Source organism: Brassica napus, chromosome A7 (assembly GCF_020379485.1).
Source record: "Brassica napus cultivar Da-Ae chromosome A7, Da-Ae, whole genome shotgun sequence".
In the NCBI taxonomy this organism is placed as follows: Eukaryota; Viridiplantae; Streptophyta; class Magnoliopsida; order Brassicales; family Brassicaceae; genus Brassica; species Brassica napus.
Genome location: NC_063440.1, coordinates 5,070,871 through 5,142,959, shown reverse-complemented (window position 1 = coordinate 5,142,959; position 72,089 = coordinate 5,070,871). Strand labels below are relative to the sequence as shown.

The following is a 72,089-nucleotide window of genomic DNA, read 5'->3' as shown; positions in this document are numbered from 1 at the left end:
GCTTTAAGGATGCTCAAAAATTCGTGGGTGATTTTCGCGAGTGCCGTGGCTCGGTTGCTACCCTCTACGAGTCGCAGAACGAGGACTTCTCATTTCCTGCCGAGGTCGTCGAGATGTCGGGTCTTATGAACGGGTGTGTCCATGCCGAATCCTTGGTTCCTCCGATCGAAGGAAAGGTCCGACAGCTTTGGGACTCCATCGAGGTCTCGGAGGATACGGCGGAAGCGGGAACCGGTTTCGGTGATGAAGGTGCCGGAGTCGCGGACGGAGAGGTGGATCAGCCCGTGAGCTTGTTCGGGATCTCCATGTTCGGGTTCTTCGACTTCGAGCTTTGAGGATTGTTGGGATTATTTCCCTTAGTTTTATTTCGAGGTTTGATGTATCTAGGCCGAGTGTGGCCGTATTTGATTTATGTGTGTTATGGCGTTGCGAGGCTATGTGAACTATGTGTTTGAGACCGGCCGTTTGGTGGCTTTGGGTCCTAGCCGTTTTTTGCGGCTTCTATATATATGATGAATGACTGACATTCTGTGCGTTTTAGTTTATACTTCTGCCAAGTGTGAGGGAAAGATACGAGTAGTCACTTCGTATCTTAACTCTTAATTTATCGTCTTGTTCGTTTGCTCTTACTGAACGAGGGCGTTCGGAAACGTTTAGGAGTTTCGCGAAGTTTCATGAGCGTATTAGATATAGACGATGGGACATGTTTTTAAGATCTCGTATCATGTCTCGAGATGTTAGTGGACCAGTAGGACTGGGTTTAGGGCAAGATCTAGGTTTACTTTTGGCTCTAAGGTTGTGCGACGAGTGATCGGCTCTCGTTTTGCCTGTGGGCGATTTCCACCTGGTTCTTTCCGATTTTAAGTCCGCGACTTGGTGCCGGCTTATATGACTTGTATGGAACGACCCTAGCACTCTCCAGAGACCGTCTAGAGTGCTGACCAAAATTTTGGATTTCCTGTATAGCGCGTTATGGTATCCTCGTCGGATGTAAGAGAACCTTTACTTTTACGAAAGGTTAGACTACGAGTTCTTTTTTGAGAACATTTTGGGTTTGTCCGTCGCGGCCAATCGACGGGCAATTTTTAGAGTCGTGGATGGACCGTGTGTTTGGATAATATCTTTCGAAAATATTTACGACGTCTCGCTTTTTCCGAAAGGTATATCCTTTGTAGTGAGAAAGTTACGATCTTCGTTTTTAGAGAAGATGTATTTGGTCTTGCTTGACCATTGATACGCAGTGATTGTTGTTTAAGTTAGTTCTCATCCAAGGACTGCTTGAAAGGTATGCGTGTTTGGAGACCCTTGTCTTGGGTGTTTCCCAAGTTAATATCCGATTGTTGTGGCTTATTGCAAGTGAATCGGGAGACCGTAATAAAATGAGTTTTATTGGAAAAGTTTTGAAAATATAGAGTACATGTGTGGATATTCCGAACTTTGTGGGAGTATACGAGTATACATACCCACTCCCCCCCCCTTTTTCTGGAGAGGGGGATAGCTGAACTTGTCAATAGGACAAGCTGCCTACGTACCTCTTTCGAGGATCAAGCCATCTCGTAGTTCTGCTTTGTTGTTACGGGCGTTCCTACTCGTTGGATAGGGCCGTTTCTGTTACTTTGGCCGTTGAGGCTTTAGTTAAATCGGCGGCCATTTCGTGAGTTGGGTTTTCCGCTGGTAGGGCGATGGACTCCGGGATCGCGTCGCTGTCCGGAGCTGTTGCCTGGGCGACTGATTCCGAATCGCTCTTTGTGGAACCTTTGGGAGTACTCTGAGTTTTCTTGACTTGCTTCGGGCTAACCGCAGGGGTGTTCCGAGTTTATCGCAGCTTATGCTAGGCCAAAAAGCAGAGCCTAGATTGTTTCTGGCATCCCCAAATTACTGCTGTTCCGTTTGGTGTTGGGAACTTGATGCTAAGGTGGTAAGTCGACGGTACCGCCTTCATTGCGTTGATCCATGGGGTTCCCATGATAACATTATAGATGGTCGGGTTATCGACTACGGCAAAGTCAACGATTTTCGTGACTTCCCTTGCCATGACCGGAAGTTTGATCGATCTGAGGGTCATTGATGTTGTGCCCGAAAAACCGGTCAGTGGTTTTGGTTCCGGGATGATTTCCCCGAGTTCGATGTTCATTGTCCAGAGAGTGTCGCGGAAAATGACGTTGACCGTGCTGCCAGTGTCGATGAGGATTCTTCCCACTTCGAGGTCTCGAATCACCAAGTCGATGACCAGCGGGTCGCAGTGAGGTTTATCGAGTCCGACGGTTTCCTCCTCCTCGAAAACAATCGTATCGTTTGGAGCGTTGTCGGTCAGGGACCGAGTCGTCCAGTTAGAACTTGTTTCCGCCTTTCTTCCGTAGGCTTTGATGGATGAAACAGAGTCGCGGTAGAATTGCGATTCTCCAATGATCATGTTTATCCTCCGGCGGGTACTATTGTCTCCAAGGTCATCCTGCCTTCTTCCGCGTTTTTCGCCAGACTGATTTGCGCGTGCGTCCCTCTCGGGAGACTCTTTATCAGTCCCGGGAGGGCTGTCGGAATCCAGGATGAGGTATTTTATGCTAGTGACCTTCGAGAGGTCGCCAGCGAGGAGTTTTGCGGCTCGCTTTGCGCCGAGAACTTTGCAGTTCGTAGTGGAATGACCTTTGGTCTGGTGGGGTATTTATAGGAGACACCAGCCAATCAATTTTATTATATCTTAATTTATATTACTTAAAACTGTTTATAATTACATGATTTTAATTTTTCATTTGTCAAAATATTTTTTTTTAAATTTTATAAATTATTTTTAAGATCAACTACACCTGACGACTTACTTGTAGGTCGTCTAGACGACTTCCGGCATCTCAGACGACTTACTAGGACTATATTCGTAAAAATTGCTTATGTTTTGTTGTTTGGTCACAAGGGGCTGGCTGTAATTTTACAAGGCTTTTAAGTTAGTTTTGGTCACAGGGGGCTGGCTGTAATTTCACCCGTTAAAAAAAAAAAAGAATGGTCGAGTGTCTTTGTGGTGGTCGAGTCGCGGGCAATAAGGATCAATCGAGAAGTTTTAAAGTCCGAGGTGGGCGAAGAAGTGATCGTGAGTAAACTATGAGTCGAATAAGTTGCTCGACCATAGTTAGAAGATGTCCTAGATTGATGAGACGGACGTTATGGAAACAAAACATTTTTGGAAGCACGACGGTTTAGAAGCTCGACGTTTGGGAAGAATGACGTTTCTTCAGCACGAAGTTTTCCGCGAAACTTCGTTTCAGCGGAATATTATTTCGAAGACATTGGAAGCAGGACGGGAATTATGCAGGATGGGAATTAAGCACGATGGGAAGCAAGCACGATGGGAAGCAAGCACGACAGGATCAAAGCACAACATGAAAACCCGAAATTGGGCAAAAACCTAATTTCGGTATTATGAAATTTTTCGAGGAAGCCGGAGGCTCGGGAAATATTTTTCATCAAGGTCAGAAATATTTTGGAGTTTATGAAATTTATTCAGACCATCAGAACGGGAGCGGAAAAATATTTGGGGTTAATCACGGATCAGAAATTTACCGGAAGGACCGAAATGAGGCGAATGGACCGAAAAGCTCGAGGTGGCTCGTTGCATGGGTTCAGAACGTGGTGTCAACCATCTAACTAGCTGAGTGTCTCCAGAAGCTCGAGGTGTCGCCGTGCATGGAAGCTGTACATGCAGCCTGACATGTAGAAGCACGAGGTGGATCGACCAAGCACGAGGTGTCTCCGCGCATGCAACCGAAGCATGCTGATCGACATGTGTGTACTGGTGTGGCTTCTTGCATGCACTCCAGGCATGCATCCTGACATGTGGGAGGAGTGGTGGCGTCCTGCATGTGTCCTGGACATGCAGCCTGACAATGTGGAGCACGAAGTGCCGCCGCACATGCGTCCGGAGCCATGCGAAGCGACACACAGGCTGCCACCAACCTGAAGCTGATTGGCTGGTGTCTCCTATAAATACCCCACGACCCCAGCTCATTTCTTCACATCCAGACCTGTCCAAACCAAGTTAAAAACGTGAGAGAGAAGTAGAAAAAGAAAGCAAGTGATTCCAAGCTATTTCGAGAGTTTTAGAGAGTTTTCGAGGTCAGTTCTCTACTGATTTCGAGTCAGCGCCTAGGGACGGTTCTGTCCAACTGAATTCATCCAGGCCACTCAGTTCCTTTGAAGGTCAACTAGAGGTACTGTCCAGAGTTAGTTCAGTTCCACGGGTTAAGATCAGTCGAAGTTCTGCTCGATACTCCACCGGGAAGTCCGAAGAACTGTCCAGAAGCTAAAGGAGGTTCTATCCGAGTCCAGATCAGTTTGTCGAGGCCTGTCAGTTTCTTCATGGTGAAGCCGAGGTTGTGTCCAAGACAAGATCAGTCCTGTCCACTCCATTCAAGTCGTCCCTTGGGTTTTGGCCAAGTCCTCTCCGATTAACCAGCTGCTGCTCGCCTAGAACACTGTGAGTTGGTTTTGTGTGAATTCCATTTGGAATTTAGGGTAGATCGAGTAGCATATAGATTGGAATGATCACTCTATTGAATGGTAGAGTCCTTAGGGTTATTTTATTTATGGAAACGAACTCAGTTTAGCAAGGGCTAAGCTGAGATGAATGGAATTAAGACTGAGTTGATAACCTGACTAGGACTAGGGCTAGGATGCATCATGTTTTCTATTCTTGCGTGTTGATATGGTTGAGTGCAGGTTCCCGTTATCTTTACAGATAGTGTCGTAGCAGGAGGCCGAACTATCTGGGTAACGGTTTGATTGAGTTGATTGATTGAGTAGATTTAATTAAATGCTTGCTAGTTTAATTAATCTTGTTGATTGAGGTTAGTCATCTCTTGGTAAGGGAGTGACTAACTGGTTGAGTTGTTTAGTGATAATGTTGTTGTTTAGGTGATATTTGGCCATATAGGCCGATCTCCTGGTTGTGATGTTGATACTACGGGTCCTATGCCATATAGGCTAGACTACGAGTATTGGTTGATATTGTCGTAGACTCCTATATATTGTTTAGTTTTTGGTTGGAGTCTTGTCCCTTAGGTCTTTCCTAGGGATAATTGTGTCGAGTGTGTGTTATGCCGACAGCAGGTGCGAAACCCGCCCATGCTAGGCATGTTTTGGGGTGGACTAGTGTTTCCTCGCCCTCGTACCCAGCGGGTTCAAGGAAACCTTATTCGCTGGATCGGGAAGACTCAGACGAACGGGGTCATGTCCTATGGCTGAGTATTACACGACGGTGTAATGTGGTAGTGACCCGAAGAACTGTGGGCTGTCGCACGGTGACCCGAAGGACTGTGGGCCGCGGTCGGTTGAAAGTTCCTTCTTCTGGCCTCTGTGGTAGGAAGATAGGATATTACCGATAGAGAGGATGAACACGAAGTCACCAGGGCCCAGGTTAGAGTGTTGTGTTAGTGTGTCGTGCAGGGTTATGGAACCCTCGAGTTAGTGTAGCATCGATATACGGTGTTACGAGTAAGATCGAGTCATTGGTAGTTACTATCTTATTATTGTTGTGGTTGTGGTTGTTGATTGATTTGTTTGCAGGTTCTGATATTAAGTCTTAAGTCTGGTTTAGGTACCGGATTAGGCTTGTGTGTATTTGGTTAGTGTAGGCCTGACGTTGGCCTGTATGTGTTTGAAGGATTGCTTGTGAAGGGTGGTGGATATTAAAGCTATGCTGTATCATTGGTTGGCCGATCATGTTCTTGTTTGATTGTTGGTCGACCGGCTAATGATACTTGTATAGTCTAAGTATCTAACACTACATGAGTACTGAACTCAGGCGTATATATGGTTAACTAGGGATTGGTTGTTGACTTGTTTGCAGGTTCCCGTTACTTGAAGCTAGATGATGGCAGGAGGCCAAGTCTAACTTAGTAACGGTTTGCTTAGCCTTAGCTTATATTGCATGCTAGGACTAGATAGATTGTTATTTTGGGTTGTCTGGGTTAGAGTCTAGATTGCGGGTAGAGGCCGCCAGCTCACTGAGTAATACTAGATTACTCATCCAACTCCATTGTCCTTTTTGCAGGTCGCTTTAGGTAAGGATGATCGGATAGCTTGGTGCTGGACGTTAGGACCGCCGGTGTAGATTTTCATGCCTTTTGTAAACGGTATTGTGAATTGTGTTATGTTGACTCGATTTGGCATTAGGCCGGGCCCAGTCTTGAATTATTCAATGTATGAATATTTCTTGAATAAATAAAGAAATTGTTTTTATATGCGCTTCATGAGTACTCTGATATTTGACTAGTCCGGTCTAACATAACGTTAGGTCGTAGTACGGGTTGAAAAGCCTTAGGCCTCGATCTAACGGAAACGCTAACTCTAGGTACAGGTTGCAAAGCCTTGTTCCTTGACACAGCGGGACGAGTTAGTGGATGAACTCGTCTAGGTCGTGGAGTAAATTTTGTGACTCTGGCTGGATCGTCCCTAGCCCGTCACGTAGCGCTTCCGGACCATGGTTTGAATTGGACGATCAGTCATGTTCTTGTTTGATTGTTGGCTGGCTGGTTGGCTCATTCATCTCCAACCCTGGGTGTTGGACAGTCGATCGGTCATGTTCTTGTTTGATTGTTGGCCGGTTGATCGACCATATCTCTAGGACGGTTCGGGGGTGTTACATTCGCCGTTAAGGTTTCCACCTGTTTTGCGAAAGAGGCCACGAGTTTTCCTTGTTCGTCCGTCTTTTTCTGAGCGGAGGCGTACATTTCCTTCATCTGGTCTAGTACGCGGTGTCGGCAGTGACCGTTGATACGTTTCAAGCTGGAGTTTTATCAGCGTTGGCATCGACGGGAGTCCCGTCGTGCGTTTGCGGGTCTTTGTCAGCGTTGGTCGTCATATCGGACTAAGCGTGTGTGGCTGCGAGAGAGATAGATCCGTACCCCCCCCCTCCTTCTAGCGCCAAACTATGGGAACCGAAATCCACACCGTCGAGTTTTGTTAATCGGAGGAAAGCCAAGTTAACCTAGCCTTCCCTGAAGGTCTTAAAAGAGCGAAAAGAAAACAAAGAGATCTTATTTCCGAATTCGCGTTTGAGCGTGAACAACAGGTAAGATCCTAGGCCACGAGAGCTGTCGGTATGTTCGCTAGTCTAGGCACCTAAGTTCTAACCTAGTCGAGTCGCAGCTCGATAGTAAGAACGGAAAAATGCCTAAATTGCTCTAAGTATTAAGTTTGCTCTTAGAATGCTCTCCTCTTCTCTTCGTCCTAGGTCCTCCTTATATACTCCTCCTTAGGTCGGTTTACCTCTTCTCGGGCCGGATTTGTCGCGAAGCGGGCTTTTCCATATTTCCTTCTTCTTTGTGATTATCTTCGGAAATTTGACATTTATCTCTTCCCGCGGATGCGATAAACCGTCATACCAGTTTTTGGGTTCAAGTTTTTTGGGACCAAAGATGGGCCGTTGTAAGCAATACGGACCCTCTTTGGCCGTATCAAGACTTAAGTGTTTTTACGATTTTACTCGCGAAGTAGCCGTTGGTATAGGCATGGGTATTCCAACGGAACCCTGTTTCTTTGCATAGCCGAGGCAGTTGGTGTTAAGTTAACCGTAACCTGTTCTACTACTAAGAATAGGAAACTGTTCGAGAGACATAACCTTCCCAACTTCCCGAATACTTTCGACGATGTTTTTTAGACGGAACATTGGTGTCGTATCCACGGACCCGAAGACTGAGTTACGGAAATTTCGGACGAAGATGCATGGTTATGGGATGGGACCGGGTTCGGAATGGTCCATGGAGAATTGGTCGCGCTCGCCGGGCGAGCCGATCCGTGGCACGATCGAGCTCACAGGCGAGCCGACCGGCAGCACAGTCGTGCTTGCCGGGCGAGCTGGCCCGTGTCACGGCCGAGCTCGCCGGCGAGTCAACCGGCAACACAGACGTTGTGATAACCCGCCCTTCGGGATAAAATGGTCGAGCAAGGGAAAGTCAGAATCTGGAGCCAAGCTTTTGGGAGATTACATATTTGGAGTAATGTTGAGTTTTGATCACACAAAACTTAACATGGTTCGGATAAGACAGAAGATTGGTCGAGCATCAACTTGATGATCGAACCGCGGGCGGTACGGGCCAACCGAGAATTTCGAAGTAGGATGTGGTCGAAGAATGGATCGTGAGTGAACCATGAGACATATTAAGCTGCTCTACCTTTCTTAGAAGAGTCTTAGATTGATCAGACGAATATTTTGGAAGAATCACATTTTTGGAAGCACGACGGTTTAGAAGCTCGACGTTTTTGAAGATTGACGTTTCTTCATCGCGAAGTTTTCTCGGAATATCTTCGTATCAGTAAAATATTATTCTGAAGACATTATAAGTCGGAAGCAGGACGGGAATTAAGCAGGACGGGAAGCAAGCACGACGGGATTGAAGCACGACGGGAAAACCCGAAGTTGGGCGAAAACCCTAATTTCGGTATTACGAAATTCTTTGAGGAAGCCGGAGGCTCGGGAAATATTTTTAAAGGATATCAGACATCATCTGTAGTTTATTAAAAATATTCAGAGAATCAGAATGGGAGCGGAAAAATATTCGGGATTGATCGCGGGTCAGAAATTCACAAGAAGGGTCAAAATCGCGCAAAGGAACCGAGAAGCTCGAGGTGGCTTGATCTAAGGGATAAGAACGTGGTGGCAACTGTCTAACCAGCTTAGTGTCAAGAAAAGCTCGAGGTGTCGCCGTGCATGGAAGCTGCACATGCAGCTTGACATGTAGAAGCACGAGGTGGATCGGCCAAGCACGAGATGTCGCAACGCATGCAACCGAAGCATGCTGATCGACATGTGTGAGGATGTGTGGCGCCTTGCATGAGCTCCAGTCATGAAGCCTGACATCTGGGAGGAGTGGTGGCGTCCTGCATGTGTCCTGGACATGCAGCCAGCCATGTGGAGCACGAGGTGCCGCCACGCATGCGTCCGGAGCCATGCGAAGCGACACACGGGCTGCCACACGGCTTGTTTTTGATTGGTTGCTGCATCCTATATAAACCCCACGACCCCAGCTCATTTCAAACCATCCAGCACACCTGAAACTCAGAGAAAAACGTGAGAGAGAAAGCTAGAGAAAGAAAGTTCAAGTTTCGATCGTTTCGAGTCTTTTCGGCAGTTTTCGAGAACAGTTATTCTACTGATTTCGAGTCATCGCCTTGAGAAGGTTCTGTCCAACTGAAGGTCAATCAAGTGAAGATCAGATCAGATGGGAGTCAAGTCAACGTGTCTATAGAGAGAGAGAGAGAGAGAAAGGAAGTGATCGATTCTAGAGTATGGTCAATTCTGAAGACCGATACTCCACCGAGAAGGCCAGTTCCGTCCAATCGGCGATTCTCTACGATTGTGACGCGGAAGCTCTGTCCAATTCAATCCGTCCAAGCCAGTCATATTCTCCTACAATCAAGTGGAGGTGCTGTCCAAGATTAGTTCAGTTCCATGGGTTCAGATCAGTCGAAGTTCTCCTCGATACTCCGCCGAAATGTCCGAAGAACTGTCCAGCAGCTAAAGGAGATTCTGTCCAGATCAGTTTGTCCAGACGTGTCAGTTTCTTCATGATGAAGCCGAGGTTATGTCCAAGTCAAGATCAGTCCAGTTCAGTCCAGTCAAGGCGTCCATTGGGTTTTGGCCAAGTCTTCTCCGATCAACCAGCTGCTTCTCGCCTAGAACACTGTGAGTTGGTTTGTTTGAATTCCACTTGGAATTTAGGGTAGATCGAGTCGCATATAGAGTAGAATGATCACGTTATGAATGTAGAGTCCTAGGGTATTTTATTTATGGACCGGACTCAGTTTAGCAAGGGCTAAGCTGAGATGAATGGAGATTAACAGGACTGAGATTAATAACCTAACTAGGACTAGGGGCTAGGATGCATGCATGTTTTCATTTTATTATTGAACCGGACTCAGTTTTGATATGGTGAATGGAGTAAGCAGGTAGGGCTAGGATGCATCATGTTTTCAATTCTTGCGTATCTTATAAGGATAGTTATCTATATAGTTTCATAGCAGAGGCTGGACTATCTGGATAACGGTTTGATTTATTGTTTAGTATTGATATTATTGTTTAGTTATTAGTACTAAGGGTCTTAGGCCATATATGCCGGACTACCGGTACTATGGTTAGTCTGTGGATCGAGTGTCTAGTTAGGATCTGAACTTTATCTTTAGGTTAGGTTCTAGATAGAGTTTGTGTTGTGTGAGTGTGCCGACAGTATGTGCGTAACCCGCCCATACTAGGCTTGTGTAGGGGTGATTAGTGTTTCCTCGGCCTCGTACCCATCGGGTTCAAGGAAACCCTTATTCGCTGGATCGGGAAGACTCAGAGAGACGGGATCATGGCCTAGGGCTGAGTTATTACAGGACGGGTGTAATGTGGCAGTGACCCGAAGGACTGTGGGCTGTCGCGCGGTGACCCGAAGGACTGTGGGCCGCGGTCGGTTGAAAGTTCCTTCTTCTGGCCTTTGTGGTAGGGAGATAGGATATTGCCGATAGAGAGGAGGAACACGAAGTCACCAGGGCCCAGGTTAGAGTGTTGTGTTAGTGTGTCGTAGAGGGTTATGGAACCCTCGAGTCAGTGTAGCACCGATATACGGTGTTACGAGTTAGATCGAGTCGTAGATTCTCATAGTCTTATTATTGTGATTGTGTTTGTGGTTGATTGATTTGCTTGCAGGTTCTGACATTAAGTCCTAAGTCTGGCTTAGGTACCGGATTAGGCTTGGTGTGTATTTGGTTATTGTAGGCCTGACGTTGGCCTGTATGTGTTTGAGTGATTGCTTGTGAAGGGTGGTGGATATTAAAGCTATGCGGTATCATTGGTTGGCCGATCATGTTCTTGTTTGATTGTTGGTCGATCGATTAATGATACTTGTATAGTCTAAGTGTCTAACACTACATGAATATTGAACTCAGGCGTATATATGGTTAACTAGGGATTGCTTGTTGACTAGTTTTAATGCAGGTTCCCGTTACTTGAAGCTAGATCATGGCAGGAGGCCAAGTCTAACTTAGTAACGGTTTGCTTAGCCTTAGCTTTTATTGCATGCTAGGGCTAGATTGATTGTTATTTGGGTTGTCTGGGTAGAGTCTAGGTTGCGGGTAGAGGCCGCCAGCTCACTGAGTAATACTAGATTACTCATCCAACTCTGTTGTCCTTTTTGCAGGTCGCTTTAGGTAAGGATGATCGGATAGCTTAGGACCGCCGGTGTAGATTTTCATGCCTTTTGTAAACGGTATTGTGGATTTATGTTTAGTTGACTCGATTTGGCATTAGGCCGGGACCGGTCTCGAATTATATCAATGTATGGATATTTCTCGAATCAATAAAGTAATTGTTTTATATGCGCTTCATGAGTACTCTTATATTTGACTAGTCCGGTCTAACACAACGTTAGGTCGTAGTACGGGTTGAAAAGCCTTAGGCCTCGATCTAACGGAAAACGCTAACTCTAGGTACGGGTTGCAAAGCCTTGTGCCTTGATGCAGCGGGACGAGTTATTGGATGAACTGGTCTAGGTCGTGGAGTAAATCTTGTGACTCTGACCGGATCGTCCCTAACCCATCACGTAGCGCTTCCGGACCATGGTGTTGGGTTGGACGGTCAGTCATGTTCTTGTTTGATTGTTGGATGGCCGGTTGGCTCATTCATCTCCAACCCTTGGTGTGGGTCGTCCGTCGGTCATGTTCTTGTTTGATTGTTGGCCGGTGGGTCGACCTATGCTTAGGACGGTTCGGGGGTGTTACAGAGGTGGTATCAGAGCATGGTTTCGTCCATGCTTCCGGAACTCATGATTTAATCGGTTTTAAATATTTATCTAGTCAAAAAGAGTCACAAAAGGCATTAGGGAAACCGGTCACGTCCAGCGATAGGATTTGTGGTTTAAGGAATTAGGATTGAGATAGTGGAATCTAGAATTGCTAGGTTGCTTGGGTAGCACTGTTAGGTTGCTGGTTAGAATTGCGGTTAGGTTGCATTGTTAGTATTTGCTGGGTTAGTAGATTATGTGATTAATTGTCTACTAACTTGCATGTGAAGTGTTCTTTTGAGTTGCAGCTTGTGTGTTCATTGATCGGAACTTTAAGGAATGGAAACCTTAAAGTGAAAAGAGTTCAAGGCTAAAAACCCAAAGTGAAGAGAGAGAGATTCAGAAGGACTGGACAGTGGTATGGACTGGACAAGTATGAGCAAGACTTCGTTGAGAAAGGACTTCATCAGTTTTGGGAAAAGAAAGGTTTCAGTGATCAGAAGCAAAGATGGTGCGCGTTATGGCAGAGTAAATGCAAGAAGACGATTCAGTATTCATCAAGTGAAGAGTTTTGTGGCAACTTTGAGAAGGAGACTCATGGGAGAGCAGTAGATACGGTGAAGCAACATGAAGATGAATTCAGCATGAGAGTGAAGCGATATGGAGATGAGTTAAGAATGAGTGAAGCATGGGAAATCAAGAAGTGAAGGACGGATTCAAGACTAAAGGAATGCTTTGAGATGTATCAAGACGGAGTGAGTTCAGAACCAGAAGTTTGGGTGGAGACCAGAGAAACCGAAAGGAGGAAACCAAGGGAAAACCGATAAAGAAACACATCAAGTGATCAAGACCGCGAGACAAGTGATCCAAGGAGAAATTTTCATCAAGGGGATGAACATGTCGTGAAGCTGAGCCATTGGACAACTAAGAATTCGAGGACGAATTCTATTAAGGGGGGAAGAATGTGATAACCCGCCCTTCGGGATAAAATGGTCGAGCAAGGGAAAGTCAGAATCTGGAGCCAAGCTTTTGGGAGATTACATATTTGGAGTAATGTTGAGTTTTGATCACACAAAACTTAACATGGTTCGGAGAAGACAGAAGATTGGTCGAGCATCAACTTGATGATCGAACCGCGGGCGGTACGGGCCAACCGAGAATTTCGAAGTAGGATGTGGTCGAAGAATGGATCGTGAGTGAACCATGAGACATATTAAGCTGCTCTACCTTTCTTAGAAGAGTCTTAGATTGATCAGACGAATATTTTGGAAGAATCACATTTTTGGAAGCACGACGGTTTAGAAGCTCGACGTTTTTGAAGATTGACGTTTCTTCATCGCGAAGTTTTCTCGGAATATCTTCGTATCAGTAAAATATTATTCTGAAGACATTATAAGTCGGAAGCAGGACGGGAATTAAGCAGGACGGGAAGCAAGCACGACGGGATTGAAGCACGACGGGAAAACCCGAAGTTGGGCGAAAACCCTAATTTCGGTATTACGAAATTCTTTGAGGAAGCCGGAGGCTCGGGAAATATTTTTAAAGGATATCAGACATCATCTGTAGTTTATTAAAAATATTCAGAGAATCAGAATGGGAGCGGAAAAATATTCGGGATTGATCGCGGGTCAGAAATTCACAAGAAGGGTCAAAATCGTGCAAAGGAACCGAGAAGCTCGAGGTGGCTTGATCTAAGGGATAAGAACGTGGTGGCAACTGTCTAACCAGCTTAGTGTCAAGAAAAGCTCGAGGTGTCGCCGTGCATGGAAGCTGCACATGCAGCTTGACATGTAGAAGCACGAGGTGGATCGGCCAAGCACGAGATGTCGCAACGCATGCAACCGAAGCATGCTGATCGACATGTGTGAGGATGTGTGGCGCCTTGCATGAGCTCCAGTCATGAAGCCTGACATCTGGGAGGAGTAGTGGCGTCCTGCATGTGTCCTGGACATGCAGCCAGCCATGTGGAGCACGAGGTGCCGCCACGCATGCGTCCGGAGCCATGCGAAGCGACACACGGACTGCCACACGGCGTGTTTTTGATTGGTTGCTGCATCCTATATAAACCCCACGACCCCAGCTCATTTCAAACCATCCAGCACACCTGAAACTCAGAGAAAAACGTGAGAGAGAAAGCTAGAGAAAGAAAGTTCGAGTTTCGATCGTTTTCGAGTCTTTTCGGCAGTTTTCGAGAACAGTTATTCTACTGATTTCGAGTCATCGCCTTGAGAAGGTTCTTTCCAACTGAAGGTCAATCAAGTGAAGATCAGATCAGATGGGAGTCAAGTCAACGTGGCTATAGAGAGAGAGAGAGAGAGAGAGAGAGAAAGGAAGTGATCGATTCTAGAGTATGGTCAATTCTGAAGACCGATACTCCACCGAGAAGGCCAGTTCCGTCCAATCGGCGATTCTCTACGATTGTGACGCGGAAGCTCTGTCCAATTCAATCCGTCCAAGCCAGTCATATTCTCCTACAATCAAGTGGAGGTGCTGTCCAAGATTAGTTCAGTTCCATGGGTTCAGATCAGTCGAAGTTCTCCTCGATACTCCGCCGAAATGTCCGAAGAACTGTCCAGCAGCTAAAGGAGATTCTGTCCAGATCAGTCTGTCCAGACGTGTCAGTTTCTTCATGATGAAGCCGAGGTTATGTCCAAGTCAAGATCAGTCCAGTCCAGTCCAGTCAAGGCGTCCATTGGGTTTTGGCCAAGTCTTCTCCGATCAACCAGCTGCTTCTCGCCTAGAACACTGTGAGTTGGTTTGTTTGAATTCCACTTGGAATTTAGGGTAGATCGAGTCGCATATAGAGTAGAATGATCACGTTATTGAATGGTAGAGTCCTTAGGGTTATTTTATTTATGGAACCGGACTCAGTTTAGCAAGGGCTAAGCTGAGATGAATGGAATTAAGACTGAGTTAATAACCTGACTAGGACTAGGGCTAGGATGCATCATGTTTTCAATTCTTGCGTGTTGATATGGTTGAGTGCAGGTTCCCGTTATCTTTAAGGATAGTTTCATAGCAGGAGGCTGGACTATCTGGATAACGGTTTGATTTATTTGTTTAGTATTGATATTATTGTTTAGTTATTAGTACTAAGGGTTTTAGGCCATATATGCCGGACTACCGGTACTATGGTTAGTCTTGTGGATTCGAGTGTCTAGTTAGGATCTGAAACTTTATCTTTAGGTTAGGTTCTAGATTGAGTTTGTGTTGTGTGAGTGTGCCGACAGTATGTGCGTAACCCGCCCATACTAGGCTTGTGTAGGGGTGATTAGTGTTTCCTCGGCCTCGTACCCATCGGGTTCAAGGAAACCCCTTATTCGCTGGATCGGGAAGACTCAGAGAGACGGGATCATGGCCTAGGGCTGAGTTATTACACGACGGTGTAATGTGGCAGTGACCCGAAGGACTGTGGGCTGTCGCGCGGTGACCCGAAGGACTGTGGGCCGCGGTCGGTTGAAAGTTCCTTCTTCTGGCCTTTGTGGTAGGGAGATAGGATATTGCCGATAGAGAGGAGGAACACGAAGTCACCAGGGCCCAGGTTAGAGTGTTGTGTTAGTGTGTCGTAGAGGGTTATGGAACCCTCGAGTCAGTGTAGCACCGATATACGGTGTTACGAGTTAGATCGAGTCGTAGATACTCATAGTCTTATTATTGTGATTGTGTTTGTGGTTGATTGATTTGCTTGCAGGTTCTGACATTAAGTCCTAAGTCTGGCTTAGGTACCGGATTAGGCTTGGTGTGTATTTGGTTATTGTAGGCCTGACGTTGGCCTGTATGTGTTTGAGTGATTGCTTGTGAAGGGTGGTGGATATTAAAGCTATGCGGTATCATTGGTTGGCCGATCATGTTCTTGTTTGATTGTTGGTCGATCGATTAATGGTACTTGTATAGTCTAAGTGTCTAACACTACATGAATATTGAACTCAGGCGTATATATGGTTAAGTAGGGATTGCTTGTTGACTAGTTTTAATGCAGGTTCCCGTTACTTGAAGCTAGATCATGGCAGGAGGCCAAGTCTAACTTAGTAACGGTTTGCTTAGCCTTAGCTTTTATTGCATGCTAGGGCTAGATTGATTGTTATTTTGGGTTGTCTGGGTAGAGTCTAGGTTGCGGGTAGAGGCCGCCAGCTCACTGAGTAATACTAGATTACTCATCCAACTCCGTTGTCCTTTTTGCAGGTCGCTTTAGGTAAGGATGATCGGATAGCTTGGTGCTGGACGTTAGGACCGCCGGTGTAGATTTTCATGCCTTTTGTAAACGGTATTGTGGATTTGTGTTTAGTTGACTCGATTTGGCATTAGGCCGGGACCGGTCTCGAATTATATCAATGTATGGATATTTCTCGAATCAATAAAGTAATTGTTTTATATGCGCTTCATGAGTACTCTGATATTTGACTAGTCCGGTCTAACACAACGTTAGGTCGTAGTACGGGTTGAAAAGCCTTAGGCCTCGATCTAACGGAAAACGCTAACTCTAGGTACGGGTTGCAAAGCCTTGTGCCTTGATGCAGCGAGACGAGTTATTGGATGAACTGGTCTAGGTCGTGGAGTAAATCTTGTGACTCTGACCGGATCGTCCCTAACCCATCACGTAGCGCTTCCGGACCATGGTGTTGGGTTGGACGGTCAGTCATGTTCTTGTTTGATTGTTGGCTGGCCGGTTGGCTCATTCATCTCCAACCCTTGGTGTGGGTCGTCCGTCGGTCATGTTCTTGTTTGATTGTTGGCCGGTGGATCGACCTATGCTTAGGACGGTTCGGGGGTGTTACAGACGTGCTCGCCGGGCAAGCTGGCTCGTGTCGCGGCCGAGCTCGCCGGCGAGTCGACCGGCAACACGGTCGTGCTCGCCGGGCGAGCTGGCCCGTGTTATGGCTGAGCTCGCCGCCGACTCGGCCGGCAACACGGCCGTGCTCGCCGGGCGAGCTGGCTCGTGTCGCGGCCGAGCTCGCCGGACGATCCGTTTCTGCTGTTCGTTTTCTCGGCTGTTGAAGTTTTGACCGAGATTTGTTTTTTCTAAGGACTTTCGGACATCGATTCCATCGTGACCGATTTTGACCCCAACATCCTTCTCATTAGCTTCCCTCTTAAGGTTCTTAGGAATCTTCTCCTTCCTTTCCCTTAACCTTCTTCCATCAGTTGCTTCATCAACTTGCATAGGCTTGGGTGTATTGTCTGAAGGGTTGGTTGTAGGTTCTGGTAGGTTTGCTAAAGGTTTAGGTGGTGGTCTGAGTGCGTTTATTCGGTTACTATCAATAGATGGTAATCGCACTCGGTATGTGAGAGGTGCCCGTCGATCGATGGGAGGTGAGGGGGTCGATCGATATCGGTCTCTTTGTCGATCGATGGATGGCTTATGCGGTCGATCGAGTTTGACGTAGAAAGGGGAGGATGGGTGAGGATGTTTTTCTGCGAATTCCTCATGAGTCATAATTCGATCAATTTTTAGAGTATTCTATCGATCGATCTTCGTCATGGTCTGTCGATCGATGTGCATCCATTGACATCGGTCGACACCATTGAGATCCGCCGAAACTCATGGATCTTTCAACTTTGAAGTCTCCTTCTCCAAGCTTCTCATGCTTCACCACTTGGCAAAAATCATCATCTATGATGGCATTCACGTGGTGTTTTGCTTTCTCAACTCCTGCCTCTCTAGCCAAGGCTTCTTGCCTCTTTACAGTGTCTGCAGTCTGAACCACTTGCATTTCAAGCTTCCTCACCTGAGTCCCTAAGGTCTCAATTCTTGTGTTCATACTGTTGTAGGCTGAATCTATCTTTCCATTGAAATCCACAGTGAGTTGTTGCTGTCCTTCCAGAACTCTGTTAAGCATTGCTTCAATCTTGCTTTCCTGAGTCTGTGGTGGTGGATTCTGGTAGTATGAGTTTCCATAGCCTCTGTTGTTGTTGCTGAAAGGTTTCTGGAATTGTGAACTCTGGTTACTCCTCTGACCATTGCCATAGAAGTTTCTGTTTCCACCCTGGTTTCCAGAGCTCTGAAATCCAGTACCTCCAATGTAGTTCACATCTTCTTCTCCTTCAATGTCTACAGCCTCTTCTCCTTCAGCTGAGCAGACCTGCTTCCTAAGAAGCTCATGAACTACATCTAACTTTGCTCTAACTTCGTCCATCTGCCCTTTCCCTAGGGATGCAACAAACTTCTTCCTTTCAAAGTCAGTGTTCTTGGTGCTGCTGCTGTTTGCTATATTTTCTATCAGTCTCATAGTTTCCACCGGATTCTTGGTGTTGAAGTTTCCCTCACTAGCTGTATCAAGAGCCATCTGATACCTCAAAGCGATACCTCTGAAGAAAGTGCTCAACAGTTGCACTTCATTGAATCCGTGGTGTGGACAGTCTCGCTGGAAGAACTTGAATCTGATCCACGCATCTTTGAAAGACTCTCCAGTCTCCTGCGCGAATTTGGCGATTTTGCTCCCCAAGTCTTCAGCGCGTGACTCATCAAATAAGTTCCGCAAGAAAGCATTCTTGATGTCGGCCCAGGATGTTAGAGATCCTGTGAGTAGCTGCTTAAGCCAGTGCATACTGCTCTTCCATGGAGAGAGAGTGTTCCAGGTGTGTCACTTGTAAGCAAGCTAAATCAAAGGTACAGCCGACTGGTTTGATATCTCTATGGACTTTGTTTTAGGTTTGCCTAGAACTAAAAGAGGTAGGGATATTATCTTTGTGGTGGTTGATAGGTTTTCTAAGATGGTACATTTCATTCCCTGCCATAAGACTGATGATGTATCTATTGTAGCTGATCTCTTCTTTAGACAAATAGCTAGATTGCATGGAATGCCTAGGACAATTGTTTCCGATAGAGACACTAAGTTCCTGAGTTATTTCTGGAAAACTTTATGGGCTAAGTTGGGAACCAGACTGTTGTTTTCTACAACTTGTCATCCCCAGACTGACGGCCAAACTGAGACTGTGAATAGTACATTGCCGACCCTATTGCGTGCGTTAATTAAAAAGAACCTTAAGACTTGGGAGGATTGTTTACCTCATGTGGAATTTGCTTATAATAGATCACTGCACTCAGCAGCAAAGTTCACTCCCTTTCAGGTTGTATATGAGTTTAATCCATTAGCTTCTGTTGATTTGTTTGCATTACTATTGAAAGAACAAATTAACCTTAGATGGCAGACAAAAGGCAGATTTTGTTAAGTCTTTGCATGAACAGATTAAAAAGATCATAGAGGAGCGCACCAAGATGTATGCTAGGAAGAAGGACAAAGGTCGGAAGGAGCTAGTACTTCAACCTGGTGATTTAGTTTGGATACATCTCAGGAAAGACAGGTTTCCTCATGAGAGAAAGTCCAAGCTAATGAAACGGAAAGATGGACCCTTCAAAGTGCTCAAACGAACCAATGACAATGCTTATCAGATTGATCTTGAAGGTAAGTATCCCATTAGTTCTACTTTCAATGTTTCTGACCTTGATCCTTTTGTTGCAGATGACTTGGATTTGAGGACAAATCCTTTTAAAGGAGGAGGGGATGGTGCGGCCCAGACTGAAGCCGAGCAAGACAGTTCCAGCAGTGATGAGGAGAGTGATGAAGAAGGTGATGAGCAGGACAAGTACAAGGATGATGAGCTAACTGAACTCTGGTCAAATTTGAACCATGGTGATGGAGGTGCATCTAGTTGGAAGCCTGACATGGAACCTAAGGAAGACGTTGGCACAGTTCAAGAGGACAGTAGCATGCTAGAACCGGCAGATGGGAACAGCGTGCCAGATCAAGACCCCTTGGTCTTGAGGGAGGGATCTATCACGAGATCCAGAGCCCAAGAGAAAGCCTTACAACACTTAGTAAAATTCGTGAGAGCTAAAGTGGAGGAGCTGGACGAGATCAAGACTAAACCAGCTTGTTGGTTTAATGTTTTTAAATTATGTAATTGATTCAAATTCAGAACCAAAAGACATGTCGATTTAAGAGTTTAATTAAAGTAAACCAAAGACAATTAGGATTAGAATTCCTAAACCATCTCAGTTTAGGCTTAGGGTTTTCTAGCTAGAGTAGTAGCCGCTTTCTTTCTTATTTATGTCATGTAACAAGCTAAGTTGGAGATTAACGATTAATCTAAGAACTTTGAGCTATTGCTTGTCTTGTGTCCTATTGCTTTCTCTGTTCAGCATCAAGAACATTGAACTCACCTAAGGAGAGGAATCTCCAACATGATCATCCTAGCAACCAGCAGGGCGCACCTGTGCTAGAGAGTAGCTATACATCCTGTAAGCAATCCATAGCTTCCAGGAGAAGTCCATCCGTCCAAAGAGTGTTAGTAACCTCGGAGGACAACTTCAATTCGCCCCACTTCAAGTGATCCAGGAATAACAGCCTATTCAAGCCCGTACCAGACCGAGATCAACATCTAGGAGATAGAAAAAGCAACTTGTGGCCTCATAAAAAATCTTGATTGGAAAACCCAGTGGTACAAAACCAATCAAGGGAAAAAGAGTACACACAAGCTACTTGCCGAGAGGATGATCAGCTTGAAGATGGAGTAGCTTGAATGGTGATGAGTGTGTCTTGATTGATCAAACTTCGTTCAAGACCTTCTTCTTGCTTCCAAGCTGTCTTAAGAAAACCTCCAATAGCTTCATTGAGTCTCTTGGTTCCGGAACGAGTCATAGGACCTTTAGGAATGATTAACACATCCTCATCAGCCGGCTTGTCCATGATCTCCATGTCTTCATCAGCTAGCTGGTCCATGATAACATCATTCCCTCCCTCTTGAAAAGATTTGTCCTTAAATCTGGTTCATCTGTAATAAAAGGAACTAGATCAGTAACATTGAAGCTATTACTCACATCATACTTACCTTGCAAATCCAGCTTGTAGGCATTGTTGCTGAGCTTTCTTATGATCTCAAATGGTCCATCAATATGCGACATCAGCTTAGACTTTCTCTCATTTGGAAACCTTTCTTTTCTTAAGTGAACCCACACTATGTCTCCAACTGCAAAGAACATCTCACGCCTTCCTTTGTTTGCGTTCTCAAGATATAGCTTAGTCTTTTCCTCAATGTTGCACCTTGCTTGTTCATGAATTTGCTTCACCATCTCGGCCTTCTTATTTCCATCAAGACTAACTCTTTCACACTCAGGTAAAGGCATTAGATCCAAAGGTGAGATGAGAATGAACACATAATCAATTTCAAATTGAGAAAACTTAGAAGCTGAATGCATAGCATGGTTTTATGTAAATTCACAATGAGACAAATAGTCTTCCCATGATTTCAAATTCTTTTTGATGAATGCACGCAAGAGAGTTCCTAGAGTTTTATTAACTACTTCAGTTGGTCCATCAGTTTGAGGATGACAAGTAGTAGAAAACAACAGTTTAGTTCCAAGTTTAGACCATAGAGATTTCCAAAAATAACTAAGAAACTTAGCATCTCTATCTGAAACTATAGTCCTACGAATTCCATGTAGACGAATAATCTCTTTAAAGAACAAGTTAGCAACATGCAATGCATCATCAGTCTTATGACAAGCTATGAAATGTGCCATTTTTCACTACAAGAAAACACAGATTTTGCGACTGATTTTCCCGACTGATTGTGTAGTAGCTAAATTTACTAACTGTTTACCGACTGATTAGCGACTGATGTGCGACCGAAAGATTTCAGAAGCGAAACAGTCGTTAAATAACGACTCGGGAAACAATCACCTTTTAGTCGTAAATTAGCTACTAAAATGCGACTAATATGTAGTTGGCACATAGCAGTCGGAAATCAGTAGGAAAACAGTCAGTAAATATTATCATAAACCTAAAACTGATACTCTAAACATATTTTAAACCCTAAACATGTTTAAACTCAAAACTCTAAATACAAACCTTAGAAATCTAAAGTTTCACACAATAAATCTTAATCTAAACCCTAAACACAATTTCTTAAAACCCTATATCATAAATACAAACTCCAATTATAATATTTTAAAACTTAAATATAAAATTTTAACAACAATTCTTAAATTTAAACTTAAAACTAATCTTATAATAATGAATCTTAAATCTATAACCCAAATACTATGCACCAAACCCTAAACTTTTAACCTAAAACTTGTACTCCAAATCACAAATCTAAATACCAATTCTAAATTTCAAATTTAAATACAAATCTAATCATTTAAAATTGTTATCTCAAATCTTACTTTAAACTCCTAACTTTCAAACTCCAAATTAACCTTATACCCCAAATCTATATTTCAAAATTTAGACTTTAACTAAAATTTACTATAGTAAATTAAAAGTGGTTAGAAATTTATATTGATTATTATGTTGTTGTCATCTTCATTAGTCATTACCTCTGCGTGAATCATATCATATGCATTAAATTTGTGAGTAAGACCATTAAGAAATCGAAGAAAAAGAATACGTAACGATTCTAAACGCATAACATGTTACACTCACGTTCACTACCACCCGTAGAGGTACATACATTCAACTTCATTTCATCTACTAATAAATTCGTATATGAACCTTACATAAAAAAATCCAATCTAAATCTTAAACTTAAACTATAAACTTATTCTTTTAGAAAACTTAATCTCAAATCTTAATAAAAAAAGTAATCACATTCTTAAACCCTAAACCCTATATTCCATATGCTATACCCTGATAGTTTTTGTATTAATAATATTTTAAATCACTAACTTGAAGTCCAAAATTAAATCCACTTATATCACTATCACACAATAAAAACTAACTACACAATAAAAACATAAATTTAAATAAATAAATATTAGAGAAAGCTTCCCATTGGTCAATTTGAAAAACACAAGGATTAATATTATCTACCGTTGGATTAAATTGATCCAACAGATGTAAATTAACTGACTTTTTCTCTTTCCTCCTCACCTTCTACGAATCTTATCCTCCTATCTCTCTGTATCGCACTATCTCTCTCTCAAAATCTTATCCTCATATCTCTCTTTACACAATGACCAACAAATCAACAAAGACTGAGAGAATAAGAAGCAATCTCACTATCTCTATGTCACAAGAAGAAGGAGATGTCATGAAGAAGCAGAGATGGAGAGGGAGCTTCGGTGTGGGTGTGGCTCTACCTCATCTCGTCGCCACCTCTCTCCATTTCGTCTCCAGTTATCGAGTTCTTCTCAGCCTCTCTTTGCCATGAACCTCACCGGTCAAGCTCTCTCTATCTCTCTGATTTTGTATTGTGTTGCGGGGGTGTTGCAAGCCGCCTCTGGTCAATGGAGAGTAAAGACGAAGCTTCATGGTCGTTTCCGTCGGAGTTATCAGCCAGGAATGGGGAGAGCTGAGAAAGAGTGAAGACAAGGACTGGAGCTAAGGGTCACCGGAGAGCATGGCGGCGGCGGTTTGATAACGATCTCTTTGTCGGTTCTCTAGGGCTTCTTTAATTTTTCGGTTTAATTGTCTGGTTTCTTATTTTATCTGATTGTATCTGGTTAACCACCATTCCCGGTTTGGGACAAAAATTAATAATACTAATTTGTTTTAAAAAATTACTAATAGTAAATTTTTTTTTTTTTTTTTAATTTTTTATTTGGCATGTAGTCGTAAAAATAGTCGCAAAATCAGTCGGTAATTAGTAGCAATTCAGTAGTAAATTTTAGTGACTATTTAGTAACTGATCTACGACTGGTTAAATCAGTCGCTAAACAGTCGTTATTTAGCGACTGAATTGCGACTGTTTTATTTAGCGACGAGCATTATTACGACGTTATGATCAGTCGTAAATTAGTCGTAAATTCTTGTTTAGCGACCGATTACCTACTGTTTTTGCAGTCGGGAAAAACCTGTTTTCTTGTAGTGTTTAGAGAATCTATCAACAGCCACAAAGATTGAATCCTTTCCATTTCTAGTTCTAGGCAATCCCACTATGAATCCAATAGAAAGATCATTCCAAGGATGATAAGGAATGGGTAATGGAGTGTACAAACCGTGAGATTGGACTTTGGACTTAGCTTGTTTTCAACTTACACACCTTCCACAGATTCTCTCAACATCTTTCTTCATGTGTGGCCAAAAGAAGTGATCCGGCAAAACTTTATGTGTCTTGGCAATTCCAAAATGTCCCATAAGACTTCCTCCATGGGATTCCCTGACAAATAAGTCTCTTAAAGAACAGTTAGGCACATACAAACAGTTATCATAGAACAAAAAAACCATCATGTCTAAAGTAATGTCCAGCCGAAAACTTCTCACAAGATTCATATGCCTCTTTAAATTCAGGATCAGTTTCATATATACCTTTAAGTTGTTCAAATCCTAGCAACTTAGCATCAAGAGTGTTCAAGAGGACATACCTTCGGGATAGTGCATCAGCAACTATGTTTTATTTACCTTTTTTATACTTGATAACATAAGGGAATGTCTCAATAAACGTGACCCATCTCGTGTATCTCTTGCTGAGCTTACTCTGTCCTTTTAAGTACTTGAGAGACTCATGGTCTGTGTGTATGACAAACTACCTAGGCCATAGATAATGTTGCCAAGTCCTCAAAGCTCTCACCAAAGCCTATAGTTCATTATCATAAGTTGCATAGTTGAGAGTAGCTCCTCCAAGCTTCACACTGAAGTATGCTATGGGCCTTCTATCTTGCATCAACACAGAACCAATACCAATTTCTGAGGCATCACATTCAATTTCAAATGTTTTAGAGAAGTCAGGAAATATGAGAAGAGGAGAATGAGTGAGCTTCTCTTTAAGGGTTTGAAATGCGGTTTCTTGTGCTTCTCCCCATTTGAATCCCACATACTTCTTGATTACTTCAGTCAGTGGAGCTGCTAGAGTACTGAAGTCCTCTAAAAGCGTGTATAGAAGCCAGCAAGTCTATGGGAGCTCCTCACTTCTCCCACTGTTGTTGGACTCGGCCATTCCTTGATAGCCTTGGTCTTTTCCTCATCAACCTTAACTCCATCTGCTCTTACAACAAAACATAAAATGACCAAGTTATCAGTAAAAAAGTGCATTTCTTCAAATTGGCAATGAGTTTTTCTTTTCTCAAGACATCAAGAACAGACTTAAGATGATCTAGATGTTCCTCAAAACATTTTCTGTATACTAATGTCACCAAAGTAAACTACAACAAATATGCCAATGAATGATCTAAGAACATGATTCATCAGTCTCATGAATGTACTAGGTTCATTGGTAAATCCAAATGGCATAACTAACCACTCATATAATCCATGTTTATTTTCAAATGCAGTTTTCCATTCATCTCATTCTGTCATCCTAATTTGATGATAGCCACTTTTAAAATCAATCTTAGAAAAGATGCAAGAACCATGCAATTCATCAAGCATATCATCTAATCTAGGTATAGGATGTCGATACTTCACCGTGATATTCTTGATTGGTCTACAATCAACACACATGCGCCAACTACCATCTTTCTTGGGTACATGCAGAACCGGAAAAGCAGAAGGGCTTAAGCTCTCTCGGATATAGACTTTCTCCATCAGATCTTCTACTTGTCTTTGCAAGTCCTTTGTTTCAACTGGATTAGTTCTGTAGGCTGGTCGGTTTGGTAGAGCTGATCCTGGTACAAAGTCTATCTGATGTTCAATCCCACGTATAGGTGGTAGACCAATTGGACTCTCTTCTGGAAACACATCTTCATACTCCTGCAAAGGAGCAATGAGTTAACTCGGATACACCGGTGTAAGATCAGTCAAAGTTAAAAAGGATTGCTAGAACTATAGATAGCTCTCCTAATGTGGCTGATATTGCTAGAATGGATAGAACTAAAACTGATAGTACTGCTAGGACTGATCATAAGTTTGCTAGTGCTGCTAGGACTGGTCATAATTCAATGCATATAAATCATCAAGTATCCTTTGTCATAATGCTAGTAACATGTCTAAGCCATTGATTGTAGATCTCATCATATGATTAGTGACACAGTCCAATTAAGGATATAAAACCAATTAATGGTCATGTTATGATAGCTAACGGTGATAAAATCCCTATTAGAGAAATAGGAAACCTGAAACTTTTTGATAAACACACTAGAGCTTTATATATGCTTGAATTCACTTCAAATTTGCTATCTATTAAGAAGTGCACAACTGATTTAAATTGAAATGTTATATTCAGTCTTTATGATGTGAAAGTTTTAGGATATTGAGAATAGCCAATTGATTGGAAAAGGAATCACTTAGGGAGATCTCTATTTGCTTGAAGAACTTGATCATGTATCCAATTATAACTGCTCATTTACTTATGCTTCTAGTTTAAATAAAAATGCATTGTGGCATGCTAGATTATGACACCCTCATGATAGAGCTTTGAACTTGATGTTACGAGGTGTTGTTTTTGAGAATAAGGATTATGAAGCTTGTTTGTAAAACGATTTTTCCAAGAACATCTATTGTTTATGATATTTGCTTTTATTTGATTGACTCTGATGTTTGGACCGCACCTTGCTTATCTAGAGAGAATCATAAATACTTTGTCACATTCATAGATGAAAAAAAATCCAAATACACCTAGTTAACATTAATTCCATTAAAAGATAGGGTACTAGATGCATTAAGAACTTTCAAGCTTACGTAACTAACCATTATCATGGTAAAATTAAAATTTTGAGATCGGATAATAGAGGAGAATACACAAGCCATGCATTCAAGCATCATCTAGCTCACATGGGATTCTTCATCAAACAAGCTGTCCATACACACCTCAACAGAATGGTGTGGCCGAGAGGAAGAATAGGCATCTGATGGAGGTTGCTAGGTCTCTGATATTCCAAGCCAACGTGCCTAAGAGGTTCTGGAGTAATGTTGTTGCCACGACATGTTACCTCATCAACCGGATTCCTACAAAGGTGTTGAGAGATCAGGCACCATTTGAAGTCTTGGACAAGCATATGCCATCAGTGGAGTACCTGAGAGTATTTGGATGTCTAAGCTATGTTCTAATACCAGGATGAGGAAAAACCTAGAAGCTAGGAGTACAAAGGCAATGTTCATAGGCTACTCTACAACACAAAAAGGATGCAAATGCTATGATCCAGTAGCTAGAAGAGTGCTAATATCAAGAGATGTGAAGTTTAGATGTGAAGTTTATTAAAGCAAGGGGGTATTATGATGAAAGGAATCAGGAGGGCTTGAGGGATCTCACCTCAAACAAGGCAGGCGCCTTAAGGATCATTTTGAAGGGTCTAGGAATCAAGATGACCCAGGATCAGAATACTAGTGGTGAAGAACAACAAAAGAGCTCTCATACGCCTATTGAGGCTGATCAGACACCTCACTTTGATCCTGAGTGTTGACTTGAAGAGAGGAATGGAGCCAAAGGAGAAGTATGGAGGAGTTTGGGTATGGTGCAAAGATAGGGCAAGATCTTCAGAGATTGTATATCAAGTCTTCATGAGGGTTTAAAGAAGCCCAAAAGTGTCATGAAGGTTGTGCAGAGATAGGGTTTAAGTGCAAAGATAGGGCGTTCTAGAAGTTCAGACGGCACGGACAGTACTGATCCGTACGGACCGTGCAAACTTAAGGCGACCCAAATGGAGTTAGGATCGACCTTCAGAGAAGCTGGGGTGAGATGTGCAAAGTTAGGGCGAGGTATGGACAGGCGGTCCGTACCATCGACCGTACAAGAAGAAGTGGCCGTACCAAGCTGATTCATGTCGACCAAGAGAAGTGAAAACTTAGTGTGCGGCTTACCATGATGGAATATGACTGTTGGGGAGTTTAGATGATAAGGGAATATGCCATAGGATCTGTGTGGTCCAAGACAGGCTGGAAAGGGAAAGGCACTTTCACTTTACAGCCTTATCCACACAAGTATCCATCCTGTCCCTTGATTCATACTGAAGCTATCTCAACCATTCAAGCAAGCCAGTCAGTGAGTGTCTTCAACCAATAAGCAGCCAGCATTCAAATAACCTTGACCAGACCACAGACTCAATCCTAGGCGTCCATAATACGTCTTTTACAGCCATTAGATAGAGGTTATGAGATTGCAAGTTGTAAAGCTCATATATAAGCTTATGTTGGGCGATTTGTAAAGACTAACTGAGTACGGGGGATTGCAAGTTGTAAAGCTCATATATAATCTCTCTTTCTAAATCACATATATAAGCTCATATATAAGCTCATAGAACAAGCTCTCACCTTGCTCCATCGGAGCTTATACACATTCACACATACACATCCCTCAGCTAATATCTAAGCCATGAAGAAGACAGCTCCATATGGTTCAGTTCCTCCATGATGATGAAGACTTAAGTAAAGAGCTCCTAAGATCCTTATCTGGTTACGAGACGAGTGATAAGGGATAATCCTTGAAACAGAGAGACGAGGCTCGATTTGTTCAAGGCATGTGGGATGATTGGTGACACAAGTGGCTGCGGAAAGGCTTCTTGATACTTCTAAGTGGCTAGATCGGATATGACACACCGAGACAGACACTCTTAACTCTGGATATTACACACAAGAACAATCAAACAATTCGACAAGCAAGAGGATGAAAGAAATAAGGGTTTTGATAAAAGATTGCATAACTTAGAAAGAGTTTGACACAAACATATAAAGAGATAATTTGGAACACGTTCCAAGCTTTCTCGAAATCTAAAGATAATAAAGGGAACAGGCTCCCTTGGAACTCAAATACTTAGACTTAAATACTTAGAGTTTTTGAACACAATAACATAAAAACATAGGATAAATATAACATAAGATAGATAGGTTGGTCTGGGATAAGGTTAGACCGTGGTGTTTGTTGTGGTAGTACTTGAGTTCAATGGTAGTACTTAGGGATCAAATCCACAAGGAGCTAGGGAACCTATTAAATCTAGTTAAATTATTAATTCTAAGTGTTTGTTGTTTTATGGGTTTAAAAGTAAATAGCAATCCTAATTGAGCAAGTCTATTGCTCGACTAACAAGATGATTGGTGGTGTAACTTGTTGGAAAGGTATTAGATGCATGGTTTCTATTCAGGTGTTGGAGATTATAATCCTATAGATGCCTAATAATTGCATGCATGATATATTAGAGCTCAACTCCTTAATCACAGTGATCAGCGATGGCAATTTTTTACTTGTTAACTGACTATATCTTGGATCTCAACGGTTAGTCTTTTGATCACAAGAAAGTTTCGATCGATGATCCTATAGGGATATCGATCGATGATCCTATAGGGATATCGATCGATACACCTTTCGCAATGTCGATCGATTGTCAGAAGACCGTATCGATCGATGCTTTTAGCTAAGCCCTAGGCGCATGTTGATAATGCTGACTAGCTTTCTAGATCAGCGGTTAGCCTTTTTCTAGCAGTCCTAGTATGATAGATTAGATTTAGATTCAGGACAGGATGGTCAAGGATTCTTGACTCATGCAGATTCCTAGGTTCATGTTCTAGTTAGCAAGGCTAAAACAAGCAGTAAAAACAATCTATCAATGAATACCACAACTTAGCAAATCTATAGTTGGGGCTAATCCCTCTAACCTATTTGAACCCTGAATCTAACAAGTAAACTACTCAGACATAGCTAAGCAATTCATAACACAAAATATAGAAAAAAACTGCATAGAATAGACTAGATGAATCAATGGAGTTCCAATCACAAATCTCTCTATGATCTTCTCTCCTAAGAATACAATGGTGGCTGAAAAATTCTGTAAAACTGTGTAAAACTCTGTGTCTCATGCCTCCTAACACTTAGGCAACTATATAGCTATTAGGTTAAAAACTCGTCAGGGGTAATCTTGTAATTTGGTGAAGTCTTGGGTTTAAAGTCGGCTGGAACCAAGTCGCACGCTCCACGTCTCGACATCGATCGATGGTACAGGATGTACATCGATCGATTTCGTCTTCTTCGTATCGACCTCTTACGGTCAGCTCGGATGAAATCTCTTTTAAGCTCCTAAATGCTCCATAATCATTACTTTAGTCCAAGATACTTCTGAACCTGAAAACATACCTAATATGATAGAATATATAGTATATAGATAGTAAAATACTTATATACCATGGGTGAAAATGGGTCAAATCCATAGTATATCAACTCCCCCAGACTTACTCTTTTGCTTGTCCTCAAGCAAAACAAACAAGCAGTCTCTCTGAAAGAGGTTTGAAAACAGCAGAGACTTAAAGATTTAAAACATAGAAATAATCACATCTACAATTTCGCAAACCACATCTAAAAAGTCCTAATTACAAAAGCACATTATGCAATATCCTATCTTAGAACCCAAATTCAACTAGTCTACAACCTAGCAAATCATGTCTGACATTCCGCTCTACTAACCTCATTTCTTAGCATAAATATAAAAGTGCATGCTTTACCTTGGGAGTATCGATCACAGGATGCATGGATATCAGACAAGTATCTTGAACTGCAGGTAAAAGTTAGTTCCTAATTTTACTCTCTCTAATTTCTCTCTTGAGTCAAAGTCTGTTTTCATTGCAAGATCAGTGACCAAGATTGGACAGGCTTCCATTAATCAAGACTTAATGGTGGTTGCCACCAAGTCATGTTCACTTCTTTTTGACCTATATCCAAGAATTATTTGTGAAGCGAGCCTTGAAGATTGCCACTTCAAAGTCCCGTTCGAATTCTTTTATTGGAATCTTTATGAAGCAAGCCTTAATGGATTTAGCCACCAAGCCCTGTTCATATTCCTCCTAACTAGATCCTAAGTCCTAAATAAGCAATAAATTTCGATTTCTTTTTTTGCATAACTAACTAACTACTCTAGGGTCGAAATAGAGAGAGAAAACTGTGATAAATAAATCTACATAAGGCGTTACCTTCCAGACTTGTCTGAAGAATCCGATCCCATGTATACCAAGCCCCAAGACAAGCGATTATGTCAGGTTTAGTGTTGGAGGTCAGCTTTGGTTCCTTCAAACAATCAAGGCAAGTGTGTATAGTTGACATGTTGATCCACTTTAGGATCTTAGTACTACCTGCAATCATTAAATCTAGAATTGTGCTAAAGAGTGGTTAGACATTCAAGTATAAAAAAGGTCATTGTCCCTTTAACATAGCTAAGCATAATTTTATTAAAATCCTTTTATAAGAATCAGAATAAATTATATCAGTAAACCTCCCCCCCCCCCCCCAGACTTAAATTACACTGTCCCAGTGTAACATAGTCGGAGTTACGGTGGAAATAAATCGTAAGTAGAAATATAACAAGTAAGGAAGATTAACCTGACCAGAGTGGGAATCGATCGATGTGCATCGGTATGCATCGATCGTCGTGTGGGAGTGTATGTCGATCGATGTCGACGTCTCGTCCACGGTCGATATGTTGGTAATCATCCTACTTGGGTCTTGTAATAAATCTGAAAGAATGAAAACGAAAGTAAATACTTATAACTAAGAAAACCAATTAAAATTACCTAATAGTGGGTTGCCTCCAACTCAGCGCTTTGTTATAGTCATTTAGCTTGACTGTGGAGGTATGTGGCTAGTTGGTGGAAAGACAGCTACTTGTTGGGAAACAAGCATCCACCTCATCTCTGCACATTCTGGACCAAGCTGTAATGAAACTTCTTGTGGCCTCATCGTTTCTGGTCCGTCTCTCATCCATCTTCTGTATTGCATTTGAGATGTTTTATAGCCTTTCTTGGATGTCCTCGATGCTGGACTGATGCCATCCTATCTTGCTGTAGGCCTATGCTGATAGCTCGTTCATTTCCTTATGCATTGACTCCACTTTGTTTTGTATCAGCTGCTCGTCGTCTCATGTAGACGTGGTATCGATCGACGACCAAGTGTCTATCGATCGTTGCTGGTGTAGTACTGTCGATCGATTTGGAATGTGCCCTTTCGATCGATGCTTCTGAATGGCTTTGACTTCCTTGTGTAATCATTCTGCTTGGCTATCTAGTCCACTGAGTTTGACGTCGAATGGAAAGTAGATGTCATCACATCACTTCTCAAATCGTTCCCCCATGTTGTCTATAGCTATGTAAAGTTTTGATGTGATCTGGTCAACTTCTGCTGCTGTGTAGGGAATATGTTCTGTAGGTTTCTTGCTGTCGAGCGATATCATGCGGAACCTATTGATCGATGTTGAACCTGCTTCCTGAAAATCATGTTGATCATTGTGGGAACCGAAAATCACACTGTCGATTTCCGTTTAAATAAGGAAACTAGGAAAACCCTAATTTCCCAGAGGACCCGGATATCTGTTAATTACCACACGTCAAGCAATAAAAACACGAGAATAACAACGATAAAAATAAGAAATCGAAAAGAGAGCAAAGTAGATCTTATACCGAATGTGCGTATGAGCGTTACAACAAGGTATAAGCCTGGGCTCGAGAGCTGTCGGTGAGATTCCTAGTCCTAGCAACCCTAAGACGGCTAAACCTAATTGAGTCGCAGCTCGAAATAACAAAAACGGAAAATTGCCTAAATTGCTCTAAGTGCTAAGTTTGCTCTGAAAAAGTTCTCCTCTTCTGCTCCTCGCCTAGGACTCCTTATATACTAGCTCCAAGGTCGGTTTACGCTTTTACTCTTCTGCCCCTTAAGCCGTCATAGCATAAAAATGGAGATATTCCATTTTCCCGATCTTCACAATTATCTTCAAAACTTCCGTATTTATCCGCGGAAACTTGACATTTATCCTTCCTCGTGGGCCAAGCGTGAACCATGATGTTGTTCACGGGCTTTTGGTTAGGAAAAATCGTAGGATGGGCCTCGAGTCGTGTTTTAGGTCCCTTTGGGCCGTCTTCCGACTCGACACGTTTACTACGAGTTTTCCGCGGTTTCTAATCCGCGAAGTTTGATCGATGAATTAGAATAGCGGGAAACATGGACTGAGCTTGCTACGGTCTTCGGGAGATAGCATTCGAAGGTTTGACGAGAATGCAAGGACTGGTGTCGTATCGATGTTCGGAAAGGCTCAATCGCTACACAGCGACCGAACTTTGGCTCGAGCCCGTTCGCTACGTAGCGACCGAGCGAGACGAGCGGGACGAGCGCTCGGTCGCTGCGTAGCGACCGAGCTTGGCTCGGGTTTGGTCGCTGCATAGCGACCGGACGGCGTGTATGTGTGGTGACCGAGCTTGGTTCGTTCGGTTTGAATCCCAAAAGATACTTCTTCGTAAAAACTTCGTATTGGTTATTTTTACGAAAATTACATCTCTTCTTTTACTATCTCTTTCGGAAATACGATCTCCGAGGATTTTCGGGTGTTAATTCCGTCGTAACCGTTTTTGACCCCAACAGTTAGCCCCCCAGCCCGTTAGGATCGTGCATCGTAGGATCCTAGCGTGCGGTTAGGCATGTTTGGCAAGTTAGGCGTGATGGATGGAATTAATATCCGAAAGTCCGAGCTTGAATAGTAAATCCTCATGTCTTATAAGAAGGGAGGTAACTTGTTCCATAATTTTTTCACTTTCTTGTCTTTCTCTAAGATCTTTCTTAAACAAAAAACTTTCTATCTTTCTCTCCACCCTTTTCCTCTATTCTCTCAAGAGAAGTGTAAAGATGTCGAGCAAGAAAAAGATTGCGAAAAAAGGGTCTTCGTCCGCGAGTCCTTATGAAGAGCTCGTCGTTCCGAAGATGGAGTTCGTGCCTCACTCGGTGCATCCTGCCGAGAACGAGGCATGGTGGGTTGCTCATTATGGCTCGTTGACCCCTCCCAAGGAGAAGCCGTTCCCGGTCCTGGTCCATCGTGGAGTCGAGGAAGAGGATGCAAGCAGGACTACTGACGAGTTTCTCGCGACGATGCGATCGTTCTACCACATCCTGGATGCTGTGGAGTTCCGGGTTCCCTGCCGCGGGGAATGTGCTAACAGCCCCCCGGAGGGTTACTTTACTTGCTATGAGGCGTTCGTAGTGCGTTGTCGCCTATGGTTCCCCATACCCGAAATTCTCGTCCGAGTGTTGGACCGTTTCGAAGTTGCGATAAGTCAGTTGACACCCCTTGCCATTCAGCATCTTATTGGGATCTTGATCCTAAGCTACGAGCATGGCCTTTCCCTTTCCGTCGGTTATAGTAGAGTTTCTGAACCGTTTGGAAGTTTCGATAAGTCAGATTTCTCCCCGCGGTATAAAGCACCTTGTCGGGTTGCTAGTCTTGGGATAAGAGCGAGGCATGGAGCTCACTGCTGATTATCTCGAAGCTTTCCTTACCCTGTCTCGAGTTGGGACCGATTGTCTATACGGTTTAAAGTCGCGTACTCATATGGAAGTCCTGAAGGGATTCCCTCAGGATGGTTGTGGATGGAAGAGTTATTTTTTCTACGTTAGATTGGACCAAGCCTCGGTCGCCGTGGAGTGCCTTCCCTCGTTTAGGCGACTGTGGGAGACAGGAGGTAACGTACTGAACGATCCCTCGTTGCCTTTCTTACTACCCGTTTTTTTTTATATTCCTCCATATCTGTACTACGTTCATTTTGCAGTACACAACCCCATTCCTCCTTTTCCGGAAGATTTGTGCATCGTCCGAGACCTTCTCCGTGGTGGTCCGCTGTTTTGGGGTCATTTTTCTCCCGAGAGGGTCCGTGCGGCGGTCGAGGCTCATCGATCTCGTTTCATCTCATCAATTGATAATGTTATGGAGGCTTCTTTTGAAGATACCTCCTCATCCGCTGTCTATGCCGCTGGGCGGAGCAGTGGTCGAGGGTCGCTTGATGCTGAGGAAGATGGAGAGCCGACCGTAGAGGATCTTATTTGGATGGACTGATCCTTTGTATTGATGGTTGAGTTTGATTATCGTTTTAGCTGTTTTCGGCCGAGTGTGGCCTTTTGGATTTAGCTTAGGCCTAGATGGCCGTTATTTGTATTTACCGGGACTGGCCGTTGGTGGCTTTGAATCCCTTGCCGCTCTACGCGGTTTATTTATATGATAAATGTTTTGTTTCGAATTTTCCTGAGTAGGGTTGAAGTAAATACGAGTTGTCGTCTCGTATTTAGTTCTGATTAGACGTTCAATCTGTTGGTTCGTTCGTGATTTTCGAAAAATTTACTTATCTTTACGATTTTCGAGAACATTGAGATATGAACGGCGAGATATGGTTTAGGATCTCGTATCTTTTAGATATCATGCCTTGAGATGTTTGAGACCAGAGCGTTGGGTTTAGGGCAAGACCTAGGTTTACTTTCGGTTAAGTTTTGTGCGGTGACTAGCCGGCTATCGTTTTTCCTGTTGCGATTTCTTCCTGACTCGCACCGATTTAAAGTCCGCGATATGTTCTCGGCTTATATGACTTGTATGGTACGAATCGAGCATCTTCTCAGAATCAACTGGAAGTGCTTAACCAAAATTTCGGATTTTTGTTGTAGCGCGCTTTTATCCTTGTGCTGGACGTTTTTAAAGATCAAAAGAGTGATCGGATTGCGTTTGTTTAAGACGGCTGGCGTGTTCGTCGGGGCCAATCGACGAACAGGGTGTAAGGTTTTTGGTGGTCGCGTTCGGACAATTTGTTAGTATTGTCCTCGAATTTTAACTTTTGCGACGTCTCGCAGTTATTTCGAGGCTTATACGTGTATTTTTGCGTGTTTGAAAGGCGATAATCTTTACGATTTTTGGGCCGGAAGGGGCCGCAGACAAGAGTCTTAACGTTTTCAGGCGTGTCCTGAAAGTTTCTTTTGTGTTTTACTGAAGCGTAGACGTTTTCGATAAAAAAAAAAAGGACAACGTATATTGTAGTAAAAGTTTTTGAAGTTTCTAAAAACTCGATTACAATAATGAAGATTTTTCTAAGTGGGAGTATACGAGTATACGCACCCACTCCCCCTCCCCTTTTTAGAGAGGGGGATAGCTGAACTCGTCTTTTGACGAGCTGCCTACGTACCCCTTTCGAGGATCAAGCCATCTCGTAGTTTTGTTTCATGCCGCGAGTGTTCTTACTCGGCGTTAGATGTCGCGATGTCCGCCTTGACCGTGTCGATCGTGGCTGGGTCGACGCTATTTTCCGGATGTTCCGGTTGAATTGTCACGTGGGCTTCGGATTCATGTCGAGCTTCGACGTCCGCTGCGTTTGCGTCGATAGACGATTTTACTTCGTCTTCTCCTGGGGCGCTTTTGGCCGAAGATCGATCTATCTTCGCGCGTTTGCCGTTTGCGGAAGCCGTGATTTGCCTTAACTTATGCTCCGCGAGGAAGCATAGTCGCGACTGTTTTTGGCATCCCCACATGGCCGCGACTCCGCTCGGCGTTGGGAACTTGAGACCCAGGTGGTAGGTTGACGGAACTGCCTGCATGGCGTTGAGCCATGGGGTTCCCATGATCACGTTGTAGATAGCGGGATGATCGACTACCGCGAATTCGACGATTTTCGTGATCTCCTTGGCCATGACTGGCAATTGGATTGATCCGAGAGTCATTGACACTTCGCCTGAAAAACCCGTGAGTGGTTTTGGCGTTGGAATTACTTCTCCGAGTTTGATACTCATCCGCTTGAGAGTGTCGCGGAAGATTACGTTGACCGTGCTTCCCGTGTCGACGAGTACCCTTCCGACTTCTAGATCTCGTATGACGAGATCTATGACGAGCGGGTCGCAGTGAGGTTGGTCGATACCGCCGGTTTCTTCCTCTGTGAAGGTGATCGAGCAACTTTGGCCGTCTCGAGGAGGAGACCATGTAGGCCAATTTGCACTTGATTCTGCCTTCCGTTGGTAAGCCTTGATGGCCGACACGGTATCGCCGCAGTATTGTGATCCTCCGATGATCATTTTGACTCTGCGACGATTGTTATCGTTCCCTTTGTCATCCGGCCTCCTACCGCGTTTATCCCCAGGATGGTTTCGTTGAGGGGATTTTTCAGCGGGCGGATTTCTATCCGTCTTTGGAGGCCGATCAGAATCGAGGATGAGATCCTTGACGCTAGTTACTTCCGAAAGCTCTCCAGCGAGTAGCTTCGCGGCCAGTCTTGCTCCCAAGACTTTGCAATTGGTCGTGGAGTGTCCTCGGGATTGGTGGAACTCGCAGAAGGTGTTTTCGTCATACCCTTGATTGCGAGTCCATGTGTTGCCAGTGGTCCGGCCTTGATCCGAACTGATCGCAAAGTTATGCGCCCCTTGGAGATCTTCCCCCTCGTGATGGACATACTTGTCGTTACGAGAGTTCTTCTTTTTCCCCTTCGGATCTGCGTCTTTCGAGGATGGTCTTGCCGGCTTATGTTTTTGCGATAAGACTTTAGTTTCTTCCTCGACTATGATGTAGTCCGTTGCTTTGTGGAGGGCGTCCTGGATCGTTCGCGGTTTGTCGAGAGTTATCCATTTTCTGAATTTCGACTTGTACCAGAGCGTCTTTCTCAGCGCGTCGATGGCCACTTTGTCGCTTATCCCGCTGACCCTGGACATTATCAGCTTGAACCGACTGATAAACTCACGGAGGGGTTCGTCTTCCCTCTGGGAGAGACTCCAGAGGTCAACATCGGAGGTTTCCTTGTCTATGAATACAGAGTACTGTTTGAGGAATTCCGATGCGAGCTGTCGAAAACTCCCGATGGTGTTGCGACGAAGGCGTGCGAACCATTCGAGCGCTGCTCCTTCGAGATTTTCGACGAACAGGCGGCAATAGCCGGCATCTTTTTCGCCGTCCTTCAGTCTTGCTCTTTCCATCGCGATGTGGAAAGCCTGAAGGTGCGCTTTTGGATCGGCCGTACCATCGTACTTCGGTACTTTGATCTTTCCCGGATCGGACACCCTCATGTCCGAAATGCGACTGGTAAAGGGGGTCTTTCGAGCTCCTTCCAGCAGTCGATCGATCTCGGGGGCAGCACTAGTAGCATGATGGATTTGAGACTTTACGGCTCTCACTTCTGCCGCAGTCTTAGTGATGTAGTCGTGAAGATCGCGGATATCCGATGTCTCGTCAGTGGATTTCTGAGCCTGTCGGCGTTTACTGCGAGTGAGCTCGGTTTGCCTTTCGGCCAGCTCCTCTTGTTCGTTCCAATAGGCGACTTTTTCTTCTTCCGTCATTGGTTTTTCGAACGGGGAGCCTTCCCAAGCGGATCGGCTTCTGGTCCTTCTTGGATGTCTGTCGACATCCTCGTCGGTGTCGTTGGAGACATCGCTAGGATCCAGGTCAATGTGTTCGGCTTCGTTATCCTCCGAGTCCTTTGCAGGGAGCGGAAGATTTTCAGGGCTCCCCTTTTCGACGGGAGATTTCTCGCTAGGGTTTTGACCGGAAGGTCGTTCCCGCGCGAGTCCTGCTCTATCGAGTGGGGTGGCGAAGTCGAGCCTCTTCCCGCGGATTTTGGTGGTTCCGCGGGGACGGATAGCTTGGGTCCTTGCCGTTAAGGTTTCAACCTGTTTGGTCAAGGTATTCACGAGCTTATCCTGTTCTTCCGACCTTTTCTCATAGGTGGCGAACATCTTTTTGAACTCCTCGAGCGTCGCGGCGTTGGCTTGCGCGTTGGCTGCGGATACGTCCGCTACTAGAGTGTGGAGATCGGTGCCGCTGCCTCCATTAAGAGGAGTTCGCACGTTATCCGCGTCGTTGGTTGACATGTCAGATTGTGTGGCTTTTGCGGGTTAGATTGATCCGTAAGTCCCCCTCCCTCTAGCGCCAAACTGTGGGAACCGAAATTCACACTGTCGATTTCCGTTTAAATAAGGAAACTAGGAAAACCCTAATTTTCCAGAGGACCCGGATATCTGTTAATTACCACAGGTCAAGCAATCAGAACACGAGAATAACAACGATAAAAATAAGAAATCGAAAAGAGAGCAAAGTAGATCTTATTCCGAATCTGCGTATGAGCGTTACAACAAGGTATAAGCCTGGGCTCGAGAGCTGTCGGCGAGATTCCTAGTTCTAGCAACCCTAAGACGGCTAAACCTAATTGAGTCGCAGCTCGAAATAACAAAAACGGAAAATTGCCTAAATTGCTCTAAGTGCTAAGTTTGCTCTAAAAAAAGTTCTCTTCTCTTGCTCCTCGCCTAGGACTCCTTATATACTAGCTCCAAGGTCGGTTTACGCTTTTACTCTTCTGCCCTTAAGCCGTCATAGCATAAAAATGGAGATATTCCATTTTTCCCGTTCTTCACAATTTACTTCAAAACTTTCGTATTTATCCGCGAAAACTTGACATTTATCCTTCCTATCGATGTTCGGAAAGGTTCAATCGCTACACAGCGACCGAACTTTGGCTCGAGCCCGGTCGCTACGTAGCGACCAAGCGAGACGAGTGCTCGGTCGCTACGTAGCGACCGAGCGGGACGATCGCTCGGTCGGTACGTAGCGACCGAGCTTGGCTGAGCTCGGTCGCTACGTAGCGACCGAGCTTTGGCTCGAGCTCGGTCGCTACGTAGCGACCGAGCGGGACGAGCGCTCGGTCGCTGCGTAGCGACCAAGCTTGGCTCGGGTTTGGTCGCTGCATAGCGACCGGACGGCGTGTATGCGTGGTGACCGAGCTTGGTTCGTTCGGTTTGAATCCCAAAGGATACTTCTTCGTAAAAACTTCGTATTGGTTATTTTTACGAAAATTACATCTCTTCTTTTACTATCTCTTTCGGAAATACGATCTCCGAGGATTTTCGGGTGGTAATTCCGTCGTAACCGTTTTTTGACCCCAACAATCATTAAGCTTACCAATGTCCCTCTGGACATTCATCATCTGTGTAGACAAGGTGTCCAAGTATTGCATGATAGGGGAGGTGAAATGGTCGTGCATATCCTCATAAGATTTTAACCTATCTTCCATGGCTGCGAACCTTGTGTCGATCTATGTGATGTTGCAGATATCGATCGATGTGGCTGGTTGTGGATCTTTCATGCGAATGGTGTCCAGCTCTTACTGTAGCAGATAAATTCTCGTGCTCAACCAGTCCACGTTCTTGTTGAGAGGGTTCTAAACGTCGTTAATCCTCGTGTTGATGTATGCGATCTCCCATTCATCCTTCTTCTCTGCCAAACTTTCCGGTTCTGCAGGAATCTAGGATGTCTGTGGTTTGACGTCGATCGATGTTGCTTTCTTGGCGTCGTTGTGATGTCGTAGCTTTCTTCTCAAGGTTGTGCTGCATACTCTCAATCTTTGTCCTCATCTCTGCCATACTTCTGAAAAGCTCATTGTAACCTCTGTCCAAAGGTTGATAGGTGTCATCTACTAATGTCTTGAGTTCATCTTATAGCTTTTCGTGAGCTCCACAAATACCAGTCACCATCTCATTGATCTCATCTTTGGTGTAGATCTCTGGTGCCAGTCTTGTTGTAGGTGTGAAGGAAGTGACATATTCTGGAAGACATATGTGACTCTCTTCAAATAGGGATGCTCTCTCCATAATTTTTCTGATGTTGTCCTTGGTAACATGGATCATCTCTGTAGACTCCATATTCGTCCTTCTGTTCCCATTTGAACTTTCTGGCTCCATAGGTGTCGTAAGCGCAATGTCCAAATTTGTAACGTCTGTCGATCGATGGTGAAGGTTCCGTATCGAGCGACGTTGGTGTTACCCTGTCAAGCGATGTAGGAGCAACCATATCGATCGATGCATGGCCAACTGGTCTGCACGATTGGTGTGAACCAATTTATGTTGTGTTGGCCTTTGGATTTTCGTCTGGAACTGCTGATCTGGTGTCTGGAGTGCTGCGTTGCTGCATAAACAGGTTGTCTGGTCCATTGGCCACTTGAAGAATATATGCTATGTCCTCTCTGGATACTTGTAGAATCCTTCCATCCATAGCTCTTGCATGTCCATCTGAGTCCCTTAAAATACCAAATTCATCAGGAGTTATATAATCATAATCAATACTCAAATCCTATTTAGTAAATAGAGAATTAAAGTTTCTGGATTGAATGCTCTTTCTGGATGTTCCTTCTGGTTGATTTGTGGGAGCATTCATCTTTTTTGCTTCGAAGGCGACGGCCTTAATATCGATCGATGTACCAGGTGTGGTATCGATCGATGCAAAAGATCGTTTTGCTAGATGAGGGTGGGTATCGACTGATGTTGAGTAGACTCTGTCGGTCGATGGTGAAGACGTGTTGTTGATGGAATGGCGTGAATATCTGTCATCCTGCATAGAAATCTCAATAGATCTTTCCTTCCAGTAATCCTCATCATACTCCTCAGTAGGATCCTCATTGGGTGAAGTAATTACAGTCTCTACTACAAAACTTTCATGGAATCCACTGTCTGCCCGACTGCCTATGGAATAGTCGTCTTCATCAACTTGCATAGGCTCGGGTGTAGTGTCTGAAGGGTTGGTTGTAGGTTCTGGTAGGTTTGCTAAAGGTTTAGGTGGTGGTCTGAGTGCGTTTATTCGGTTACTATCAATAGATGGTAATCTCACTCGGTATGTGAGAGGTTCCCGTCGATCGATATCGGTCTCTCTCTGTCGATCGATGGCTGGCTCATGCGGTCGATCGAGTTTGACGTAGAAAGGGGAGGGTGGGTGAGGATGTTTTTCTGCGAATTCCTCATGATTCATAATTTGAACTGCATTACACTCCGCAGTCGATTCAGCAGATGACGTCGATCAATTTTTAGAGTATTCTATCGATCGATCTTCGTCATGGTCTGTCGATCGATGTGCACCGATTGACATCGGTCGACACCATTGAGATCTGCCGAAACTCATGGAGCTTTCAACTTTGAAGTCTCCTTCTCCAAGCTTCTCATGCTTCACCACTTGGCAGAAATCATCATCTATGATGGCATTCACGTGGTGTTTTGCTTTCTCAACTCCTGCCTCTCTAGTCAAGGCTTCTTGCCTCTTTACAGTGTCTGCAGTCTGAACCACTTGCATTTCAAGCTTCCTCACCTGAGTCCCTAAGGTCTCAATTCTTGTGTTCAGACTGTTGTAGGCTGAATCTACCTTTCCATTGAAATCCACAGTGAGTTGTTGCTGTCCTTCCAGAACTCTGTCAAGCATTGCTTCAATCTTGCTTTCCTGAGTCTGTGGTGGTGGATTCTGCTAGTATGAGTTTCCATAGCCTCTGTTGTTGTTGCTGAAAGGTTTCTGGAATTGTGAACTCTGGTTACTCCTCTGACCATTGCCATAGAAGTTTTTGTTTCCACCCTGGTTTCCAGAGCTCTGAAATCCAGTACCTCCAATATAGTTCACATCTTCTTTTCCTTCAATGTCTACAGCCTCTTCTCCTTCAGCTGAGCAGACCTGCTTCCTAAGAAGCTCATGAACTACATCTAACTTTGCTCTAACTTCGTCCATCTGCCCCTTCCCTAGGGATGCAACAGACTTCTTCCTTTCAAAGTCAGTGTTCTTGGTGCTGCTGCTGTTTGCTATATTTTCTATCAGTCTCATAGCTTCCACCGGATTCTTGGTGTTGAAGTTTCCCTCACTAGCTGTATCAAGAGCCATCTGATACCTCAAGGCGATACCTCTGAAGAAAGTGCTCAGCAGTTGCACTTCATTGAATCCGTGGTGTGGACAGTCTCGCTGGAAGAACTTGAATCTGATCCACGCATCTTTGAAAGACTCTCCAGTCTCCTGTGCGAATGTGGCGATTTTGCTCCCCCAAGTCTTCAGCGCGTGACTCATCAAATAAGTTCCGCAAGAAAGCATTCTTGATGTCGGCCCAGGATGTTAGAGATCCTGTGGGTAGCTGCTTAAGCCAGTGCATACTCCTCTTCCGTGGAGAGAGTGTGTTCCAGGTGTGTCACCTGTAAGCAAGCTAAATCAAAGGTACAGCCGACTGGTTTGATATCTGTATGGACTTTGTTTTAGGTTTGCCTAGAACTAAAAGAGGTAGGGATATTATCTTTGTGGTGGTTGATAGGTTTTCTAAGATGGTACATTTCATTCCCTGCATAAGACTGATGATGTATCTATTGTAGCTGATCTCTTCTTTAGACAAATAGCTAGATTGCATGCAATGCCTAGGACAATTGTTTCCGATAGATACACTAAGTTCCTGAGTTATTTCTGGAAAACTTTATGGGCTAAGTTGGGAACCAGACTGTTGTTTTCTACAACTTGTCATCCCTAGACTGATGGCCAAACTGAGACTGTGAATAGTACATTGTCGACCCTATTGCGAGCGTTAATTAAAAAGAACCTTAAGACTTGGGAGGATTGTTTACCTCATGTGGAATTTGCTTATAATAAGATCACTGCACTCAGCAGCAAAGTTCACTCTCATTCAGGTTGTATATGGGTTTAATCCATTAGCTCCTGTTGATTTGTTTGCATTACTATTGAAAGAACAAATTAACCTTAGATGGCAGACAAAAGGCAGATTTTGTTAAGTCTTTGCATGAACAGATTAAAAAGATCATAGAGGAGCGCACCAAGATGTATGCTAGGAAGAAGGACAAAGGTCGGAAGGAGCTAGTACTTCAACCTCGTGATTTAGTTTGGATACATCTCAGGAAAGACAGGTTTCCTCATGAGAGAAAGTCCAAGCTAATGAAACGGAAAGATGGACCCTTCAAAGTGCTCAAACGAACCAATGACAATGCTTATCAGATTGATCTTGAAGGTAAGTATCCCATTAGTTCTACTTTCAATGTTTCTGACCTTGATCCTTTTGTTGCAGATGACTTGGATTTGAGGACAAATCCTTTTAAAGGAGGAGGGGATGATGCGGCCCAGACTGAAGCCGAGCAAGGTGATGAGGAAGGTGATGAGCAGGACAAGTACAAGGATGATGAGCTAACTGAACTCTGGTCAAATTTGAACCATGGCGATGGAGGTTCATTTAGTTGGAAGCCTGACATGGAACCTAAGGAAGACGTTGGCACAGTTCAAGAGGACAGTAGCATGCTAGAACCGGCAGATGGGAACAGAGTGCCAGATCAAGACCCCTTGGTCTTGAGGGAGGGACCTATCACGAGATCCAGAGCCAGAGCCCAAGAGAAAGCCTTACAACACTTTGTCAAATTTGTGAGAGCTAAAGTGGAGGAGCTGGACAAGATCAAGACTAAACCAGCTTGTTGGTTTTAATGTTTTTAATTTATGTAATTGATTCAAATTCAGAACCAAAAGACATGTCGATTTAAGAGTTTTATTAAAGTAAACCAAAGACAATTAGGATTAGAATTCCTAAACCATCTCGGTTTAGGCTTAGGGTTTTCTAGCTAGAGTAGTAGCCGCTTTCTTTCTTATTTATGTCATGTAACAAGCTAAGTTGGAGATTAACGATTAATCTAAGAACTTTGAGCTATTGCTTGTCTTGTGTCCTATTGCTTTCTCTGTTCAGCATCAAGAACATTGAACTCACCTAAGGAGAGGAATCTCCAACATGATCATCCTAGCAACCAGGAGGGCGCACCTGTGCTAGAGAGTAGCTATACATCCTGTAAGCAATCCATAGCTTCCAGGAGAAGTCCATCCGTCCAAAGAGTGTTAGTAACCTCGGAGGACAACTTCAATTCGCCCCACTTCAAGTGATCCAGGAACAACAGCCTATTCAAGGCCGTACCAGACCGAGATCAACATCTAGGAGATAGAAAAAGCAACTTGTGGACTCATAAAAAACCTTGATTGGAAAACCCAGTGGGACAAAACCAATCAAGGGAAAAAGAGTACACACAAGCTACTTGCCTAGAGGATGATCAGCTTGAAGATGGAGTAGCTTGAATGGTGATGAGTGTGTCTTGATTGATCAAACTTCGATCAAGACCTTCTTCTTGCTTCGAAGCTATCTTAAGAAAACCTCCAATAGCTTCATTGAGTCTCTTGGTTCTGGAACGAGTCATATGACCTTTAGGAATGATTAAGACATCCTCATCAGCCGGTTTGTCCATGATCTCCATGTCTTCATCAGCTAGCTGGTCCATGATAACATAATTCCCTCCCTCTTGAAAAGGATTTGTCCTTAAATCTGGTTCATCTGTAATAAAAGGAACTAGATCAGTAACATTGAAGCTATTACTCACATCATACTTACCTTGCAAATCCAGCTTGTAGGCATTGTTGCTGAGCATTCTTATGATCTCAAATGGTCCATCAATATGCGACATCAGCTTAGACTTTCTCTCATTTGGAAATCTTTCTTTTCTTAAGTGAACTCACACTATGTCTCCAACTGCAAAGACCATCTCACGCCTTCCTGTGTCTGCGTTCTTAAGATATAGCTTAGTCTTTTCCTCAATGTTGCACCTTGCTTGTTCATGAATTTGCTTCACCATCTCGGCCTTCTTATTTCCATCAAGACTAACTCTTTCACACTCAGGTAAAGGCATTAGATCCAAAGGTGAGATGAGATTGAACACATAAACAATTTCAAATGGAGAAAACTTAGAAGCTGAATGCATAGCATGATTTTATGTAAATTCACAATGAGACAAATAGTCTTCCCATGATTTCAAATTCTTTTTGATGAATGCACGCAAGAGAGTTCCTAGAGTTTTATTAACTACTTCAGTTGGTCCATCAGTTTGACGATGTCAAGTAGTAGAAAACAACAGTTTAGTTCCAATTTTAGACCATAGAGTTTTCCAAAAATAACTAAGAAACTTAGCATCTTTATCTGAAAATGTGCCATTTTTAGAGAATCTATCAACAACCACAAAGATTGAATCCTTTCCATTTCTAGTTCTAGGCAATCCCACTATGAATCCACTAGAAAGATCATTCCAAGGATGATAAGGAATGGATAATGGAGTGTACAAACCGTGAGATTGGACTTTGGACTTAGCTTGTTTTCAACTTACACACCTTCCACAGATTCTCTCAACATCTTTCTTCATGTGTGGCCAAAAGAAGTGATCCTGCAAAAATTTATGTGTCTTGGCAATTCCAAAATGTCCCATAAGACTTCCTCCATGGGATTCCCTGACAAATAAGTCTCTTAAAGAACAGTTAGGCACACAAAAACAGTTATCATAGAACAAGAAACCATCATGTCTAAAGTAATTCCAGGCGCAAACTTCTCACAAGATTCATATGCCTCTTTAAATTCAGGATCAGTTTCATATATACCTTTAAGTTGTTCAAATCCTAGCAACTTAGCATCAAGAGTGTACTTAGCATCAAGAGTGTTCAAGAGGACATACCTTCGGGATAGTGCATCATCAACTATGTTTTATTTACCTTTTTATACTTGATAACATAAGGGAATGTCTCAATAAATGTGACCGATCTCGTGTATCTCTTGCTGAGCTTACTCTGTCCTTTTAAGTACTTGAGAGACTCATGGTCTGTGTGTATGACAAACTAAGATAATGTTGCCAAGTCCTCAAACCTCTCACCAAAGCATATAGTTCCGTATCATAAGTTGCATAGTTGAGAGTAGCTCCTTCAAGCTTCTCACTGAAGTATGCTATGGGCCTTCTATCTTGCATCAACACAACACCAATACCAATTTCTGAGGCATCACATTCAATTTCAAATGTTTTAGAGAAATCAGGAAATATGAGAAGAGGAGAATGAGTGAGCTTCTCTTTAAGGGTTTGAAATGCGGTTTCTTGTGCTTCTCCCCATTTGAATCCCACATACTTCTTGATTACTTCAGTCAGTGGAGCTGCTAGAGTACTGAAGTCCTTTAAAAGCGTGTATAAAATCCAGCAAGTCCATGGGAGCTCCTCACTTCTCCCACTGTTGTTGGACTCGGCCATTCCTTGATAGCCTTGGTCTTTTCCTCATCAACCTTAACTCCATCTGCTCTTACAACAAAACATAAAAAGACCAAGTTATCAGTAAAAAAGTGCATTTCTTCAAATTGGCAATGAGTTTTTCTTTTCTCAAGACATCAAGAACAGACTTAAGATGATCTAGATGTTCCTCAAAACATTTTCTGTATACTAATGTCACCAAAGTAAACTACAACAAATATGCCAATGAATGATCTAAAAACATGATTCATCAGTCTCATGAATGTACTAGGTGCATTGGTTAATCCTAATGGCATAACTAACCATTCATATAATACATATTTATTTTCAAATGCAGTTTTCCATTCATCTCATTCTTTCATCCTAATTTGATGATAGCCACTTTTAAAATTAATCTTAGAAAAGATGCAAGAACCATGCAATTCATCAAGCATATCATCTAATCTAGGTATATGATGTCGATACTTCACCGTGATATTGTTGATTGGTCTACAATCAACACACATGCGCCAACTACCATCTTTCTTGGGTACATGTAGAACCGGAAAAGCAGAAGGGCTTAAGCTCTCTCGGATATAGCCTTTCTCCATCAGATCTTCTACTTATCTTTGCAACTCCTTTGTTTCAACTGGATTAGTTCTGTAGGCTGGTCGGTTTGGTAGAGCTGATCCTGGTACAAAGTCTATCTGATGTTCAATCCCACGTATAGGTGGTAGACCAATTGGACTCTCTTTTGGAAACACATCTTCATACTCCTGCAAAGGAGCAATGAGTTAATTCGGATACACCGGTGTAAGATCAGTCAAGGTTAGAAAGGATTCTTTAAAAACTAGTAAGAGAACATATTGTTTAGAACAGAGGGTTCTCTTGATATCACCAGCTTTAGCATAGATGTTGTGTTGCTTGCTCTTATCTGGTCATAGATCAATTTCTTTCTTCTTTTGGAGTTTAACCTGATCTTGTTGAACTTCTTTAGGAGTGATAGGTATAAGGACGTTTTTCTTCCTTTAAACTCAAAAGAGTGTTTTTTGGTGTAGCCATCATGGATCACACGGCGATCTGATTGCCAAGGTCTTCCAAGAAGAATATAACCAGCTTCCATAGGCAGTACATCACACGAGACTTCATCTTTATACCTTCCAATAGCCAAAGTAACCAACACCTGAGTAGACACTTTCTTCTCACCTTCTTCATTGAGCCATTGTAGTCGGTATGGCCTGGGATGCTTCTGAACTTTCAATCCAAGTTTCTTCACCATAGTCTCACTAGCAACGTTCACACAGCTTCCTCCATCAAAAATAAGACTACAAACCTTTCCTTGAACCAAACATCTCGTATAGAACAGGTTCTCTCTCTCTGCTCAAGCTCCTCGGTCTTATATTGCAAGTTTAGAGTCCTTTTAGCAACTAGTAACCTTCCATGAATCGTCTCTTCTTTTCATGCTTGCCATCTTCAGTTTCAAACTCACTATTCTCAAGAGGAATCATGATTCTCTTGTTAGTGCACTCATTAGCATAGTGTCCTCTCCCTTGACCCTTGAAGCACTTCACATCTCTAGCCCTTGAACTAGTAGCTTCACCCTTGCCTTTATCTTTGATATAGACGGTGCTTGGATTAGCTTCTTTTTTCTGATATGGCTTGCTCTCCTTCTGATAGCGTGGTTTCTCATATTTAGAACTTGGATACTTGCTTGTTCCATAGCTAAACGAGAGTGGCCTTTTCTTTTGAACTGTTGTTCCACCAGCATGGCTTTGTGCAACATCTCTTCTATCTCCACATAGTGTTGCATCTCCAATTTATATTGTATCTCACGGTTTAACCCTCCAAGTAATCAAGACATAGTACCTTATCTGTCTACTGAGACACAAGCTCTCAACATAAGCATCTCCAGCTCTTGATAGTATTCCTCCGCGGTGTGTGATCCTTGTGTGAGTTTCATCAGCTGGTTGCGGAGATCACAATGATAGTGGCTCGGAACAAACCTCTTACGCATGATAGTCTTCATCTCAGTCCATGTATCAACATGGTCTTCTCCATTGCGCCTTCTGCTTGTGACTAGTTGATCCCACCAACTGATAGCATAGTCATAGAACTATGTTGCAGCTACTCGGATCTTCCTAGCTTGAGAGTACTTTTGGCAATCAAAGACAAGCCCTATCTTCTTTTTCCATTCTAGATAAGCATCTGGATCGTCCTTCCCATAAATATGTAGGACGTGGTGAAATATATATAGCGGATTGGCCGAATTTTTTTAAAGGACGTGGCATAGCTGAGCATTAAGGGTATTCCCTTTTTAGTATAGGAAGTACTCTGTAGAGTCTAATAGTTGGGAATATTTGATATACAAACAAAGATACCAAGTCAATAGATATAGTAAGCATGAAAGATATACGTGTATCTTCGTATGAGAAAATCAACGTCTCAAAGGAAACACAAATCTGATGATATCGGGGTGTATAGTTGTATGATGGGTTCAATAATCCGAGCCTTTTCTTCCTTATCTGGAATTTCCCTATCAATTTCTCTGATTTGATGAGTAACAAATTGTTAATGAAGTTCTTAAACCTCTCGTATTAATTTCAACGGACTTTGTGTCATGAATTAACAAAGACAACAATCTAAAGATGACAATTTAATCATCACTAAGAAGGAAAAATTCAAAACCCATAGCATACCTTTGAGCCCAAGTTCATAAATTAAATCAATATTGAAATGTGTTAATACTTTAGGACTGACGAGAATTGAAATTTGGATGTAGGATCATTTGATATCACTTAAATTACCCTAAAAAGTGATGTGTATTCTCTCAAATAAGAGGTTGAGTTGTAGCACTTAGGGATCAAATTCACAAGGAGCTAAGGGACACAAAATATCTAGTAGTTATGTGGTTAAGCTAGGTCGAATGGTTTAAATGTAAATAGCAGGGGTGAGCAAAGTAATTGCTTGGTTGATTGATCGAGGTTTTCAAAGATATGAAAGGCGTTAGACTTAGGGTTTCTATTCAGACAATCATGATTATAGAGATATAGAGACTAAGTGTATGTTGGATATTCTAGAACTAAAACTTAAAGAATAGTCGATCAACGTCCGTATTTTTAGACTATCTATTGCCGGATCTAACACCTAGGTTGTCCCTTCTTGGTCTTGAGAAAGTGTCGATCAATAGCAATTATGGATTGTCGAATCATGCACCTTTCATCCCGGTGATCGACGAATCTTCCAGGAAGCTTTACGTACGGGTTTGACTTGTTCACTAGGCTAAACTAAATCAGCTTCCGCTTGTTTCTAGCAATTCTAAAACAATGTAAACTAATTCAGACAAAAATCAAGCTTCTGCTTGCTCCCTAATATCTATATGCAAGGTCCTAGTTAGCTACTCTAGAACACATGAATTAAGAACAATTTAATTGATTGATATCCTAACACTTAACAATTCTATATTTTGGGCTAATCCCTCATGAATATCTTAACCTAGATCTAACAAAGAGAACTACTCAAGCATAGCGAAGCAATTCATAACAAAGAAATAAGAATACTGCACAAACAGAATAGAGTAGAAAAACTTGGAGTTCCAATCACAAATCTCTGAAGGAGTTCCTGGATCTTCTCTCCAAACCTAAAACTCTAAGTCTTTTGGTGTATGAAGTATGAAAGTGTAGAATGCGTGTGTTTCCTGGAACAATGGCTGATCACATAAATATTAGGTTAAAACTCTTCAAGGGTAATCTGGTAATTCTTGTGGGACTTGGGCTTAAAGTCGGCTGGAACCAAATCTTGCCTTTGCGCGCTTCGCTGTCGATCGACAACACAGAGTATATGTTGACCGATTATCGTCTTAAATCATTTACCGCTAGGCTGTTCGATGGTCAGCTATGGGACTTTATCATTTGATCTACAAAATGCACCAAATCACCACTTTCCTCCAATTCACTCAAAAACCCGAAAAGATATTTAAAAGACTCCAAAAAAACTACAATATATCTTAAAAAATCCATATACCATGGCTAAAAGTGGGTAAAATCCATGGTATATCAATACCCCTAGACTTACTCTTTTGCTTGTCCTCAAGCAAAACAACGAGCAGTCTCGTTGGAAGCGGTTTGAAAACAGCAGGGACTCACACAACTTAAGAACTCACTATCATCACCTCAGCAATATTGCAAACCACATCAAATCAATCACAACTTTTAGAAGTACTTTATATGCAATATCTTAGTTTAGCAACCAATTTCATTCATCCATCAACTTAACTAATCATGACTGACTAACCCCTTACTGACCTCATTTCATACATATAAATAGAAGGTGTAGGCTTTACTCATATCACTCAAATTACCCTAAGGAGTGATTTGTACTCTCTCAAATAAGAGGCCGAGTTGCAGTACTTAGGGATCAAATTCAAGGGGAGCTAAGGCACAAAAAAGATCTAGAAGTTATGTGGTTAACCTACGCAAACATGTTTAATTTAAATAGAAGTAGTGAACAAGTAATTGTTCGGTTGATTTATTGGGCGTTTTGAAGACAGATACGAAAGGCGTTACACTTAGAGTTTTTATACAGATAATCAGGATTACAGATATATAAATACTAATCATATAGTGGATATTCTAGAACTCAAACAGTAAGAATAGTCTATCAACTTTCGTATCTTTAGACTATCTATTGCCGGATCTAAGACCTCAGTTGTCGCATGTTGGTCTTGAGAACGCGTCGATCGATACCAATTAGGATTGTCAGCCGATACACCTTTCAGCCCGTCGATCGATGAAACAACTTAGTTGTCGATCGACGTACCTTCCAGGAAGCATTACGCACAGGTTTGAATCTGTTTACTAGGTTTAACTAAATCAACTTCCGCTTGTTTCTAGCAATCCTAGCACAATTTAAACTAATTCAGACAGAGAACCAAGCTTCCGCTTGCGCTCTAATATCTATAGGCAAGGTCCTAGTTAGCTACTCTAGAACACATGCATTAAAAACAGTTTAATTGATGGATATCCTAACACTTAGCAATTATATATTTTGGGCGAATTTCTCATGAATATCTGAATACTAAATCTAACAAAGAGAACTACTCATACATTGCTAAGGAACTCATGACAAAGGAATATGAAAATTACATAAATAAAGTAGACTAAGAAAACTTGGAGTTCCAATCACAAATTCCTGAAGGAGTTCTTGGATCTTCTCTCCAAACCTAAGACTCTAAGTATATTTTTGTATGAAAAGTATGAAAATGTGTGTTGCCCAGAAGAATGGCAGAGCACATAAATATTAGGTTAAAACTCGTCAGGGATAATCTGATAATTCTTTTGGGACTTGGGCTTAAATTCGGCTGGAACCAAATGTTTCCTTTGCGCGCTTCGCCGTCGTTCAACAACACTGAGTGTATGTTGATCGATTATCATCTTCTATCATCGATCACTAGGCTGTTCGATGGTCAACTACGGTCTTTATCATTTTATCTCCAACATGCACCAAAATCACCAATTTCCTCCAAATCACTCCAAAACATGAAAACATACTAAAACGACTCCAAAACAACTATATGTATTTGAAAACACCTATATACCATAGCTAAAAATGGGTAAAATCCATGGTATATCAACTCCCCCAGACTTACTCTTTTGCTTGTCCTCAAGCAAAACAACGAGCAGTCTCTCTTGAAACGGTTTCGAAACAGCAGGGACTCACGCAATTTAAGAACTTACTATCATCACCTCAACACCATTTCAAACCACATCAAATCAATCTTTACTTAAAAGTACGTTTTCTGCAATATCCTAGTTTAGAAACCAAATCCATTCATCAAGCAACTAAACTAATCATGTCTGACTAACCCCTCTACTTGCCTCATTTAATACATGTAAATAAAAGATGTAGACTTTACCTTGGGAGTATCGATCACTGAACACATGGAATCAACTCAAACAATTAATCTGGACCTACATGTAACCCCTTTCTGATTCCCCTTCTCTCTTATCTCTTCTATGAATCCATTTTTTTACTGGGCAAAGTTGTAGGCGAATAGTGGGTCATCAATAATGTATCAAGCCCTAGCTTCCAAAAAATGTGTGATCATTCATTTAGAAGTAGAATAATGGGATCCCAGGAGACACTCCTACCCTCTACACCACAAGAAATCATCTCAATTTTTTGTAAATATATATTGATGCCAAAGACAAGTGGAAGGAAAACAAGAGACACTAAGTCTAATACCTTCCAGACTTGCAGGAGTATTCCGATCCAATGTATACCAAGATTGAAGACAAGCAAGCTAAGCTCAATTAGGTTGGAGGTCAGCTTGGTTCTTTCAAACATTCTAAGCAAGTGTGAATAATTGGCAGGATGATCAACTTTAGCATCTATCGTACAATCTACAGTCAATAAATCTAAGAATGAGGCTAATGAGTGGTTAGATAAGTAAGGAAAATTTAAAAGTTCATCGTCCCCTTCTTGAGTCAATAAAAACTTTTTGAAAACATTTATAAAACTCATAGGTAAATTAATATCAGTAAACCTCCCCCCAGACTTAAATTACACAGTCCCAGTGTATATCTAGTCAGAGTTCGGTGATAACATAACTCATAAGGAGAATATTTAACAAGAAAAACAATATATCTGATCACTGATGTCGATACGGATCTACACAAGGAAGTGTCTATCGATCGGTTTTGGTGTCGTGCTGTCGAAAGATGTCGACATGATCTCATCGGTCAATGACAAGTAAACGTCTCCATGGGTCTCTTTTTGGTTTTTTTTTTTTCTGGTTTTTGTATTTTTTTATAACCTGAAATAAAGTTAAAGACGAAAATGAATAACTGTAAATACTAAAACATAAAGAAAATACTTAATAGTGGGTTGCCTCCCACTCAACGCTTTGTTATAGTCATTTAGCTTGACTTTGGAGGTTGTTTTTTTGCTAGTAATGATCAAAGTGACCACTTGGTTGTATGCAAGTGTCCACCTCATCTTTTCTCATCTGAAACCAAATGCCCAAGAAACTTCTTATGGCTTCATTTCCTCTGGTCCACTGATTATTTAATCTTTCTCTAGCAACCTCACTTGCATTCATCCTATGCTGAAGATTTCCAATGTTGCGCTGTTGCATTCCAATTCTGGCATGTTGTTATTCTGAGATGTCTTTCAACTCCTAGTAGACATCTTCTTTCAACAAGTCTTAAGAGAAAGTGATATCATCAAGTTTATCATGTAAGACCTTCTCGGTTACCGGCTTGCTTCGCAATGATGTACGGACGTGGTCGATCGATGGGCGAGTACGTCTGTCGATCGACGGTGACTGTTCTGCTTGAAAATCTAGTTGTGTCTGAATATTGTCCATCTCCTTCTGCAACGTGTTCATGTGTTTAGTCAATAAATCTATGTCATCACGGAGCGGGTAGTAGACACCATAAAGCCTATAGGTGAATGATTGTAGCCTATCTTCGAGTGATGCAACTCAAGCGTCGATCGATGTCCGAGTGCGGGCATCGATCGATGGCTGAATGTGATTGGCGGTCGATTTTGATGTTCCTTCGTCGACTGAATGTTGTTTGTGAATCATGGCTATGTCTTGTTTCATCTCATCCATGCGTGTGGTCAACCAGCTTATACTGTTGTCGAATGGGAAGTAGATGTCATCGAGCCTCTTTGGTGATAGTCATATGAATTCCGAATTGCTCTGTAAAGCTCTGCTACCAACTCATTAATCTTTGCATTGCTGTAACTAGCTTCGTCTGGCATGGTCGGTATGGGTGTCTCTGCATACTCCCAGTGAGGTTTTCGTTTTCTGTTATGCTGAAGTGTTCTTCGTCTGAAGTTGAATTGATCGTCGATCGATGGTGCATCTGCGTTATCGATCGATGGTGGATCCTCTGCTCTGTTCGTCATGCTGAATAAGTTTCTGGACCCCTTCATGGCAATGATTTCAGCAATGTCCTCCTTGGATATGTTGAGAATGCGTCCGTCCATGGCTCATGCTTGGCCTTCTGGATCCCTGAAAATATAAAATTCATCCGGAGTTAGATGACCATAATCAGTATTATCTTTTACTTGTACCTCATGATTTGGTGTGTGATGAGCGTCGATCGATGGCTTGGCGTTGCTGTCGACAGATGTTACCTTTTCATCTGCAAGCGATGTATGGAGGACTCCTCTATCATCCATGGCAAGACCACTGTACTCAATATCCTTCTCTCTGTGATAGTCCTCGTCATACTAATTAGATTGCATCTCAGGTAGTGCAGTGTCTATTGCAAAGCTCTCATGATGGCTCTCATCTGCCCAACTGCCAATAGAATAGTCACCTTGTTTCCTCATAGTCTCACCGTGATGGTAACCAATCGATGTCTTTGGCTGGGTACTAACTGCAAAGCACGGATAGCAATGTTTTTGCAAAACAAAAGTCTCATTCGCAGGACTGCTATCGACCGATTCTCTGGGATTGTATCGATCGATGCTTGAGTCTGGCTATCGATTGATGCTGAATACTCTGTCTCGTATTCACCTTCAAAATTGTAGTAGCATGCTGCTATGTGTGTTAACTCTAGTATTGGATGTATGTGGCTCGACAATACTGACTGGATCATAGTAGACATCAGGGTTTATCACTGTTAGAAAAAAACTAATTAGTTTGCATGTTGAAAACAACTCCTACAGTAGCCATGAAAGCTCTCCCAAGTACTAGATAATGATTTTTGTTCTGTTTGTTGTCCAGGACATGGAAGTCAACTGGGACTAGTGCATTACCAATCTGCAAATCAAGGTCTGTGAGGATTCCTCCTGAGTTCGTCGTAGAATAGTCCACAAAAGTGATTGAATCCTCCGAAGGCTCTATCTTCAGACCCATATAGTCTGCCATTACTTTGGGTAGTATGCTGACTGATGAACCTGTGTCACACAGCGCACACGGAAACTCAATGCCCTTAAACAAACATGGCACTGCAAATTTCACAGGATAACTCTTCTTCTTAAGTGTAATCCTCTGCTTCATCTTCTCTCTGATCTGATTGAAGATCCTATGTATGTCCTGCTTAGTTTCCTTGGTCTCTCAGAATAACATCCACAACATGTGGGTAAAGTAAGCCTCCTCAAATGGCTTGTCCAAGGGTATCCTAAAAACTCTTTTAGTGAAGCTATCCATCTCCTTCTCATTAACTCCTCTCTTTAGATGCTTCAGAACCTTTTCCTTTCTTCTCCTCAAGGTTCTCCTCTTAGAAGTCTGATCAACTTGCATAGACTTTAGTGCATCATTAGAATGTTGACAGAAGTTGTCTGCAATGTTCTCTGAGGGTTGAGATGGGTGTCTGAGTGCATTCAATCGTGCTACATCTATTTTTGGTGGTTGCACTCGGTAGGTCAGAGGTGGTCGTTGATCAATGCTGGATGGGTCGTGTTGATCACTGGTGCAGTCTGTATGTCGATCTATAGCTCGCTCGTGGTGCCAATTGATATCCGACTTCTTGATGCATAAGGGTTTGGGTGGATGAGGGTGCTTAGCTATGAACTCCTCGTGAGTTAGAATACTTACTGTATCCATGATGGCATTCATGTGGTGCTTCAGTGATTCATCTCCTTGACTCTTGATGAAAGCCTCCTGCCTCTTAACAGTCTCTCCTGTATGAACCACATGTGTCTCCAACTTCCTCACATGGTTGTTCAAAGACTCAAACTTTGTGTTCATCTCTGTGTAGACAGCATCTAGCTTTTCATTGAAGTTCGCCATCAACTTCTTCTGACCCTCAAGAACATGATCAAGAATGGATAGCATCATCTATGATGGAATTCACGTGGTGCGTCAGTGATTCATCTCCTTTACCCTTGATGAAGGCCTCCTGCCTCTTAATAGTCTCTCATGTCTGAACCACTTGTGTCTCAAACTTTCTCACATGGTTGTTCAACTACTCAAACTTTGAGTTCAGCTCTGTGTAGACAGCATCTATCTTTCCATTGAAGTTCACCATCAACTTCTGCTGACCCTCAAGAACTTGATCAAGAATGACCTCTATCTTGCTCACTCGAGTCTGCAGTGGTGGATTCTGGTAGAAAGAATTTCCATAAGCCTTGTTACTGACGTTGTAATTGCTGCTGAAGGGTTTTTTGTATTGTGAACTCTAGTTGTATCCACTCTTCTGTCCATTGGCGAAAGAGTTTCTGAATCCACTTTGATTTCTAGACCTTTGATTTTGAAAGCCTGAACCACTGACGAAGTTCACATCCTCCTCTCCATCTATGTCGTTGTCGACATCTGTGTTGGGGTCAAAAACGGTTACGACAGAATTACCACCCGAAAATCCTCGGAGATCGTATTTCCGAAAGAGATAGTAAAAGAAGAGATGTAATTTTCGTAAAAATAACCAATACGAAGTTTTTACGAAGAAGTATCCTTTGGGATTCAAACCGAACGAACCAAGCTCGGTCACCACGCATACACGCCGTCCGGTCGCTATGCAGCGACCAAACCCGAGCCAAGCTCGGTCGCTACGCAGCGACCGAGCGCTCGTCCCGCTCGGTCGCTACGTAGCGACCGAGCTCGAGCCAAAGCTCGGTCGCTACGTAGCGACCGAGCGGTACGATCGCTACGTAGCGACTGAGCGGGACGATCGCTCGGTCGCTACGTAGCGGCCGAGCGGGACAATCGCTCGGTCGCTACGTAGCGACCGGGATCGATCCAAAGTTCGGTCGCTGTGTAGCGATTGAACCTTTCCGAACATCGATACGACACCAGTCTTTGCATTCTCGTCAAACCTTCGAATGCTATCTCCCGAAGACCGTACAAGCTCAGTCCATGTTTCCCACTATTCTAATTCATCGATCAAACTTCGCGGATTAGAAACCGCGGAAAACTCGTAGTAAACGTGTCGAGTCGGAAGACGGCCCAAAGGGACCTAAAACACGACTCGAGGCCCATCCTACGATTTTTCCTAACCAAAAGCCCGTGAACCACAGCATGGTTCACGCTTGGCCCACGAGGAAGGATAAATGTCAAGTTTCCGCGGATAAATTTGGAAGTTTTGAAGATAATTGTGAAGATCGGGAAAAATGGAATATCTCCATTTTTATGCTTTGACGGCTTAAGGGAAGAAGAGTAAAAGCGTAAACCGACCTTGGAGCTAGTATATAAGGAGTCCTAGGCGAGGAGCAGAAGGGGAGAACTTTTTCAGAGCAAACTTAGCACTTAGAGAAATTTAGGCAATTTTCCGTTTTTGTTATTTCGAGCTGCGACTCAATTAGGTTTAGCCGTCTTAGGGTTGCTAGAACTAGGAATCTCGCCGACAGCTCTCGAGCCCAGGCTTATACCTTGTTGTAACGCTCATACGCAGATTCTGAATAAGATCTACTTTGCTCTCTTTTCGATTTCTTATTTTTATCGTTGTTATTCTCGTGTTCTGATTGCTTGACGTGTGATAATTAACAGATATCCGGGTCCTCTGGGAAATTAGGGTTTTCCTAGTTTCCTTATTTAAACGGAAATCGACAGTGTGAATTTCGATTCCCACAGTTTGGCGCTAGAAGGAGGGGGACTTACGGATCAATCTAACCCGCAAAAGCCACACATAATCTGACATGTCAACCAACGACGCGGATAACGTGCAAACTCCTCTTAATGGAGGCAGCGGCACCGATCTCCACACTCCAGTAGCGGACGTATCCGCAGCCAACGCGCAAGCCAACGCCGCGACGCTTGAGGAGTTCAAAAAGATGTTCGCCACCTATGAGAAAAGGTCGGAAGAACAGGATAAGCTCGTGAATACCTTGACCAAACAGGTTTGAAACCTTAACGGCAAGGACCCAATCTATCCGTCCCCGCGGAACCACCAAAATCCGCGGGAAGAGGCTCGACTTCGCCACCCCACTCGATAGAGCAGGACTCGCGCGGGAACGACCATCCGGTTAAAACCCTAGCGAGAAATTTCCCGTCAAAAAGGGGAACCCTGAAAATCTTCCGCCCCCTGCAAAGGACTCGGAGGATAACGAAGCCGAACACATTGACCTGGATCCTAGCGATGTCTCCAACGACACCGACGAGGATGTCGACAGACATCCAAGAAGGACCAGAAGCCGATCCGCTCGGGAAGGCTCCCCGTTCGAAAAACCAATGACGGAAGAAGAAGAAGTCGCCTATTGGAACGAACAAGAGGAGCTGGCCGAAAGGCAAACCGAGCTCACTCGCAGTAAACGCCGACAGGCTCGGAAATCCACTGACGAGACATCGGATATCCGCGATCTTCGCGACTACATCACTAAGACTGCGGCAGAAGTGAGAGCCGTAAAGTCTCAAATCCATCATGCTATTAATGCTGCCCCCGAGATCGATCGACTGCTGGAAGGAGCTCGAAAGACCCCCTTTACCAGTCGCATTTCGGACATGAGGGTGTCCGATCCGGGAAAGATCAAAGTACCGAAGTACGATGGTATGGCCGATCCAAAAGCGCACCTTCAGGCTTTCCACATCGCGATGGGAAGAGCAAGACTGAAGGACGGCGAAAAAGATGCCGGCTATTGCCGCCTGTTCGTCGAAAATCTCGAAGGAGCTGCGCTCGAATGGTTCGCACGCCATCGTCGCAACACCATCGGGAGTTTTCGATTGCTCGCATCGGAATTCCTCAAACAGTACTCTGTATTCATAGACAGGGAAACCTCCGATGTTGACCTCTGGAGTCTCTCCCAGAGGGAAGACGAACCCCTCCGCGAGTTTATCAGTCGGTTCAAGCTGATAATGTCCAGGGTCAGCGGGATAAGCGACAAAGTGGCCATCGACGCGCTGAGAAAGACGCTCTGGTACAAGTCGAAATTCAGAAAATGGATAACTCTCGACAAACCGCGAACGATCCAGGACGCCCTCCACAAAGCAACGGACTACATCATAGTCGAGGAAGAAACTAAAGTCTTATCGCAAAAACATAATCCGGCAAGACCATCCTCGAAAGACGCAGATCCGAAGGGGAAAAACAAGAACTCTCGTAACGACAAGTACGTCCATCACGAGGGGGAAGATCTACAAGGGGCGCATAACTATGCGATCAGTTCGGATCAAGGCCGGACCACTGGCAACACATGGACTCGCAATCAAGGGTATGACGAAAACACCTTCTGCGAGTTCCACCAATCCCGAGGACACTCCACGACCAATTGCAAAGTCTTGGGAGCAAGACTGGCCGCGAAGCTACTCGCTGGAGAGCTTTTGGAAGTAACTAGCGTCAAGGATCTCATCCTCGATTCTGATCGGCCTCCAAATACGGATAAAAATCCGCCCGCTGAAAAATCCCCTCAACGAAACCATCCTGGGGATAAACGCGGTAGGAGGCCGGATGACAAAGGGAATGATAACAATCGTCGCAGAGTCAATATGATCATCGGCGGATCACAATACTGCGGCGATACCGTGTCAGCCATCAAGGCTTACCAACGGAAGGCAGAATCAAGTGCAAATTGGCCTACATGGTCTCCTCCTCGAGACGGCCAAAGTTGCTCGATCACCTTCACAGAGGAAGAAGCCGGCGGTATCGACCAACCTCACTGCGACCCGCTCTTCATAGATCTCGTCATACTAGATCTAGACGTCGGAAGGGTACTCGTGTACACGGGAAGCACGGTCAACGTAATCTTCCGCGACACCCTCAAGCGGATGAGTATCGAACTCGGAGAAGTAATTCCAACGCCAAAACCACTCACGGGTTTTTCAGGCGAAGTGTCAATGACTCTCGGATCAATCCAATTGCCAGTCATGGCCAAGGAGATCACGAAAATCGTCGAATTCGCGGTAGTCGATCATCCCGCTATCTACAACGTGATCATGGGAACCCCATGGCTCAACGCCATGCAGGCAGTTCCGTCAACCTACCACCTGGGTCTCAAGTTCCCAACGCCGAGCGGAGTCGCGGCCATCTGGGGATGCCAAAAACAGTCGCGACTATGCTTCCTCGTGGAGCATAAGTTAAGGCAAATCACGGCTTCCGCAAACGGCAAACGCGCGAAGCTAGATCGATCTTCGGCCAAAAGCGCCCCGGGAGAAGACGAAGTAAAATCGTCTATCGACGCAAACGCAGCGGACGTCGAAGCTCGACATGAATCCAAAGCCCACGCGACAACTCAACCGGAACATCCGGAAAATAGCGTCGACCCAGCCACGATCGACACGGTCAAGGCGGACATCGCGACATCTACCGCCGAGGAAGAACACTCGCGGCATGAAACAGAACTACGAGATGGCTTGATCCTCGAAAGGGGTACGTAGGCAGCTCGTCAAAAGACGAGTTCAGCTATCCCCCTCTCTAAAAAGGGGGGGGGGGGCGAGTGGGTGCGTATACTCGTATACTCCCACTTAGAAAAGTCTTCATTATTGTAATCGAGTTTTTAGAAACTTCAAAAACTTTTACTACAATATACGTTGTCCTTTTTTTATCGAAAACCTTTACTCTTGTCTGCGGCCCCTTCCGGCCCAAAAATCGTAAAGATTATCGCCATTCAAACACGCAAAAATACACGTATAAGCCTCGAAATAACTGCGAGACGTCGCAAAAGTTACGAAATAACTGCGAGACGTTGCCCTAAACACAACGCTCTGGTCTCAAACATCTCAAGGCATGATATCTAAAAGATACGAGATCCTAAACCATGTCTCTCCGTTCATATCTCAATGTTCTCGAAAATCGTAAAGATAAGTAAATTTTTACAAAAATCACGAACGAACCAACAGATTGAACGTCTAATCAGAACTAAATACGAGACGACAACTCGTATTTACTTCAACCCTACTCAGGAAAATTCGAAACAAAAACATTTATCATATAAATAAACCGCGTAGAGCGGCAAGGGATTCAAAGCCACCAACGGCCAGTCCCGGTAAATACAAATAACGGCCATCTAGGCCTAAGCTAAATCCAAAAGGCCACACTCGGCCGAAAACAGCTAAAACGATAATCAAACTCAACCATCAATACAAAGGATCAGTCCATCCAAATAAGATCCTCTACGGTCGGCTCTCCATCTTCCTCAGCATCAAGCGACCCTCGACCACTGCTCCGCCCAGCGGCATAGACAGCGGATGCGGAGGTATCTTCAAAAGAAGCCTCCATAACATTATCAATTGATGAGCTGAAACGAGATCGATGAGCCTCGACCGCCGCACGGACCCTCTCGGGAGAAAAATGACCCCAAAACAGCGGACCACCACGGAGAAGGTCTCGGACGATGCACAAATCTTCCGGAAAAGGAGGAATGGGGTTGTGTACTGCAAAATGAACGTAGTACAGATATGGAGGAATATAAAAAAAAACGGGTACTAAGAAAGGCAATGAGGGATCGTTCAGTACGTTACCTCCTGTCTCCCACAGTCGCCTAAACGAGGGAAGGCACTCCACGGCGACCGAGGCTTGGTCCAATCTAACGTAGAAAAAATAACTCTTCCATCCACAACCATCCTGAGGGAATCCCTTCAGGACTTCCATATGAGTACGCGACTTTAAACCGTACAGACAATGGGTCCCAACTCGAGACAGGGTAAGGAAAGCTTCGAGATAATCAGCAGTGAGCTCCATGCCTCGCTCGTATCCCAAGACTAGCAACCCGACAAGGTGCTTTATACCGCGGGGAGAAATCTGACTTATCGAAACTTCCAAACGGTTCAGAAACTCTACTATAACCGACGGAAAGGGAAAGGCCATGCTCGTAGCTTAGGACCAGGATCCCAATATGATGCTGAATGGCAAGGGGTGTCAACTGATTTATCGCAACATCGAAACGGTCCAACACTCGGACGAAAATTTCGGGTATGGGGAACCATAGGCGACAACGCACTACGAACGCCTCATAGCACGTAAAGTAACCCTCCGGGGGGCTGTTAGCACATTCCCCGCGGCAGGGAACCCGGAACTCCACAGCATCCGGGATGTGGTAGAACGATCGCATCGTTGCGAGAAACTCGTCAGTAGTCCTGCTTGCATCCTCTTCCTCGACTCCACGATGGACCAGGACCGGGAACGGCTTCTCCTTGGGAGGGGTCAACGAGCCATAATGAGCAACCCACCATGCCTCGTTCTCGGCAGGATGCACCGAGTGAGGCATGAACTCCATCTTCGGAACGACGAGCTCTTCATAAGGACTCGCGGACGAAGACCCTTTTTTCGCAATCTTTTTCTTGCTCGACATCTTAACACTTCTCTTGAGAAAATAGAGGAAAAGGGTGGAGAGAAAGATAGAAAGTTTTTTGTTTAAGAAAGATCTTAGAGAAAGGCAAGAAAGTGAAAAAATTATGGAACAAGTTACCTCCCTTCTTATAAGACATGAGGATTTACTATTCAAGCTCGGACTTTCGGATATTAATTCCATCCATCACGCCTAACTTCCCAAACATGCCTAACCGCACGCTAGGATCCTACGATGCACGATCCTAACGGGCTGGGGGCTAAATGTTGGGGTCAAAAACGTCTACGTAGCGACCGGGCTCGAGCCAAAATTCGGTAGCTGTGTAGCGATTGAACCTTTCCGAACATCGATACGACACCAGTCCTTGCATTCTCGTCAAACCTTCGAATGCTATCTCCCGAAGACCGTAGCAAGCTCAGTCCATGTTTCCCGCTATTCTAATTCATCGATCAAACTTCGTGGATTAGAAACCGCGGAAAACTCGTAGTAAACGTGTCGAGTCGGAAGACGGCCCAAAGGGACCTAAAACACGACTCGAGGCCCATCCTACGATTTTTCCTAACCAAAAGCCCGTGAACCACAGCATGGTTCACGCTTGGCCCACGAGGAAAGATAAATGTCAAGTTTCCGCGGATAAATACGGAAGTTTTGAAGATAATTGTGAAGATCGGGAAAAATAGAATATCTCCATTTTTATGCTATGACGGCTTAAGGGCAGAAGAGTAAAAGCGTAAACCGACCTTGGAGCTAGTATATAAGGAGTCCTAGGCGAGGAGCAGAAGGGGAGAACTTTTTCAGAGCAAATTTAGCAGTTAGAGCAATTTAGGCAATTTTCCGTTTTTGTTATTTCGAGCTGCGACTCAATTAGGTTTAGCCGTCTAAGGGTTGCTAGAACTAGGAATCTCGCCGACAGCTCTCAAGCCCAGGCTTATACCTTGTTGTAATGCTCATACGCAGATTCGGAATAAGATCTACTTTGCTCTCTTTTCGATTTCTTATTTTTATCGTTGTTTTTCTCGTGTTCTGATTGCTTGACGTGTGGTAATTAACAGATATCCAGGTCCTCTGGGAAATTAGGGTTTTCCTAGTTTCCTTATTTAAACGGAAATCGATAGTGTGAATTTCGGTTCCCACAATCTGCAGCCTATACATCCTCTGAAAAGTTGACTTGATTCTTGAGGAGCTTGTGAACACTATCCAGTTTAACCTTAACATCGTCCAGCTGCTACTTTCACATGGTAGTGTCCATTTTTTTTTCTCTCGAAATCAGTGTTCTTGGTGTTGTTGCTGGATGCCAAATTCTCAATTAGTCTCACATCCTCTTCTGGATTCCTAGTGTTGAAGTTTCTATCACTAGCTGAGTCTAGAGCCATCTGATCTGCCAGCGCGATGCCTCTGAAGAAAGTACCGAGTGTTGGGATCAAAAACGATTATGTCGAAATCAACGTCTAAAAATTGCGCTTCTGGGCAAAAGCTTTCTCGACACATGTTGGGGTCGAAAATGGTTACGAGGAAGTTAACATCCAAATCTCCGCAAAATACAAGTATGAGTGTCTTTCCGCGACAAATTGTGCTTGGTCAAAAGAATGTCGTGGCATATGTTCTCGAGATAAAACCTTGTTCAAACCCCGTTTGGATTAAACACAAACTGTCCCAAGGAAATGGAAACGTATCTGAGCCAGCCACGAATAGGTTCGAATGTGACGGTCGGAGCACGGATAGACCAAGCTAAGCCACTATGTAACTACCGCACATGCACGCTGCCCGGTCGCTACGTAGCGACCGAGCTCGAGCCAAGCTCGGTCGCTATGTAGCGACCAAGTGTGCGTTCCATTCGGTCGCTACGTAGCGACCGAGATCTTCCGAAACGTCGATACGACACGAATCCATGCATTTTCGTCTACCCTTCGATGCTGTCTCCCGAAGACCAAAGCGAACCCATTTCCTGTTTTCCGCCATTCGAAGTCATCGATCAAACTTTACGATAAAAACCGCGTAAAGTTCGCTTTTATCGAAAGAAGTCGTAATAAACGCTTCAAGTTGAAAGACGGCCCAAAGGGACCTAAGACATGACTCGATGCCCACCTTACGATTTCCTAACCAGCAGCCCGTAAACTGTGGGACGGTTTATGCTTGGTTCGCAAGGAAAGATAAATGTCAAGTTTCCGCGGATAAATACAAAATTTTGAAGATAATTACGAAATCGGAAAAAATAGAATATCTCCATTTTAAGGTTATGACGGCTTAAGGGCAGAAGGGGAAAAGCGTAAACCGACCTAGGAGCGAGTATATAAGGAGTCCTAGACGAGAGGCATGGGGAGGAACTTTTGAGAGCAAACTTATCACTTAGAGCAATTAGGCAACTTTCCGTTTTTCTTATTTCGATCTGCGACTCAACTAGGTTTTGCAGTCTTAGGTTGTTAGAACTAGGAATCTCGCCGACAGCTCTCATAGCCGAGGCTTCTACCTTGTTGTAACGCTAATACACGAATTCGGAATAAAACTCCTTTTGCTCTCTTTTTAAGATCTCATATACTTTTTCGTTGTTACCTCGTGTTCTGATTGCTTAGCATGTGGTATGAGCAGATATCTGGGACTTCTGGGAAATTAGGGTTCTCCTACTTTCCTTATTTAAACGGAAATCGACAGTGTGAATTTCGGTTCCCATAGTTTGGCGCTAGAAGGAGGGGGATACGGATCAATCTACCTCGCAACCACATCACGCTCAACCAGACATGTCAACTGACGATGCAGACAACGTGCAAACTTCTCTTAACGGAGGCGGCGGCACTGATCTCCACACTCCAGCAGAGGACGTATCCGCGACCAACGCACCAGCCAACGCCGCGGCGCTCGAGTGTTTTAAAAAGATGTTTGCCACCTACGAAAAAAGGTCGGAAGAACAAGATAAGTTCGTGAGAACCTTAACCAAACAAATTGAAACCTTAACAGCAACGACTCGAGCGATCCGTCCCCGTGGAACAACTAAAGTTCGCGGGAAAAGACTCAACTTCACAACCCCACTCGATAGGCCTGGAACCGCGCGGGAACGACCTTCGGGTCAAAACCCTAGCGAAAAATCTCCCATCGAAAAATGGAACCCTGAAAGTTCTCCGCCTCCCGCGAAGGATTTGGAGGATAATGAACTCGAGCACGTCGACTTGGATCCTGGCGATGTCTCCAACGATGCCGAGGAGGACGTCGACAGACATCCAAGAAGGACCAGAAACCGATCTGCTCGGGAAAGCTCTCCGTTCGACAAACCAATGACGAAAGAAGGAAATCCTCCATTTAAACGAGCAAGAAGAGCTGGCTGAAAAGCAAACCGAGATCACTCGCAGTAAACGCCGACAAGCTCGGAAATCTACTGACGAGACATCAGATATCCGCGATCTTCGTGACTACATCTCCAAAACTGCAGTAGAGGTAAGAGCCGTGAAATTCCAGATCCATCACGCTACCAGTGCTGCCCCCCCTAGATCGACGGGCTGCTAGAAGGGGCTCAGAAAACTCCTTTCAGAGCTCGCATCTCCGATATGAGGGTATCTGATCCGGGAAAAATCAAAGTACCAAAGTATGATGGTACAACCGATCCGAAGGCGCACCTTCAGGCTTTCCACATCACGATGGGAAGAGCAAGAATGAAGGACGGTGAAAAAGACGCCGGCTATTGCCGTCTATTCGTTGAGAATCTGGAAGGAGCAGCGCTCGAGTGGTTCGCACGCCTTAAGCGAAACTCTATCGAGAGTTTCCGACAGCTCGCATTGGAATTTCTCAAACAATACTCTATGTTCATAGATTGAGAAACTTCCGATGTCGATCTCTGGAGTCTATCCCAGAGAGAAGACGAACTCCTCCGCGAATTCATCAGCCGGTTTAAACTGGTGATGTCCAGGGTTAGCGGGATAAGCGACAAAGTGGCCATTGACGCGCTCAGAAAAACGCTCTAGTACAAGTCGAAATTCAGAAAATGGATAACCCTCGACAAACCACGGAAGAACTCCACAAGGCGACAGACTACATCATAATCGAAGAGGAAACAGAAGTTTTATCGCAAAAACATAAGTCGACGAGACCGTCCTCGAAAAATGTAGACCCAAAAACGAAGAAGAAGAACTCTCGTAACGACAAGTACGTCCATCACGAGGTGGAAGAGCTCCAAGGGGCGCACAATTACGCGATCAGTTCGGACCAAGGCCGAACCACGGGTAATACGTGGATTCGCAATCAAGGATATGATGAAAACACCTTCTGCGAATTCCACCAATCCCGAGGCCACTCCACGACTAACTACAAAGTCTTGGGAGCAAGGCTGGCCGCAAAGCTACTAGCTGGAGAGCTCTCTGAAGTAATCAGCGTAAAAGACCTCATCCTCGAGACTGATCACCCCCCGAAGACGAACATAAATCCGCCCACGGAGAAATCCCCTCAAAGAAACCAATCCGAGGATAAGCGCGGAAGAAGGTCGGATGACAAAGTAAACGATAACAATTGTCGCAGAGTCAACATGATCATCGGAGGGTCGCAATACTGCAATGATACGGTTTCTGCCATCAAGGCTTACCAGCGGAAGGCGGAATTGAGTGCAAACTGGCCAACATGGTCTCCTCCCCGAGACGGTCAAAACAACTCAATCACCTTTACGAAGGAGGAAGCCGGTGGGATCGATCAACCTCACTGCGATCCGCTTGTCATAGATCTCGTCATACGAGATCTGGAAGTCGGATGAGTACTCATTGACACGGGAAGCACAGTCAATGTTATCTTCCGCGACACTCTCAATCGGAACAGCATCGAACTCGGAGAAGTAACTCCGACGCCAAAACCACTCACGGGTTTTTCGGGCGAAGTGTCGATGACTCTCGAATCGATCCAGCTGCCAGTCATGGCCAAGGAAATCACAAAAATCGTCGAGTTCGCGGTGGTCGATCATCCTGCTATCCACAACGTGATCATGGGAACCCCATGGCTCAACGCCATGCAAGCCGTTCCGTCGACGTATCACCTCGGCGTCAAATTCCCAACCCGGAACGGAGTCGCGGCCATCTGGCGATGCCAAAAACAGTCACGACTATGCTTCCTTGCGGACCATAAGTTGAGGCAAATCGCGACTTCCGCAACGGCAACTCACCAGCGCACGAAGATAGCTCAACCTTCGGCCGAAAACACTTCAAAGAAAGACGATTCAACATCGTTTGCCGACGCGAACGCTTCAAATGTCGAAACTCAACACGACTCCAAAGCCTATACTGCAGAACACCCGGATAAAAGCGCTGACCCGGCCACAGTCACCACGATCAGGGCGATCAGCACGACAACAACCGCCAAGTAAGAATACTCGCGGCATAATACAGAACTACGAGATGGCTTGATCCTCGAAAGAGGTACGTAGGCAGCTCGTCAAAAGACGAGTTCAGCTATCCCCTCTCTAAAAAGGGGGGGAGTGGGTACGTATACCCGTATACTCCCACACTGGAAAAGATGCATCATTGAAATCGAGTTTTATAAAACAAAATTATTACTACAATACGCGTTTCTCCTTTTTTTTAAACTCTTGCGCTCCAATTAGCGCAAAAGTCTCAGGACACGCTTAGAAAATCTAAAAACATCAAGACTCTTGTCAACGGTCCTATCTGGTCCCAACCACAAAGCAGTCATTCTTCAGCACCTAAAATATACGTGCAGTCTTCGAAGCAACTGCGAGACGTCGCCAAGTTAAAAATCGAAAACTCTGCAAAAAACAGTCCAAACGCGACTATAAAACCCACCGAATACTCACACCCCGTTCGTTGGTTGGCCCCGATGAACACGCCAGCCGTCTTAAACAAACGCAACTCGATCAACTCTTTTGATGATTGAACATCCAGCACAAGGATGAAAGCGCGCTACAAAAAAAAAATCCGAAATTTTGGTTCAGCACTTCCAATTGGCTTAAACATTGTCTCTGGAAGGATGCTCGATTCATACCATACAAGTCATATAAGCCGAGAACCTTTCGCAGACTTTAAATCGGTACGAATTAGGTGGAAATCGCAACAGGAAAGTCGATAGCCGGCTAGTCACCGCACAAACCTTAAAACCGAGATTAAACCTAGGTCTTGCCCTAAACCCATCGCATTGGTCTCTGACATCTCAAGACATGATATTTAAACGATACGAGATCCTAAACCATGTCTCTCCGTTCACATCTCAACGTTCCCAAAAGTTGTAAGAATGAATAATTTTTACAAAAACTCACGTCTCGAACGAACAAACAGATTGAACATCTCAACGAAATTAAATATGAGACGACAACTCATGTTTACTTCAAACCCATTCGAGGCAAAGTAACAAACATCCGTTATATATATAAACCGCATAGCGGCAGGGATTCGAAGCCATCAACGGCCAGTCCCGACAAATATAAAAACGGCCAAATTAGGCCAATACAAAGTTCAAAGGCCACATTCGGCCAAACACAAGCCACACTCGGCCGCAAAATACTAGATAAGGGAAAAACTTCTTCCCATCGAACTCTTACCTCTCACGAATCAAAAGTTAAATCCCCGGACAAGGAAGCTCCAAATGCATCTGCGGGGTTGTTCACCTCCTCATCGTCACCGGCGAACTCGGTCGTGGCCTCCACGGTATCGGGAGAAACTGGAACAGTAGCCCAGAATTCCTGGACCCTCCCATCAATCGGGGGAATGAGTTTCTCAGCATGAGCATGGTTCTTCATGCCATCTTTCATGAACTTCATCTCCTCTTCGAAGACATAATCCTCTGCATGCATCTTCCAAAGACTCCCGACTGAACCTCGGCAGTCACAGTAGTCGCCCACCAAGGTATAAGCATCCCTGAGGTTCACGTACTCAATCTGGAACTGAGAGGCACGACTCTTCATTACCTTGACAATCTCCCTCTTACCCTTCCGTTCCGCCTTACGAACGGCCCTCGCATGATCACAAGAAAGTTGTGCATCTCGCTTCAACATCTCATCTTGTATACGAGCAAGGTCCTTCTTCGCCCTCTCCGCTTTAAAACGATAGACCATGGCCTCTCTATGGCTCGCCTCAAGGAACGAGCCGAGCAAGTTCAGACCCTGCAAAACCGTTTAGCGCGTTTTAGGCGAGAAAAGGAATACATAAAATAATCGACAAAAATTCTTGAAAAACTAACCCCGTTTATGATACGAGATCCTTCCGCAACAATTCTCGACCTTCCCGATTCGCTGACAGGCGGGGGAAGATTGAAACCCGAGGGTAGACCACCAAAAAAATATCAAAATCTGGGATAGGGATCTCGCTCGTGCCACTTCCGTCGCCATAAGCAACGTCCGGGTCCCATCCCGGGAGCATAGAGTCATCCACCGAAAACTCTATGTGACCAAGGTCGATATCTTTCCCCTTCAAAGAGTTCAATCCCGTCGTGACCGTGGGAGCGGCGTCGGGACCTTGGGCATCAGGCTCGGAGTCACTGCTTGTTTCCGCACCCGAGGCAAGGCCAGGATGCGCAAGTCTCAACACCTTTCGAACTCTCTTCGGCGTAAAAGAAGTCCAGAAAAACGGGCCGTTCCTGAGAAGATCCCTCACTGCGATCATATCTTCAGAAAACGGAGCTAGCGGATTAATGAAGGGACGATTGTTCGGCTGCCTGCGGAGCAGCGGGATGCAACGCTCTTCGACAGACGCAGCTTCTATACGAACAAAGAAGAAAATCTCTTCCACGAGTTGAAGTTGGAACGAAACCCCTTGACCACGGACATAAAGTTCCGAGGGACCAGTTGGTACTTGTCCATAATGAAGGGACGATTGTTAAGGTTTCAAAGTTCTCGACGGAAAGGGAGAGACCGTGCTCGTAGCTCAAGATCAAAACCCCAACGAGATACTGGATACTAAGGGGAATCAGCTGATTCAGAGACACCTCAAAGCGATCCAGCACACGGACGATAATCTCGGGAATCGGTAAACCCAAGCGGCAGCCCACTACGAACGCTTCGTAACAAGTAAAGTAACCCTCCGGAGGACTACTAGCGCGCTCTCCTTGACGAGGAACCCGGAATTCCACCATATCCGAAATTTGGTAGAACGATCGCATGATCCGAAGAAATTCGCTAGTGCTCCTATTCGGTGCACCTTCTTCGACCAAACGATGGTTCATAACCGGGAACGAGTTCTCGTCGGAAGGCGCGATCGAACCATACCTCGTGACCCACCATGCTTCATTCTCGGCCGGATCCACATAATGAGGCACAAATTCGATCTTCGGCACGAGAAGCTCTTCGTGAACGTTTGTGGACGAGGACCCTTTCTTCGAAGTCCTCCTCTTACTCGATATTTCGTATTTTTAAATGGAATCAAGAAGAAAAGGATAAAGAGAAATTCTTTCAAGAAACCTATTTATGAGAATAAGCAAGTGAAAAGATTATGAAGAAGTTATCTCCCTTCTTATAGGCATGAGAAATTACTATTTACTTGCGGACTTTCGGACACGAACTTTGCCTAAATACACCTATCTCGTCCGAACTCGCCATACCGCGCGCTAGAATCTCACCAGAAATCCACGATTCTAACGGGCTGGGAGGCAATCTGTTGGGGTCGAAAACGGTTACGACGAAGTTAACATCCAAATCTCCGCAAAATACAAGTATGAGTGTCTTTCCACGACAAATTGTGCTTGGTCAAAAGAATGTCGCGGCATATGTTCTCTAGATAAAACCTTGTTCAAACCCCGTTTGGATTAAACACAAACTGTCCCAAGGCAACGGAAACCTATCTGAGCCAGCCACGGATAGGTTCGAATGTGACGGTCGGAACATGGATAGACCAAGCTCAGTCACTACGTAACTACAGCACATGCACACTGCCCGGTCGCTACGTAGCGACCGAGCTCGAGCCAATCTGGTCGCTCTGTAGCGACCGAGCGTCTGTCTCGCTCGGTCACTGCGTAGCGACCGAGCGTCCATCCCACTCGATCGCTACGTAGCGACCGAGCTCGAGCCAAGCTCGGTCGCTACGTAACGACCAAGCGTCCGTTCCGCTCGGTCGCTATGTAGCGACCGAGCGTGCGTTCCGTTCGGTCGCTACGCTCTTCCGAAACGTCGATACGACACGAATCCATGCATTTTCGTCTACCCTTCGATGCTGTCTCCCGAAGACCGTAGCGAACCCATTTACTATTTTCCGCCATTCGAAGTCATCGATCAAACTTTACGATAAAAACCGCGGAAAGTTTGCTTTTATCGAAAGAATTCGTAATAAATGCTTCAAGTCGAAAGACGGCCCAAAGGGACCTAAGACATGACTCGAAGCCCACCTTACGATTTCTTAACATGCAGCCTTTAAACCGTGGGACGGTTTATGCTTGGTTCGCAAGGAAAGATAAATGTCAAGTTTCCGCGGATAAATACGAAATTTTGAAGATAATTTCGAAGATCGGGAAAAATGGAATATCTCCATTTTTAGGCTATGACGGCTTAAGGGCAGAAGGGGAAAAGCGTAAACCGACCTAGGAGCGAGTATATAAGGAGTCCTAGACGAGAGGCATGGGGAGGAACTTTGGAGTGCAAACTTATCACTTAGAGCAGTTAGGCAACTTTCCGTTTTTGTTATTTCGAGCTGCGACTCAACTAGGTTTTGCAGTCTTAGGTTGTTAGAACTAGGAATCTCGCCGACAGCCCTCATACCTGAGGCTTCTAGCTTGTTGTAACGCTCATACGCGAATTCAGAATAAAACTCCTTTTCCTCTCTTTTTACGATTTCATATACTTTA

The 72,089-nt window shown here is 44.0% G+C and overlaps 2 non-coding genes across 2 annotated transcripts; both read left to right on the top strand.

Moving 5' to 3' along the window:
- The first annotated feature begins 18,086 nt into the window (after positions 1 to 18,086).
- LOC125576772 lies at positions 18,087 to 18,194 on the top strand. The gene has a single exon (XR_007315198.1). It is a non-coding gene; the product is annotated as a small nucleolar RNA R71 (small nucleolar RNA).
- Positions 18,195 to 42,052: 23,858 nt separating this feature from the next.
- Positions 42,053 to 42,161, top strand: LOC125576784. Its single transcript, XR_007315210.1, has one exon. It is a non-coding gene; the product is annotated as a small nucleolar RNA R71 (small nucleolar RNA).
- The last annotated feature ends 29,928 nt before the right edge of the window (positions 42,162 to 72,089 follow it).